General features: G+C 37.7%; 5 protein-coding genes and 1 long non-coding RNA gene across 7 annotated transcripts; 3 read left to right on the forward strand and 3 right to left on the reverse strand.

The window, feature by feature from the left end:
- Positions 1-16227: 16227 nt before the first annotated feature.
- On the forward strand, positions 16228-17507 carry LOC130720375 (mitochondrial uncoupling protein 5-like). The gene has a single exon (XM_057571008.1). It carries the CDS (start codon positions 16411-16413, stop codon positions 17341-17343), a length of 933 nt encoding a protein of 310 aa, XP_057426991.1. The 5' UTR covers positions 16228-16410; the 3' UTR covers positions 17344-17507.
- A 1110-nt stretch (positions 17508-18617) lies between these two features.
- On the reverse strand, positions 18618-27816 carry LOC130720361 (rho GTPase-activating protein REN1-like). 2 transcript variants are annotated; one of them, XM_057570990.1, is made up of 24 exons: positions 27662-27816; positions 27422-27555; positions 27057-27140; positions 26671-26707; positions 26383-26459; positions 25997-26067; positions 25808-25886; positions 25378-25522; positions 24807-24926; positions 24106-24183; positions 23678-23733; positions 23526-23595; positions 23099-23183; positions 22731-22974; positions 22182-22403; positions 21542-21862; positions 21306-21355; positions 20945-21008; positions 20774-20857; positions 20638-20694; positions 20337-20506; positions 20014-20074; positions 19617-19727; positions 18618-19342 (listed from the first exon to the last, which is right to left on the reverse strand). In XM_057570990.1, exons 2-24 carry the CDS (start codon positions 27446-27448, stop codon positions 18968-18970), a joined length of 2688 nt encoding a protein of 895 aa, XP_057426973.1. In that variant the 5' UTR covers positions 27449-27555; positions 27662-27816; the 3' UTR covers positions 18618-18967. The 2 variants fall into 2 exon arrangements, with proteins under 2 accessions (XP_057426973.1, XP_057426982.1); XM_057570999.1 differs by having other exon boundaries at positions 25429-25522; positions 27662-27794.
- A 1766-nt stretch (positions 27817-29582) lies between these two features.
- On the reverse strand, positions 29583-34290 carry LOC130720382 (glucose-6-phosphate isomerase 1, chloroplastic-like). Its single transcript, XM_057571020.1, has 14 exons — positions 33663-34290; positions 33435-33548; positions 32663-32761; positions 32489-32572; positions 32274-32417; positions 32132-32197; positions 31892-31960; positions 31693-31800; positions 31322-31374; positions 31094-31232; positions 30833-30989; positions 30538-30616; positions 30340-30406; positions 29583-30238 (listed from the first exon to the last, which is right to left on the reverse strand). Exons 1-14 carry the CDS (start codon positions 34167-34169, stop codon positions 30104-30106), a joined length of 1821 nt encoding a protein of 606 aa, XP_057427003.1. The 5' UTR covers positions 34170-34290; the 3' UTR covers positions 29583-30103.
- A 1133-nt stretch (positions 34291-35423) lies between these two features.
- Positions 35424-37944, forward strand: LOC130720410 (uncharacterized). The gene is made up of 3 exons (XR_009013047.1): positions 35424-35734; positions 36523-36558; positions 37452-37944. It is a non-coding gene; the product is annotated as an uncharacterized LOC130720410 (long non-coding RNA).
- Positions 37945-39270: 1326 nt separating this feature from the next.
- LOC130720391 (14-3-3-like protein B) lies at positions 39271-42068 on the forward strand. Its single transcript, XM_057571032.1, has 4 exons — positions 39271-40002; positions 40096-40218; positions 41582-41698; positions 41820-42068. The coding sequence occupies exons 1-4, from the start codon at positions 39499-39501 to the stop codon at positions 41838-41840; spliced, it is 765 nt and encodes a 254-aa protein (XP_057427015.1). The 5' UTR covers positions 39271-39498; the 3' UTR covers positions 41841-42068.
- A 2903-nt stretch (positions 42069-44971) lies between these two features.
- LOC130720401 (protein CutA 1, chloroplastic) lies at positions 44972-47129 on the reverse strand. The gene is made up of 6 exons (XM_057571041.1): positions 46876-47129; positions 46677-46783; positions 46522-46584; positions 45795-45826; positions 45483-45577; positions 44972-45243 (listed from the first exon to the last, which is right to left on the reverse strand). Exons 1-6 carry the CDS (start codon positions 47040-47042, stop codon positions 45162-45164), a joined length of 546 nt encoding a protein of 181 aa, XP_057427024.1. The 5' UTR covers positions 47043-47129; the 3' UTR covers positions 44972-45161.
- Between the last annotated feature and the right edge of the window lie 24443 nt (positions 47130-71572).

Genomic DNA, 71572 nt, shown 5'->3' on the forward strand with positions numbered 1-71572 from the left:
GGTAGAACGCCTATGTCTTAGGTCACGATTTGTGTGTTAAAGTTTTGCTTTATGTGCTTCAAGTATTTGTGATTTGCGTTAGATTTCCGAGGACTAGCATGAGATCGGGAGATAATTGCGGGTCCGGTTCAAGAGAGAAACCACTCACTGAACCAATTGACTTAAGGTGAGAATATCTTAAGTAAGAGCAATAGTGGATTTCCACGTGACAGGTGGGGTTCTGAGTTCTAACAGGAGTTTCCGGGTGAGAACGAAGATTCGCAAGCCTAGGATACATTGTCTTAGGAAAAATTGGTCATTGAGAATGTCTTCGAGAGAGAACTTGAGTTGTAGTGTTCCTTTTGGTTTTCTAGATGGTAAGGGATTACGTCTAGGAATTCCAACTGATAGATTAACCTAGGCTAGGGATAGTTAGGTGGATAACTCTCGGCATCATAAGTGAAATGTACATTTACATAAGTGATTGAGTGGAAACAATTAGAGGATTAGGTGAAAATGCAACTGAATGCGTGTTCTTCTTTGTTACCTCTGTAAACTTTCTTTTACCGCTTTCCTTATATTGAAAACCACAAAAATAAATTCTTCAAATATCTTTTCATCTGCTCGAATCAATATTTAGCTTGTGGAACCGATGTTCACACAATCCCTGAGGATGATAAATCTGTATCTGCTTTACTACGATTGAATCATAAGGGTTTGGTTCCAAAGCAGTACAAACAACGAGGAAAAAACCTTTATCATTGACCCAGATGTTCCGTCGGTTCCTGCTGATGGTGCACCACCTTCGCTGGTTCCTCACAATGATGCTCCACCTTCGCCGGCTCCTACTTCTCCAGCACAGCCGGCCACCCCTCCTGTTGCGACTCAGGCTCCGCCTGCTTCACCGCCTACCACTCCTCCTGCTGTGGCTCAGGTTCCACTTGCTCCTGTTGATGCTCGTCCGCGGACTCGCTCTCAAAATGGTATTTTAAAGCCAAATCCGCGTTATGCCTTGGTTCATGCTCAGCCTACTGGTCTTCTCACTGCTTTGCATGCTGTTACTGAGCCTAAGGGATTCAAATCTGCTATGAAGCATCCTCACTGGATGGCAGCAATGGAGGATGAACTTTCTGCTCTTCATAAGAATTGTACTTGGACTTTGGTTCCTCGTCCTTCCACTACCAATTTTGTTGAAAGTAAATGGGTCTTTCGCACTAAATATCATAGTGACGGCACTGTTGAGCGCTTAAAAGCGCGTTTGGTGGCTCAAGGTTTCACGCAGATTCTAGGGTTTGATTACTCTCTTACTTTCAGTCCTGTTGTCAAAGCTACTACTGTACGTCTTATTTTATCTCTTGCCGTGCTTAATGATTGGCAGCTTCATCAGTTGGATGTCAAAAATTCTTTCCTTCATGGTCATCTCACTAAAACTGTTTATATGGAGCAGCCTCCTGGATTTGTTGATCCTCATTTCCCGACTCATGTGTGTCGGTTGAACAAGGCTCTCTACGGCCTCAAACAGGCGCCTCGTGCTTGGTTTCAGCGCTTGAGCTCTTTTCTTCTGCGTTATGATTTTTCGTGTAGTCGGGCTTATCCATCCTTGTTCTTTTTCTACAAATGACATATTACCCTTTATCTTCTTGTATATGTGGATGACATCATTCTTACTGGTAGTGATCCCTCTCTTTTGACTCAGTTTATTGCTCGTCTTAATGATGAGTTCGCCATTAAATATCTGGGTAAGCTTGGCTACTTCCTTGGTCTTGAGATCACTTATACTGCTGATGGTTTGTTCTTGGGACAGACCAAATATGCCCATGATTTGCTTTCTCGTGCTATGATGCTTGAGGCCAGTCCTGTTTCGACACCCTTGACTGCTGGTTCTCATCTTGTCAGTTCCGGTGAGACTTACTCAGATCCTACGCATTATCGCTCTTTGGTTGGGGTCTTGCAGTACTTGACTATTACTCGCCCTGACTTGTCATATGTTGTTAATACCGTTAGTCAGTTCCTTCAGGCTCCGATTGTGGATCATTTTTAGGCTGTCAAACGCATTCTTCGTTATGTCTGTGGCACGCAACACTTCGGTCTTACGTTTCGTCGTACCTCTTCCCCCACTGTCCTTGGTTATAGTGATGCAGATTGGGCTCGCTGCACGGACACTCACCGCTCTACTTATGGCTACGCTATTTTTCTTGGTGATAATCTCTTGTCTTGGAGTGTCAAGAAACAACCTACTGTTGCTCGCTCTAGTTGTGAATCTGAGTACCGCGCTATGGCTAATACTGCTTCTGAGCTAGTTTGGTTGCTTAATCTTCTTCATGAGCTTCGTGTTCGGTTATCAGTGACTCCTCTTCTTCTTAGTGACAACCAGAGTGCCTTGTTTATGGCTCAAAGTCCCGTTGCTCATAAGCATGCCAAACACATTGACTTGGATTGTCACTTTGTTCGTGAGCTGGTTTCCTCTAGTCGATTAGCTGTTCACCACGTGCCCACTTCTCTCCAGCTTGCTGATATTTTCACTAAGGCGTTGCCTCGTCTGTTGTTTGATGTTTTTAGATCCAAGCTTCGAGTTGGTCTTAATCCAACGCTAAGCTTGAGGGGAGAGGGGGTGTTAGAGATAAATAGGCATAATATCCTACGAGATATTTCTTTATTTATTTATTGACTTATTTTGTAATATGTCTCAGAATATTCTTAGCATATTCTGTACTTTCATTATTATAAATAACATTGTCTACCTCACACACAATTTGTGGTGAGAGTATCCAATCTTATACTGGCCATTAAATTTCATGGGGACAATATACATAGATATAATTATAAGAAAAATACTTAAAGCAGCAAAATAAATATAAATAATATATATATATAGTATTAAAAACATATTTGAGAATAATTAAAATTTTGTGGGCCAATTGCCTCTATAAGCCCTAACATAGTAACGTGGATCCACGCTCGTCATGACTTACTCCATTTTTAGAAATTTATTCAAATACAACACTACTATGGTAATTTTAGAAAATATTACTCCACCAATGCAGGAAAAAGTGTTTTATTTTACACAAAGATTGGTGGACCACTCTACAGTGGCTAACACCTCAAACACCTACTTTTGGTTTGAAACCGCCACAAATTATGTTTTTTTTTTTTCGTTTTTGTGGTCTTAAACTGCCACAAAAGTGGGTGTCCAAACACCTTCCGTGGTTTACGTATCACCACTGTTTATTTTATTAGGATTCAGTTATATGGCGGAGAAGTCTTAGAGTCCAAAAAACATAATTTGTAACACTCTATCCTCTTGCCTAGCAGACAAAAATACCTACTAGTAAGCCAGTTAAGTTATCACATATTACAAATGAGAACTCATTCACAACTCTATTTTCTCTTGAGACCTTGGAATTTGGAACTTCTAACTAAGAAAACTTCAAGAATATCATAATTCACTTTGTTATTTTAGCGTTGATTTATGTACACGTAATAGTGATAGACATTCAACATCTATAATTTATGCAGTTTTTTATAAACTAAGCAATTTATGAGAGCTTTTAAAAGACACACAAATTGCAAGTGTCGAATGTCTAAGTACACAAATCATTTTTTTTTCTGTTGTCTTGTGTGTATATATCTCTCCGTGTCATTGCCTAACGACCAGGAAAGAGAAATAATTGGTCAAGTCATGAACTATTTGTATAATTGTATTGCTAAAAGAAAAAAAAAAAAAATCCATTCAAACCGTTCATTTTCCGCGTATTATTAGAAGGACTCTTTTCATCAGACAGTTGGGTGGATACTCCGCGTAATAAAAATGATAATAACACCTTTGGACTCAGCCAAACCCAATAATTGAATGTTATGACAAATTCATATGAGCCTCAAATCAAATGCCACAACATTATTGCAAAATGCTTCGTCAACATCTGCTTACGAATACATACAACTGTGATATTTGATATAATGTTTATGATTGCAATGCAAATTACTTAGATTCTCTTTAAAAAAATACTTAGATTCTCTTCAGCTTTTCTAAAATTATATTTATATATATTATTTACAAAATAATAATAATATAAAAAAAATGTTTGGGAGATGAGGATTCTTATATCTTCTAAGGTTTGATACATGACAGTGGAATTATGTGTATATATTATCAGCCTTGCAAAAGTATAATACAGTTTGAGAAAAAAATATTGCAATACTAGTAAAAAAAGTATATATACTAGCTTATATTAGGGTGATCTTCTGTGTATATGGGTCTCTACTCATGTATACAACAAATACAAAGGTAAAGATGAGACAATTCTTTCTATCGAAGATCTCTTGTATCTCAAACACTATCCAACATGTTTTGAAGTTTGAAGTGCTAGTAGGAGCCTGGACCGATCTCGCCCCATATTGGACGACGCTACCTCCAACTGAAAGCTTTAATGAATCAAATGGGTCGACTCGCGAAGGCTCATGCTAAAGACCAGCTAGTTGGACTGGCTGCGAATAGAGCCCAATATGCCAAGGACAAAACCCAAATGTAATTGTTCTGTACTAGGATTATCTTAAGCAAGAAAGGTACAAAAAGGAAACCCTAACAGAGCACAATTATAGACATGATGTAATAAAAAGAAAATATTTTCATTAATGATAGTAAAGTTGTCAGATACAAGGTAAAAACCTCCCTTTTATAGAGGGTGTGGTCATCATCTAGATTGTTCCTATATTTGGGCCTTTGCAAACAAGGCCCGAATTCCTATGCAGGTAGGACAAACCCAATAAGAATCTTCTGGCTGGCAGATGAGACCACCAGTAGAATGATGGACCTTCAGACCATACATTGTCGCCTGTGATCTTTGCCAGATTGAAGCGTCGCCCGATTCTGTGAGTGTAATGGGCGGGCATGACATGATAATGTCCCGCCTAGTCCACAAGCCCCCAAGATATGAGGTTCAAGACTCTTGAATCGAAATGTCTTTATCGTGTCTTCCGATGGCTCCAACGCCCATTGTTAGCACCGCCCTTGTAAGAAATTTGGCCGTTCTTCTTCCTCGATGATATTATCGCCATTAAGCATGTACCGCCCCCTTTTGGTGGCGTGAATCATTCTCTCATACTGACGTGTTGTTGTACGCCTGGCGGTCTTCAATTTGATGTCAATCAAACGTTAATCGGATCTTTTCCACTGACACACACATTCCCCCTTTCCGGATTTTGTCATCATTAGCAACGAATGTAATATGTGCGTGCGTGCGTCTCGAGGAGTTGCCTCGTTTGGGGGAGACCTTGGATCGTGGGGTGCCTTTTCACCTTTCAAAAATCTTTTTCAAAATTTTCAAAATTCCCGTCGGTTCGTACTCTTTTCCACTCATTCTCTCTCCTCTTTCCTCAACTATAAAACCTCCCCCTTTTTCTTCTTCACTTTTACTTTCTACAATTTTACTACTCTCACTCTTTTTCTGGAAAAACCATTTTCTCTTGATTTTTGATTCGATCTGCTTGCTCCGGTCGTCATCATTGTGCGGTGTTTCTCTTTAGCCGACGCTCTCCTCACCCAATCTCACGTCCCCTCCTCCGGTGAGTACTTCACATATTTCTCTCTTGTTTTGTTGTTTTCTTTCCATCGTTCTTGAATCTGTTCAACTTCTTTCTCTAAACCCGTTTTACCCTCTCATGAGACTACCCAGTATGTCTTTGAATACTGTTAGCGTGTCTTCGTTAGAACTTTCCTCCCCTTCATCAGGCGGGGAAATTTCTTCACCATCTGTCATCGTAATTCATGATTCGCCCTCGATTCTTGATGTGCCCGACCCCGCCGGCTCTGTTGACTCTATTCTCTCTTCCAATGAAGCTTTATCCTCGCCGGAATGGCGGACAAATGTGCACTTGGTTGTGGATAAGTGTTTGTGGTGTTCTATCTGGGGTAGTATTGAGAGTATTAACTCCCATCGAATATCAGCTCAAGGGTTTACGAAAGTGAATCCCGCCACTTCATGTAATGATGATTTGCATCTAAACGTTCTCCCCTGCGGCGAGGATGATTGTGTCCTTTTACGAAAAGACGCACCAGATGAATCGTCTGACTTTTTTTATGTCTATGGTTATTTTTTTACTGATCTGAACATCAAACTTCCTTTCTCGCCTTTCATATGCCATGTATTGTCTTTTTTGAATGTGGCGCCTTGCCAACTCCAGCCCAATGCCTGGGGCTTTATTCGCTGCTTTGAAATTCTGTGTGATCATTTGAGTTTCACGCCCACTTATCCTTTATTTTTCCTTTTCTATAAGTCGGTTACTACAAAAGCTACTTCCATCAAGTGGGTTCCCCTTCTAGCCCGAAAAAACATGAGCCGGTTCACCGCGCTTAAGAGTCATTATAAAGTCTAGCAGAAAAAATATTTTAAAATAGTTGAGTCGCCAGAAATAAAGAATTTTTTCCGAGATTCCAACAATTGCCCTCTCTTCCCTTTTTACTGGACAAAAAATCCTCGCCGGAAAATTTATGTTTCCTATGACGCTTTGGATGATTCCGAGCGAGGGGCTGCTGATTACCTCCAATCATTGCCGGTATTCTCTGATCATGACTTGATTGAGGCGTCAAAAACTGGCACCTTGAATCAATTTTTTAGTAAGTTGATGATCCTTGTATGTAACTTTGAATTATTATCCATTCGCTATTCTTAACTTGTCTTTTTCTTATGCAGCCACAATGGGTAAAGGTAAGGTTGATGCTAGCCCATTGAAGATGAAAGAGTATCTCGCCCAATTTGCTAAGGCGGCGAAAAAGAGGGCTGCTGAGGCTGAGCAGAAGAAAAGACAAGAGGGTACTTCTGACTCAGGTAATGTCAGAGACACTAAGCGCCAGAAGACTTCGGGCGCCGCTAAAAAAGTTTCCGGTGACAAACCTTTGCAACAGGCGACTCTAAATCAATCCGGCTTGACCTCAAGGGGCAAACCGGCGGAGAAAAAGAAGGTAAATGACCATCTCCCGCCACCCCGTCAGGATCCAAATGCTTTGATTGACCGCCCACGGACGCCATTTGTTCATGCTGGCTCTAGTTCAGCTGTTGGAGGCGAGGCCGTCCCTGCCTTGCTAAGTTTGTCTGATCCTCACTTTGACGGTAACCGGAATTTTGACAACACGCTCCACAAAGACATTGCTGGTCAAGGTCCTCCCAACATTGCCTCTATGACCATCCATCATGCTCTTCTGGCCGCCGGTAATGTGGTGGGAATGGTTCAATATGTGAAGGACATGCATTCAGTTAAGAACCGTCTTGAGAAGAAGGCGGCTGACTGGAAGACTGCGTATGAGCGAGCAAAAGGTGACGCCGAAACTTCCAACAAGCATTTGAAGTCGGCTGAAGAAAAATGTGCTAAGTTAGCTGAGGACTTGGCGACTTCTGACTTGCTCCTGCAGAAGACTAAGTCCTTGAATGACACAATTGATGCCAAGCATACTGCTGTTCAGGCTAAGTGCCAAAAGATGGCGGAAAAGTATGAGCGCCTTCAGGCTTCCATTCTTGGGCGTGCATCCCTTCAATTTTCTCAAGACTTTGTCAAAGCCAAAGAGCAGATCAGTGTTGTTGAACCTAGGTTTGACCTTTCCCGCATTGGTTTTTTGAAGGAGATTAAGGATGGCCAAGTGGTTGGCGATAATGATGTTCATCTTGACCTTCTTCCTCAGTTTAACGCTGAGAGTGAATCTGAGGAAGAGAATGGTGAGAATGGAAATGGCGAGGACAAGAATGGCGATGAAGAAGGAAGAGACCCCAAAGCCACTGCAAACCAAGACCACAACACCAACAATGAAAGCCTGGCCTGATCTATTTTATGTTGTTGTTTATTTTGTTCATGTATTGGGCTTCCACCTCCACCATTTCAATTTTTATCTTGTATTGGGCTTCGCCCACTTTTGTTTGTAATGTATATGGGTCGCGCCCTTTTTATTTCAATGAAGTTCTTTTCCTTCAATTATGTTATTGCTATTATTATTTACTGAGTTTTGGAGGTTTAGGCTTATATTACCTTAGTCAATTTGTCAACGAGACTTGGTTTCTAGTGGCCACTAGAATTGCCAAGGCTTTGTGTACTCAGTGGCGATGCTTTCTTATTCCGAAAGACTTACTCGCGGTAGCTTGTACCTTAAGTTGATTTATTCCGCCCAATATTCAAACACGTATAATCTGATAAAAACTAAAATCTCTTGAAGAGAAAAATTTTCATTGATTTTCAAATACGGGAGCTATCGTCCCTTCATTTACATTTTCCGCCTCATTAAAAACCTTATAAAGGAAAAAAGAGTGCGACTTCTTTAATTTTTTGTTGTTTCTTTTAACTAAAATACTGCTTCAAATGCGAGGCGTTCCACGTTCGTGGAACCCTTTTCCCGTCCAATTGTTCCAACTTATAGGCTCCATTTTCGATGTCTGCAATCACTCTGTAAGGTCCATCCCAATTAGGCGAGAGTTTGTTGTGCTTGTTGGGTAGCGTCCTTTTCCTGAGCACTAAATCTCCCACCTTCATGGTTCTCGGCACCACCTTTGTTGCAAATTTTCGGGCGATCCTTACTTTTCCAGCCTCATTTCTTAAGTGTGCCTCCCTTTGTTCTTCAGGCAGCATGATTAGATTCGCAATCAGATTTTCTCCATTGTCCGTTTCACTGAACCTGGCTACCCGCTAGCTTTGATTCTCGACTTCTACTGGGAGCATAGCATCAGTTCCATAAGTCAGACGGTATGGCGCTTCTCTCGTACTTGTCTGTTCAGTTGTGTTGTACGCCCAAACACGCATGGTAGTTCTTCCGCCCAAAGACCCTTTGCCTCGTCTAACTTCTTCTTCAAACCATTTAAAATTACTTTATTAGCTGATTCCGCTTGCCCATTGGTCTGAGGATGCTCTACTGATGCAAAACGCATTTCGATTCCAAAGTCTGCACAAAACTCTCTTGTCAAATTACTAGTAAATTGAGTCTCGTTGTCCATTACTAGCGCCATCGGAACACCAAACCTGCATATTATCCTTCGCCATAGAAAATTTCTGATTTTGGCGGCGGTTATGGTCGCCAATGCCTCGGCCTCTATCCATTTAGTGAAGTAATCCACCGCCACAACAATGTACTTCATTTGTGCCTTTGCCACTGGAAATGGACCTAGTATGTTCGTCCCCCACATAGCAAAGGGCCATGGTGCCATCATGGTTGTCAAGTGTTCTGGCGGGGCTTTATGCAAATCAGAGAAAACTTGACACTTAACACACTTTTTCACATATTCCAAACAATCTGTCTTTATTGTCGGCCAGTAGAATCCTGCTCTCAGCCCTTTTACCGCTAAAGATCGCCCTCCTATGTGGCTAGAGCATACTCCCTCATGTACTTCCGCCATGATCCCCTGGGCATCCTTAGTGTCCACACATTTGATTAATGGTGACATTATGTCGCGCCTGTACAGTTCATCGCCCACTAATGTGTAAAAACTGGCATCTCTGCGTTTCTCTCTTGTGTTCAAATCGTCCTCTCTTGGGGGGTTTTGAAGAAAATTTTTAATGGGCTCCATCCACGAGGATTGCCCTTTTGTTATAACCTTTACCGCCTTTATCTTTATTTCAACAAGATCAATACTGGGGCGAGGAAGAGTTTCTTGAATGACTGTTTGGTAATTGCTCAATCGTCCCGTGCTAGCTAACTTTGCCAATACACCTGCCCGTTCATTTTGGCTTCTTGGAATGTGTTCTATCCTGACCTTTTCAATCTCCACCATCACCCGGTGTACAATTTCCAAATATTTGGAAAGTTGTGGGTCCTTCACCTGGTACTCTCCTTTCACCTGTTTAACCACCAATTGCGAATCGCCTTTGATGAACAACTTTCGAACCCTCAACTCAACGGTGAGCCTTAAGCCGGCTATCAGTGCTTCATACTCGGCTTGGTTGTTACTTGCATTGAATTCAAATTTCAAAGATTGCTTGATGACCATCTTATCCGGGCTTTCAATCGTTATTCCCGCCCCACTTCCTTTGTCGTTGGAAGAACCATCAACGGACAAGATCCATTCTCCAATCACACCCTCGCCATCGGTAGGCGTCATTTCTGCCACAAAGTCAATCAAACTTTGGATTGTTACAGTTCCTCTTGGCTCGTACCGGATGTCGTATTCAGACAATTCTACTGACCAACTGACTAACCGCCCCGACAGGTCAGGTTTTTGTAGTACTTGTCTCAGTGGAATATCAGTTTTGACCTTCACTTGGAAGCTTTGAAAGTATGGCCAGAGGCATCTTGCCGTCTTCAGAATTACCTAAGCAGCCTTTTCGATTTTTTGGTATCGCAATTCAGCGCCTTGCAAGGTATGGCTGACAAAATAAATGATCTTGTATTTTTTCTCCTCCTCTTGAAGCAATACTGTGCTAACTGCTTTGTCTGTGACCGCCAAGTAAAGGATCAAAGGAATATCCGGTGTAGGCTTGGATAACACAGGTGGCGTGGCCAATAAATTTTTTAACTCGGTAAAAGCTTGTTCGCATGCTTCTGTCCATTGAAAAGTTGAGTTCTTTTTTAAGCATGTGAAGAATGGGGCCGCTCTATCTCCCGCCATTGGTAAAAAAACGAGCTAAGGTCGCCAAACGTCATGTTAATCGTTGCACCTCCTTGATATTGGCTGGACTCTTCATCTCCAGAATCGCCCTACATTTATCTGGTTTCACTTCTATTCCTCTTGATGTTGTCATGAACCATAAAAAGTTTCCCCTTGAATCCCAAAGGAACATTTTTCCGGATTCAACTTCATGTTGTATTTTCTTAATTGAGCGAATGCTTCTTTTAGATCTTCACCATGTTCGCCCGCCCTGGTTGATTTGACAATCATATCATCAACATACACCTCCATGTTCCTTCCCACTTGGTTTGCAAAATTTTTGTCCATCAGGCGCTGATAAGTGGCGCCCGCATTTTTCAAGCCAAAAGGCATGGTTTTGTAGCAGTAGTTAGCCTGGTTGGTCATGAACGCCGTACTTTCCTCATCGGGCGGATGCATCATGATTTGATTATACCCAAAATAGGCGTCCATGAGGCTCAATAGTTCATTTCTGGAAGCCCCGTCCACCAACTTATCAACATTGGGGAGGGGACAAGAATCTTTTGGACACACTTTGTTAAGACTTGTGTAATCCGTACACATTCTCCACTTCCCATTAGCTTTTTTGACCATCACTACATTGGCGAGCCATGTAGGATACTGTACTTCACGAATAAACTAAGCTTTAATTAATTTATCGGTTTCTACTTGCACCGCCTTATCCTTTTCTTCACTCATTCGTCACCTTGTCTGCATGACTGGTTTCGCTCCTGCTCGTATAGCTAACTTGTGAGTGATTATACTAGGATCAATTCCGGGTATATCATTAATCGTCCATGCAAATAGATCCAAGTTATCACCTAGCAAGGCGATCAACCGTTTCTCTTGATCCTTCGACAAGCTACTGCCGATCTTCAATACTTTATCTTTGACTTTTGCGGATTTAGTTTCTTCCAAAGGCTGTGGGCGGAAATCATCAACATCGTCTCTTGGGTCCACAGTAAACCCTTCCTGAGGGAAAATTTCTGTAATTCGATGACTCTCCTTGGCGGCCTTTCTCCCATAGAGAGCCACACTCCTAAGATAGCATTCCCTTGCGGCATTTTGATCCACACGGAAAACTCCAATTTTCCCATTGCACGCCGGATACTTTATGGTCAAGTGGGCGGTTGATATCACAACACATAACTTGTTGAGAGTGTCTCGCCCCAGGAGGGCGTTATAATTTGCACGACATGCTAATACCAAATACTTGACTTGAAAGTTTTTGACAAATTCCCCCTCTCCAAAAGCAGTTGGAATTTCCGCATAGCCTCGCACATTGACACGATCACCGGTGAATCCAACCAGAGTTCCTGAATATGGTTTGAGATATGATTCTTTTAGACCCAGGCGATCGAATGCATCACCATAAATAATGTCAGCCGAGGATCCCTGGTCCAAAAATACTTTCTTTGTTTTGTAATTGTTGACTCTGATTTTTACCACTATCGGATCATTATCATGTGGGATTACATGAGCAAAATCTTGAGGGGAGAATGTGATCGGTGAGTGATTCAACCAACATGCTCCTTCATATGCCTCGTGCACCGCCGCTACATATCTCTTTTTGGCTTTGCTGGAGATCTCGCCGCCACCAAATCCGCCCGCTATATATGAACATTCAGCCACAGGATCGCCTAACTCTTCCACCACTTCCTTGCCTTTTCCTTTGTCACCCTGAGTCGCCTTGGCGGGCTCTTGTGCTAACGCATCCTTGACAAAATTTGCCAAATGTCCTGCCTTAATCAATCGATCGATCTCTTGTCGCAAGGTCCAACAGTTATCAGTGGTGTGTTCTAAAGCTTTGTGAAATTCACACCACCTGTTAGTATCGACATTAGATGGGGGTCGCCTTGGCGGTGGTGGATATTGCACAACATTCGTCTGACCCATAGCCCTCAGTATTGTGCTCAAAGGCGCATTTAGTTTCGTGAGCGGGGCTGCATTTGGTGAGGCAGCTGGCTGGGTCGCCGGAGTTGGGGAGGCTTCTTGGGAATTTCTGTGCCAAGTGTTGCTTTGGAAACCCGGTTTTGAATTCTAATATGGGCCAGGTCTTGGCTGGCGTGGAGTGAATGCTGGCCTTGCGTCTTTTCCCACCTTGGGCTTTTCTGGTGGAACAGTGCCTGGCTGGGCACCTTTTCTCCAATCTTCTATTTCCTTCTTGTCTTGATCATCTTGCTCTATCAAGATAAATTCTTGAACTCTGGATCGTAGGTCCATCATATCACGAGCCGGGCGCCTTGTCAAATCGCGATTTAAAGGTCCTGCATGAAGTCCGTTTTTGAAGGACGCCACACACACATCGGGGCTATCCTCCTCCAGTTGAACAACCATCTTGTTGAATCTCGCCATGTATGTTTTAAGTTTCTCACCCGGTTGTTGATGTATATTGATTAGGTAAAAAATAGTTGATTTTATGGTCTTGTTGGCTGAGAATTGAGTTAAGAATTTAGTAGATAAATCGGTGAAATTGTCAATTGAGAAAGGTGGCTGCTTAATAAACCATTGCATCGCCATGCCCTTAAATGTTGATGGCAACAATCTACATTTCACCGCATTTGTCGCCCCGCCAATGACCATTTTGGTGTTGAAGTACCTCAAATGTTCCATGGGATCAGAGTCTCCCGAATAGGTGTCCAATGTCATTGTTTGCAGATGCTCGGGTATTTCAACCGCAGTGGCGGCGGGCACGAAATTTTGTAATTCAACTACATCCTCAGCATCCAGACGTTGTCCACGCTTGAAATCTCTCATTTGGTTCAAATACTCCACCTGAGCTTGCAAATATTCATTCTGGCGTTGAACATTTTGCAAAGTATCCAGCATATGCTTTAAAGCTACTCGCGTGATAGCTATTATCGCTTCTTGTTCTTTCACAGGGTTGTTGGCCTTTAAGTCATCCAGATTTATGTGTACGGGCGTGACGGTTGGTTTTGTCGCTGGTGACGGTTGTGACGGCGCCACTGAGTGAACACCCTCCGAGGAAGCCTCCTGCTCTGGTTCATAATGTATGACATGGTTATCATCTCGATCGCCGCCGCGTCGGCCGTGACGACCTCCACCTCTACGGCGGAAGTCACGACGACCTACACCACATGAACGAGGCTCCATCAACTGTAACTCTCACCTTCTACGTCACGTGTAGATCTAGGTTAGAGCCACAAACGGCGCCAATGTTCTGTACTAGGATTATCTTAAGCAAGAAAGGTACAAAAAGAAAACCCTAGCAGAGCACAATTATAGACATGATGTAATAAAAAGGAAATATTTTCATTAATGATAGTAAAGTTGTCAGATACAAGGTAAAAACCTCCCTTTTATAGAGAGTGTGGTCATCATCTAGATTGTTCCTATATTTGGGCTTTTGCAAACAAGGCCCAAATCCTTATGCAGATAGGACAAACCCAATAAGAATCTTCTAGCTGGCAGATGGGACCACCGGTAGAATGATGGACCCTCAGACCATCCATTGTCGCCCGTGATCTTTGTCAAATCGAAGCGTCGCCCAATTCTGTGAGTGTAATGGGCGAGCATGACATGATAATGTCCCACCTAGTCCAGTAATGGACATAGGTTTAGAGTTTAACCCCACTATAAACTCTTTATTGAATAGAGCAGGTTTCTCTTTACTCTTGCATTTATTGTGTTAACGACATGATACTCTAAGACATCCCCTAAGACATCAATTCCTAGATCTGAGCGGTTGAGGGCCGTGTAAAAACAAGAGTACAACAATTTTTATTTTTTTAAATTTATTAGAAAATACTAGTTAATGATAATGATTGGGAGATGAGGGTTCTTACTGCAATACTAGTAAATAATAATATAATGACAAAGAGAAGAAATAATTTATGAATACGGTGGAGTAGTATGTGCCAAAAAAAAAATGAATACGGTGGAGTAGTGGACATACACGTTTCCCTCGTTTGGCGACACCGAATTGTTTTTTCCCCCTCCTTAAATTTTTAAGGATAAAGGGCCACACCCGAGAAGCTGGGAAGAATTTTCGATTTATTTATTTATTTATTTATTATAATAGTAAGAGACAGCCTTCAATTTTTGGCGTCTAACGATCAAAGTGAGACACCGAACGAACTGAAGCAGCTACATATAATTCTTAGAGAAAGAGATGTGAAAATATGGCAAATTAATTTACGAAAGTTTTGGATGGTGGTCACAATTTCATCTCTAGCAGGTTCAGTTTCATGCGGGCACTAATATTTTTATGAATATTTGTCTTCTTCTTACTAGGGGATATTCGTTCGCGCCACATTCCTCGTAAAGCTAATGGTCCGACAAATTCCCTTACGTCTCATAGTGCTAACCGTCAGTGTGATTTTACTAGTATTGTCGAGCCCCTAAACATTGTTGTTCTGTTTTTGTCTAGGAATGCTCTAGTTTTGTAGTTTTCGTTTTATTTTCCAACTCACCGAAAGGAAAAAAAGATGAATCTCTTAGAGATGAACGTGTAAAATTTTGGTCATATATGTTAGTTTCTAACTCTCCAAGCATTAGTGAGTATTAACCATAAAGTTGATGTGATCCGTCAAGTGACATTTAGAAACGTCATTAGATGACAATTTATAACACCAAAAATGTTAAATAAACCTATAAACCTAGCCGACATTCAATAGACATTTGCGACGCTTGTAAACGGTTACTAATGCATATATCTATTCAACATACAATCATATTTTTACTATCATCACTCTTTATTAGTCTCATAGGGATATAATGAGGATAGATTGGGGAGGAGAAGAGGGAGGTGGGCGGGAAGGGTGTGAGCAAGGTAGGTGAGGGAGGCGTGTGGGTAAGGTGGGGGATTGAGTGAAGTGCATGTAAGAACCAAATTAATGGGTGGAGATTGGATGCGAGTGATAAATTTTCAAGTAGAATGTCAAGTAGCATGCCCAAATGTTACTTAGTATGATACACCAACTTCACCATTAGTGTTCATTAACCAACATGACTCACATTTCAAACATTCATAGATTTAGATATGAAATTACTCCCTCCGGTCCTATTTATAAGCAACAAAAAAAAAATTCACATAGTTTAAGAAATGTAGTTAAACTAGATAAAATGCATTAAATTTGTCTTAAATTAAAATGAACTTCCAAAATTACCCTTTGTTATTAGTGTTGGAAAGTGGAAAAGAGAGAGAATAATTAATGAGACACATTTTACAAGTTAGAATTAATAAGGGCATCATTGGAAAAAATTAATTAATATAGCTCAAACTTTTATTTGGTTCTTATAAAAAGGACCAAGATTTTTCTTCTCTTTCATGCTTATAAATAGGACAGGAGGGAGTATTTCCTTTTTCTATGGAAAATTCATGAGCGTCTAAAACTTTAAGGACTAATTTACCTATTTACTCGGAAAAAAATAACCGGCACTATTTTTACATTTTCTACCGATCAAATTTCAAAGACTTTAGGGACTAATTGTTTTATTTTTTAAGTTAGTAATTGATTCTTAGAAAATAAAAAATAATCCAAATTAACATGATGAAAATAATAAAAGTATTTTTTTTGAAATGGAAAATAATAAAAGTAGGGTTGGGAATTGGAGTTGAAGTTGTATTTAATAGAAATGGACCCCTTTCACACACCCTTCCTTTGGACTTGGAATACGCCGGCGGCGCGTTTTCTTCTCTTCGTATTTGACTCTTCCCTCTTCACAACACAAACACTATAAAATGCACCACACTCCCATCTTCTTCTTCATCACTCACCAAAATCATTACTTACAACACTTCAACACAAACCACCACCGCAACCGTGTCTCTCTGTAGTTACAGTGATCTTGCTTTTTCAGAGAATAACATATAATGGGTCTCAAGGGATTCTTGGAAGGTGGTGTTGCTTCCATCGTTGCCGGAACCACCACTCACCCACTCGACCTCATCAAGGTTCGCATGCAGCTTCAGGGTGAGAATCTCCCGGCACACAATCTCCGGCCAGCTTTCGCCTTCCACTCACATTCAGCCACCCTTCCTCCTCCTCCTCCGTCAGGACCCATCTCCGTCGGCGTCCGAATCATCAGAACGGAAGGCGCCGCCGCTCTCTTCTCCGGCGTCTCCGCCACCGTGCTCCGGCAGACTCTCTACTCCACCACCCGCATGGGTCTCTACGACGTCCTCAAGCAGAAATGGAGCGACCCGGAGCGCGGCACCATGCCGCTCACAAGCAAGATCACGGCGGGACTTATCGCCGGAGGGATCGGCGCCGCCGTGGGGAACCCCGCGGATGTTGCGATGGTGCGTATGCAGGCTGATGGGAGACTCCCGGCGGCTCAGCGGCGGAATTATAAGGGAGTTTTCGACGCGATCCGGCGGATGGCGGGGGAAGAGGGGATTGGTTCCCTGTGGCGCGGGTCAGGGCTTACGGTGAACCGCGCGATGATCGTGACGGCTTCTCAGCTGGCGTCGTACGACCAGTTCAAGGAGACACTTGTTGGGAAAGGGTGGATGAACGATGGTATTGGGACCCACGTGGCGGCGAGCTTTGCGGCGGGGTTTGTGGCGGCGGTGGCGTCGAACCCGGTGGATGTGATCAAAACTAGGGTTATGAACATGAAGGTGGAGGCTGGGGAGGCCCCACCCTACAATGGGGCATTGGATTGTGCACTCAAGACTGTCAAGGCTGAAGGACCATTGGCACTTTACAAGGGTTTCATCCCTACAATTTCAAGGCAGGGTCCCTTCACTGTTGTTCTGTTTGTCACTCTTGAACAAGTTAGAAAGCTCCTCAAGGAGTTTTAAATTTTGATAATTTGATTAATTACTTCATTCTTATTCAGATGATGATGATACATATTACTAGCTAGTTCTCTTTAGGGATTATTTGTTACTATGTTCCAAGATTTTGATAGTGTTCACAATATTATTACATTGAATTAGTGAATATAGTTTACTATGTTCTCAAATTTTGGAAGATTAGCTTATTCAGATTCATATTTTCATTCACAAAAATCCATCCTTATATTTACTAACAGAGTTAGTATGATTTTACACATAGTCCAATTTATCTTTTATGATTCTCTTCTACTCATAATCATTAAAGAAGAATATGCTTATTAGTAGGGTTTAGTAGGGTTGTTTACGATTGAATTCGGACAAAACAGTCAGTTTTCTCATGTAAAAAACATCAAAACACTAGACCCACCATCGACCAATTAGTGGCTACGGGTTGTTCGAGTTTGTTTCACAAAAAAACAAGATGGCACTGAGGGCTCCGTCTTTGACGGTGTCATAGAATGAGACTCTAATTAGATCGATCTTACTCATCCGAATGAAGGAACTCTTAGACAGAACCCCATTGAACCTCACTGGCCTTCAAGGACTCAACTAGATTAACGATTGAAAAATAGGAGAGAAAAGATTGGAGGGAGGAGGCAAGTCATGCAACAAGGTTAGTCGTGGGGGGTAATGTGAAGTTGTGAACCATTTAGATGGGTGGAAGAGAATTGATAATTTAGAGACAAATCAAATTGGTTTCCTTTACAAAGATCATTAGGGTTGTTCACCAGTCGGTTTCAGCAAAAATAATCAGTTTTGTCGGGTGAAATACTCAAAACACTATACCCTCCATCGACCAATTAGTGGCTGAGGGCTTTTCGGGTTCAGTTTGCACGAGTCTCGGGTTTGTCAGGTGGATCAGTTTTCGGTTTGTAGTATTTTTTGGAGAACCCTAATTATTGTCATGGCATTTCTTTTTCTCTTCGTGTGTTTGCATAGTGCGCGCTAAATTCCATTTACATTGATACCAATGAATATTCATGTATAGTGCATGATATGATACACTGTACCACGATGAGGCCAAATTCACATGAACAATCACAAAAGCTAAGGAAAATTACTTCTGATAATTTTAGATCATCTATAATTTTGGATATCATTTTTTCCCATTGTTATCCAAACATGCACATAGCCTAGGAGTTTCCCTGTTTGTAGAAAGATACCCTTAGATTACTTCAAAAATTGTCAGAACACTGGAACTTGGACCTAGGTTATCTACCAAATAATGCTTTGCCAGCTTATGCTAAACAACTCAAGGTTTGCATTTACAAATATGAAAGTGTAATTGCAAAATCATCATGATGTTCACTGAGCCAGTAAAAATCAGCATGTTAGGCTACAAACAGTTCAGCTTATGTCATGGTGATATGGCTGACCTATGCCTTGCACATCTTGCTTTTTTACATTTGAATACACTCTCTCTCGTGCCAACCTTCAGCTAAGAAGCATTCTTCTCACTGTATTTCACAAACCACTCAAAGCATCTTTGAAGACACAAGCAATGCAGTAAAACAATGACTGATTTGATCACAATAGCCCCCGCAGCATCTGGATTTTGTTGTTGTGTAACAAAAGACTGGCGTTACGATCATCGACCTTTATCCACATTATAAGCCTGATGATGCCCTTCTGACCTTCCTCTTTCCAAGTGCTTCGAATGCTGACTCCATCCCTCTGAGTGGTGGCCTGGCTGAGACTCTGATTTCTTCAATTTGTCTGGATTTTGATGTGATTTGCCTTTACCTGATGATGCTCTATCTGAATCCTGGAGTTGCTGGGAACTTTCTAAGCCTCTACCCTTTTCCGGGAGCGGCACAGCATTGATTTCAGATCCTCCATACCTGTTAGGGGATGGAAGTGTTTGGTGACGCTCAGATCCTTTTCCTTCCTGGCTTCGGCCCACCTTCAAAAAGTTCAGTCTGGATGTCAGTTTTGTCAGTGCAGAAGGAGTGGAATGTGCTCCCTGGTATGAAAGCATTTAAATAAATAAGTCTATCTACTCCACTAGTCCTATCAATTTGCATCATGAAATTATCTCATAAAATGTTTTGATCAACATATTTTTCCTCAGAATTAGTTTTGACACTCAGAAGCAACTCATAGAAGCTTCTCTCGAAATAGATTTTGGATTTAGAATCGATTGGATGGATGAGTGATATTTGATAATAGTTCTAATTACACAGTTTAAAGGTGCTGAATTATATCTAGATTCATAGCCATAAGTTTTTGAAACCTACATCACCCTTTGAACCAGATTTCTTGGAACCAGATGGTGGCTGTTTGTTTGATAAAGGTGTTGACTCAGGCTTTCTCTCAATATCACTTACTGCTCCACCAAGATGAATGTCCTGTAGAGACATTACAAATATCCATGGTTCAAGAAATGATAAATTACAAATCACTATTAACCTTTGGTTTTTAAGCAAGTAAAGCTTGAGAAAACAGTTTGAGGTGTTATAATAGTTGTTTTTAGCAAGGAAGTAAAAAGTGCAGTCATAAATTTGAGAGAAAAAATATTCTACAGAACAAAATGGAACTGTATTTATGGTCTCTCCCTGCAATATTGCTCTCAAAGGTCAACATTGATATGCCTGTGGCAGAGACTAGGGAGACAATCCTTTATCATATTTTTACCTTAGTTATTGACCTGTCCGATTGTGGTGCGGCAGCAACTTCAGTACCTAACTTATATTTCCTGTGAAAAAGATTCCCAGTAAATAAAGTGATATTTAATTAACCATAAGATTGCCACAGAAAAAGAAACAGTCAATTGCAGAACTACTCTGATTCAAATAGAAATAATCACGTGTCAAAAGGACTTGTGCAAATATATGGAAAGAATGATGTGAACAGACAAATTTTCATGAAAGTTGAAACAGTTGGGAGTCTGAGATTGTAAAAATAAGGGAGAGAAGAGAATGCAATAACAAGAACACCGTAACGATTGATAAACATACAATTTTCTTTCCTGATGCGACATTTGTCGTTGTTGATTATAGAAATCTGAAGTAGATCCATAATTCCGGTCAAGTTTTATATTAAGCCGCACCGCAATCTCCTCAACCTTCTGCTCGATGTTGGCAAGATCCAATTCTACCAGAGCTAATTCCTCCAGCTCAGCCTTGTTCTGTATAAGGTTTGGAGATTATGAATTATTTGCATTATCATAACATATCATAAAACACCTGTGATTGAATTTAATTGTACTTCTCATAAATTCAATACTGACATTGGTTAAATCAGAAAGTCAGGTCCTACCTCAAGAGTTGCCCGGAAATTCTTCTCTTTGTGCAACTGTTCCTGTAGTCTAGCCACCTGAAAAGACATTTTGGAAAACAGAATCTTAGTTTATTTATTTTGATAAAGAAGGTAACTGGTGTCATAACGAACATACATCTTGCTCAAGTGCCGAACGACGCTCATGCAAGGATTTCTTTTGATCATCTATATGAGATTGCAGCTTTGCATTTGCCTTAACCTGCAACAGCAAGTAAAACTGGTCACTGACTTAAAGAATTCTAACACAAAAAAACAAGGTTATCCCGAAAGGAAATCAAGAACTTACCTCCTCTGCAATTTCGTTTTGTAGTTCAGCTTTAGAAGCTTCGAGCCTTTCAATTCCATCTCCACTGTTAGAAATATAAGTTAGTCGACAGAGAAACGTGAAGAAACTAATAACAGCCACGCAATGCTCCACATCAAATCACAGCGTCAAATTTAGAACCATTAGGTATGCTCTCTCTGATCCATAGTTAAGTGGATATAAGCTTCCAAAAGTTAAGGATGGTGTCACTCTGAGTGAGAAGGTTTGGACTTCGGATGCAGATGATGGAGGGACAGTGAAACCAAAGGAAGGAACTACAAAATCATAAATAAAGAGATAGACTAAGAGCATTACACACACTTGATAGATTTTAGTTACTTACTCCTCATCAACAGAAAAATCAATGGATTCCATGGAGAGGTTCTTCCTTGCCTGGTCAGAATGCAGAATAAGAGATAAAAACCCGGATTTATTGGTACAAAATCATATTAACTCCAAGGAAAATAAGAAACTAAAAAAATACAATAAATGCAAAAGCTTTGAGAAATTTAGGGTGAATGAAAAACATAACTAGCAAGATAAAAAATGATGTCATTAATTTGGAAAGGATTTACTCACAGCGGTACGCCCCATGATGCGGTGCCGAGTAGTTGGGCCGTTGGATATGGTATTGGATTTTCTGATACATGAAGTAGGGCTAGGAAAATCTGAATTATGCAATGCAGCTTGGTCTGTGGAAAGTTCTCCAACTATATCAGCAGGTTTATTGGAATGATCTGCATAACCAGACTTCTTCGGGCTCGCGAGATTTTCACAGCTTTTGAATTCATCAGGTTGAGTTGGGGAGCCTTCAAGTGACTTAGTTTTTAACTTTGGTTTGGCTTTGTTTTCTTCACTCACACTTGAGGATTTTGAACTTGAACTAGAATGATCATGGTCCTGTCCATTGCAAAAAATATAATTAGTTTCACTCTTCCTCTCTCCTCCCAGTCCCTCACCCCCTAGGTGATAGTAATTGTAGCCACATGTCACAGAATTGAAGATGGGAATTGAATACTGAATGAAAAAAAGTTGGGTGCAAAATTTAAGCCAAAGTAATTGCTTTACCAAGTTCAACCTAAATTTAATGGCTTTTATAATTTGCAAATTTTCCTAATTAAATCTGATTCAGTGAAATGAAATGATCATTTTTTTAATGAAAGACCTATTTATTAGAATTGCTCCAAATTGACATGAAGTAAACAAATCAGGCATGTACCTTTTTATTGGGAGTATTATCAACATCAGATTCTCCAGATCCACTGTAGGATTCGCTAACATGATCATCGTCTGCATCAGACTCCTGTGATGATCCATCGTGTTCATCATCATAATCCTCCTCCTCATCATCATAAGATAAATCATCATCAGTAGCCTCCTCGCTCTCAGACTCACTCTCTTCTTCTGAGTCAGTGTATATATCAGGGGACACAGAGCCTTCCTGCTAGAATACTAACTGCTTAGAAATCTCAGGAGACAATAAAAAATAACAATAACAACCAAAAGCTGAGAACCACCCATTCAAATACTTGCAAAAATATTTAATAAGAAGCTAATCATCCCCGCTATCATGAAAATGAGTTTAACCAATAAAGAAGTAATGTATTCCATGTAATTATTTAGAAAAAAGGAAAAGTTGCACCAGAGGCAAGTATGACTATATGCACTGGAATTAAACATCTATAGCATAAGGATGCTAACAAATGCATGCAAGATGGTTTCATACTTCATGGAAGCCATGCAAAAAGCAATGTCAAGGCATAATTACCCCAAATATGGTGTTATATTCTTCTAATAAAGTTATAACAATTGCTTGAGCATGGTTTGCTGCTGCAGCTGCTTGTAAAAGTTGAATAGAACCATCACCGCCTACATCAAAATCATTTTCGATCTCACACTCTCCAGCTAGAAGGGGGCGAAGAAGTAGAGGTGCCATGCAAGCTGCCACAGCTGAGGAGCTCATTCTATTCACAGTTTTGCGTGAAGCCACGGTTTGCATCATCAAGAGTATTCTGTACAAGAATGGAATCAGTAATTTAGATCACAAAAAACATGATTTAAATAATGGCAGACATAGAAAAATCGAGTTATCCCAAAAGGAAAGAAATAGGAACAAGACAATTATTAATATAATACCTTTGCAATAAGCGGCGATTTGGTTCGGGGAAAGTGTCATTTATTGCTGCGCGCATAGCAGCAACCCTATTACCACGTTCAGTTCCTAATAGTTGTGCCAATTTTGAAAAGTGAGGGAGAATTGAACTTCAAGAAAGATCTATATAGATTTAAATTTTGGAAACAGACGCAATCTTAAGAACCAAAATATCCCATCATCCCTTCTATAGTTCTATTGTAGCCCCCCAAGTGACAATCAATATGGCAAGAATCAATGCGAGACCAAAAGAATTTTTGATACAATGTCATTAATTCTAAACTTCACTGGAAAACTTTCTCATTTGACACCAATCATGCAAAATCAATTATAGATACAAGACATAAATACTGGATGGCCTGAATAACTATAAAATTATATATAGAAATGAATAATTAAAATGACACTTACGGCAAGCTTCTAACAGTGCCTTACAACAAGATGCAGGTACTGGAGATGATGGCAATTCCCGAATTACATGCTGCAAATTTGTAGAAATACAAATTTATAAAAATTTATGGCCTACACAAACGAATTAGCACTTCTGTTCGTCATGAAGATACCTTAACACAATCCCCAATGACATGTGCATCCTCATCTGGTGAAAAATCAATTTTTCCTGCAACCATATGGCATATCCAAGAATGTAAAACTTGCTGAGTAATTTGGACCAAATAAAAGAAGAGGAAAAAAAGTGCCTTCAATTGGAAAACTACAAAACTTCAAATGCCTTGAAAAGATTTAAGGGAATTCCATTTAATCCAGATAACAATATGTTAATTAACTTATTTTATAAGGAATTCTCTTTGATAAACAACACTGCATATGCTTCTCACATATTTGCATGGAAAAAGCTGAAATATTGTGTTCATGGCTAGACATGTGAGAACTATACAACGTAATCAAAATAAGTAAAAGCAAGCTAGAAAGTTAAGGATGTGTCCATACTGCAACATACAATTCAAAGATTAGAAAGAACAAAAGCAAAAACCTTGTTCATATTCCCGAACTCGACGTTCAACGTCATCAACATCAGCTGCTTGTCGTAAGATCCCTTCTACACTGGCTCCTGTTTTATAATTTATATTAGATTAGATTCCTAATTTCATATGAAACGCATTAACAGTTTAGCAACATCAGAAGGGTCACTCAGACTCAGTATTGTTTCAGACAAAATAATATATTCGGCGTGTGCTTCCTCTGACCTCCCCCTTCCAACCAAAACAAGAAATGAAATCTGAATGCAAGAAAGCCAGGTGGATAATTTGAATTTTTTTATTCATAAGGCCTTAAACTTTGTTCCCTAATTTTTATTGATGAGGTTACTCTTTGAACTTTTCATTATCAATAAGAAAAACCAATGCATTAAATAAGCCAGACGAGTGGTGAAACATTTATACAACTGAGCTCCTGGCATAAATGCCTCAAATTCATTCAGCATGCATTTATAAAATTCTCTGATGCATGAGAAAAACCACTTGAATAGAAGAGTGTAGACTACCCAATTTAGACATGCACAAAAAGGAAACCACATTTACTATTTATATAGGGAGTGTATCAAGTGAGATCATAAAGGTAGAAGCTAATCATGACCATCTGGGTAAGATTAAACGATCATGGTTAACTCTCTCATGCTCTCATTTGACATGCTCCCAACATATGTACATAGATATACATCCATGTATAACTCACCATGCTCTTCGATGAATTTCAGGGCTTTTTCCAAAAATGATGGGGTTCCATCAACATCCTCCAAAGCAAGTAAAATTGGCCGGCCAATGACAGTAGATTTAGGCGGGTCTCTATCCTTCACTATAAAAAAAGAGCAGAAAAATTATATCAAGGAAAGAAAAAAGCTAGACTTTTACAGCATTAAGAACAAGCATCATCACATAAAATTCACTACTAAGGTACTCTGGCAAATTTAAACTCTGAATCAAAAGAAAAAATAAAAAACAGGTTCAAGGGGTAGTATATTGTAGAAACAACACAATTGTACTGAAGAGACAATCTATTAGGTGCTGCAAATTCAAAACATGAACACTTCCAATTGCCATTATACTACAAATGGATATGTAATGTGCGTGTCATAAATCAAATCAGAAAAGATAGTTGTTTGAACAAATCTTTACACAGTGACAATTAAGTTGTTTCATGAAGCACTGTATACAGTTCATGAACAACATTCATAGTGTATGCACAATTAGGTGTGAATTGTGAGGTCAACTGACAGAGATAGAGCACAATTATAACAAGAGCATACACTGGTCCAAAGAAATATCAATTGAATCATTCTGATCGTTCCTGAGGATACCATTTTGCTCCATCACATTGGCAACACTAGGTGATTGTGCCAAAGCCTTTTCAAGTGCGGTCTTCCACTCATACAAATCCTCCGTGGTTTCAGCCTACAGCATCATCAAATGAATTGATATGTTAGCTACAGATGAAAAGTTTCATATTCTGTACTGTGTATCTATTTTTATCATTTTATGTGTTCAACCAATGAGCATATACATCACACAGATGAAGAATAATAAAATCATTGAAAATAAGAAAAGAAGTTAAAGCAACCATGATCAGAGCCATGTATAAAGAAATTGTTTGGAAATACAATTGAGCAAATAAAAATTTAAACATGTTCTTAAAAAAAAAGACATTTCCTGAAGGAGAATTTCTATAAGACTAAGCACCTTAAGTGTGAAAGCTCGTCCATCATGACCATCAGGAAATTGAACAGTCAAGAGTTTCTTGTCTGGTTTGACAATGACACTGTAAATTTAACAAGATAAAGAAGTTCAAAACTTCACAAGACTTCTATCTTTGACATTATGAGGATGAAAAACATGATAATTGTGTGTAGTTGTAGAAAACAAGCCAACCTGCCTGAATTGTTGAGGTCTATGCCACCAAGGGTCAAATTCACTTCATTTCCCTTCTGAGGGACTGCATTCTGAAAAGCATAAAACAAAATGATAAAGAAGTATGATAATAAGATTGCGCAATAGAAGAACCAGTTAGACACATCATAGTTATCAGTTTTGTGTGTGTGTGTGGATTCTTAAGTGTTGAATAGGTTCCTTTTATCTGGCATTGCTTGCCTAAAGCCATTATGATTAGTTACGAATAGGATGTACTACATTAATTAAGCAGTTCCATTTTTTGGCGGGTGGGGGTGTCAAAAGCTCAGGTTAAACTCTAACAGAATACAGGGAAATACAGTTGAACTAAATGTCAACAAACAAGATGCTGGAACAAAATTACTTACTGGATCACTTCTGAAGAACACAAGTGAAGTTTGTGTTAAAATAAACCATCTTTTCTTCCAGGATGTCCATCCAATTCCTACACATCAAGAAACACATGCTATGCAATCATAATAATGACTTAACAAACTCTTAGGACATTCTACCAGAGTAGAAATCTAGCTTCGCATTTGAGTGTTACATTCTACAAAGATCAGACACTAGATCTTCACTCACTCATTGCATAATAAATTGCATAAATTTCATAGTTCCTTTGAAGAAAATGTATTGACCAGTGTAGTAAAACACACCTTTGGAAGATATGAAAAGGGGCCCACTCTTGAAAATCTGCAAGATATGAAATCACAAGAATTCAAAGAGAGGAACCAGAGGAGCATGGAAACTGCTTACACTTCAAGTTAGCTAAATTTAATAGTGAAGAAAAATAAGTTCCAATTCGCAAGCCTTTCATCATCTGAGTAAGCTCAATTATTATATCCTTAAATTGTGATCAAAGTAAAATCTTGAAAATGATTGCCAAAATTTAAAATGTAAGGTCATGCAGAAATCCATCATGGGAAAATTTTGAACATCATCATTAACATAATGTCACAGCCATGGTATCGTTAAGGCTTCAAAAAATCGCGCCGATCCAAATTCACACAAAAATCCAATGTTTGCAAAGGACAACAATTACCGCATTGCCGCTAATAACATGAGAATGGTCTTTTGGCCCCGACTGGGGATTAGGAGGAAGAGAAGCACCACCATTATTATTTCCCTATAAAACAGACACAAAACCAGAATGAATTTTCCACCCTCATTAATTAACACAAACAACAACACCTATGTATTGAGAATGAGAGGCACCATAAGGCACATAATCTCGATAATCCTGATAATCCTGATCATCCCCATTCTTTTATGAACTCAAAACTCACAAACCAAAACATGCATGCCATTGTCATACAATTATATACTATTGCAGCAATGAAACAAGTCAAGGTGCATTAAAAAATGAAAGGAAACAAATTTATAAAAAAGAGATTTTGAATATTTGACCTGAGACAAATCTGTGTTATTGGTCATATCTGTGATCTCAGAAAATCACAGAAGAATGAATGTCTTGAATGATTAGCCAGAAGCAGAAGAAGAAGTCAAGTCAGAAGATTGATTCAATTGACAAAATCCAAACCCTGAAAGGCAATGCAATCAGAAGATCATGACCAAAATCAGAAAATGAGTTATTGATTTCAACTTTTTCTTTTTGACCAATTTGATTGCTAATCTGCAACAACATACCATGCTAAGCACAGAAAATCAATGAGGGAGGAGGGAAAAAAGAGAGTGGAAAAAGGAGAGTGTTGTTTGGGAATTGAGATTGGTGTTTGTGATTGTGAGATTGATTGACTGTTTCTCTCTCTTCTTGAAATGGAATGGAATGTGAGGAATGTTTGGGTGGTCAAGCTGCAAAGCCAAATGAGGAGGAACGGGTCTGCAGTTGTACACGTCAAAACCTTAAAAAACGAGGGAAAATGAAACTACATGGATCCAAATCGAAACAACAAGGGTGTTCATGTCATTACCATGTGTTTTTTTCCTTAAAAAAGCCTTATTACAAGGAAAGTGGTCTATAATCATGTGTAGTAGACCTATGTACTAGGAAGAAAAAACAAAAGATAAAAAATGAGTAAAGTAATAAATATAATATTATAATGTGATGATTAAAAGAAATATAGCCAAATAAATGTGATGTCTGAAAAAGTATATTTTTGCAAGAAACTTTTACACAGTCATATCATCCAATTAAAATTTATCAAACTTTTATGTTATAATTAAATTTAAATTTTAAAATAATGGGTGTGATTTTTATTTTATTTCTTAGATTAGTTTTTGTTGTTGACTTGTTGTTACATTTGGACTTTCAAAATGCATAAGTTGCCGTTTGTAAACCATTGAACTAATATTTGTTCAGTAATATTCACATGAATCTAGAGTAACTTTCTGGGAATTTATAAAAAAGGGTATGTGGTTATAATAATTAATTAATAAGTCAATAATATACCAAAAAATTTAATAAGTCAATGAATTGCATTTCATAATTTTATAATTTTTGCAAATATGTGCATGTTTTAATATAATTTTATTACAACTTATATATTTGAGATTTCCTTACTTTATTCTTCAAAGTACTTTTCACTACAAAAGAAAAGTAGTAACTAAAATATATAATTTTTAACATTTAAAAATAACGGGTGTGATTTTCATCTTATTTCTTAGATTAGTTTTTTTTTATTGTTGTTACATTTGCACTTTTAAAACACATTGTCACTTGTAAACCATTTAATTTAAAGAGCCCAAGATCCTTGTAGTCTTCATTTACTTTCCCGAAGCAACAAAAAAAGAGAGCCCAAGAGGTCCTTTATGCAAGTCCCCTAATCGCTTATTTGGATACATTTGTTTATTTCACACGTAAACGAATTGACACGCCTAATGGGACTTTTTAAGATTAGTGTTAAGTCTTTTGATAAATTGAGTTTACACTTTAATAGCTAAGTGAAATAGAACAAGAACTTCTTTAAGTTCGGGAAATTAAGACAAATTTGAGTACATTGATGAACACCCTCAAAGGGTGATTTGACCTACTTCGACACAATTATCTTCCGGAAGTGTAGACGTGGTAATAGTTGGAACTCTCCCACAACTCATGTCTCCTGGAGTTAGCCAAATCGTGAGCACTATACCCATGAATGTGGAAGTTAGTTCGAGCAAGAGGTTCGAAACATTAGGAATGCCTGATATATACTCCTTGAGAAGTGCCACCAATGTTTAATTTGAATCCTGTGTATTCAATTATCCCAAGCTTGGGGATACCTCAAGCAATCTTTTCAAATCCAACAATGGCCACAACTGCCATAGCAGCTCGGGCAAGTTCCATGGAACTTAGGGAGTGTTATTTGTTAACCATGGTCAAACTCCATAGTATGATGAGTTCAACTATATCTCTATGGCACGGACCTTCGAATGTAATCTCGAACACTATTTTCCACTATTTGAGACCATATATAGATGAGAGTAATCATGAAATGGTCTTATATGCTTTACTCATCAAATAGGTTTTACACAAGTGTTTGAAGATGAACTAATTCGAAATTTCGAATTGCTGTAAATGGTTTAAATTATTCAATTTAATAGAAACTCATAAACTAACCATTAAGAGATATGACACAATTGGCTGAGAATTTTCGATCGATAGAACATCTTAAGAATTAGACCTTTTAGAAATAGCCTCAAAAAGAAAAACTAGCCTTTGTTGGCTATCATGAGTCTATATTGGAGTACCTCAGTGATGATGAGGACGATAATAATGGGGTAAATGATGTGGCATGAGCCTTATTGTATGTATGAGGCCTTTAATGTAAGAAATCAAGTTTTTGCTTGCGTGCATGCCTTGTCTCTTTTTGCATAATTGATCCTCATTCTCCCTCTTCATTTCTTCTTTGTTCTGTCTTTATTTAACCAAATGTAGCACCAGAAGGTTACATGATATTTTAACCAAATGTAGTTTCCAATTCCAAAACTCAACACCTTGATGAATTATCAGAACTAAATTCTCCACTTTCATCGATGATGGAGATTCAACATGGAACCGAATTATTGCAGGCTCTGCTTTATTCTTTTATTATGATCCACATATTCAAACACAACTGCAACACTATCAAACATGGATTCCATTAGTCTAACTCAAGCATACGACTCATCAACATTACACTCCCCGATATAAACCTTGATGCTCCGCGGTGAACCGCAGCTGCCTTCGGCAATAAGTGCTCTGTCATTTGCAGCCATGTGAGCAATAATTTTGTAAATCATTTCAATCTGCATATGAAGTGAAGAATGTTATAAAACCACTGATAATTCTTAATAAACTAGTTAGCAAACATAATTGAGAAAGTCATAGAGAGGGCTTAGATGTGTACATCTTGTGGAGCATGGCAACGCTCAGCTACTTCTTCAAGTGTCAATGGCTCGACAGGCTCTTTGCAGCTGCAAGAAAACAAAAACAGATGAAAAATATTTCGTGATAGACCTAACTGCAAACTCATCATAATGGGGGGAAGGGATAACAAATGCACTGAAAACAAAAAATACTCCTTCGAACAGAGTACACATCATACCTTGCCTCATTTAGCACTGCCAATACTCGTTTCTGAAGTGCTAGTACTTCACCTGCTGCCTTTTTACCAGCTTCCACACCTAAGTTATGATCATAATTCAGAAGCAGTTAAATTACAATGAATAAATCAACAGAGTACAAGTTGCATATCTACTTCAGTATTCTTGACTCAAAATTCCAAAACAATATAGATGATTGAGCCCAGTACAAGACAGGGTAAAATTTCTAAAAACAAGTGCCAACACAATTCTTTATCAGAAAAAAATCTACAACAGGCACACAGAGATCTATTTTACCAGGTTGATGGTAAGCATTTATGTTGACAAGGGAGGCATATATTCCCACAGCTCGTTCATAGAGTGCGATTAGAGCACCGACTGATCTTGGTGTCACTTCTTGAACTGAGACTGTGATAGACTCTCGGTTATTAGAATACAGAGCTGACCTTGTTCCCTGCAGAAATTCCAACTTTCGCTCTTAGCAAAAAGAATAACTAAGAACCATAAGTCTTAACACCAAGTTTGGCAATGTGCTTGATTAGTACGAGTATATCTAACCTGTAGCATACCAAACAAGTAGTCACCACATGTGACACCTGGTTCAAGTTCCCAATCATGACCAAGGGGTCTATCGCGTAGCACCTCAATGAATGTTACAAAGAAATTGTGCACACCTTCCCTCAATTGTTGAATATAGCTGAAGGGGAGCAGGAGAAGTTTAGTATACATTAATCAAATCAATAAACTGTATATCTAACCAACATTAAAACAAGTATGAAGACTCACGCATGCTGATCCGTGCTTCCTTTATTTCCGTAGACACTGATTCCTTGATTAACCTGGGAAATCCAGAAGTCAGATTCCGATGAATCATTCATTTATGCTGGATTGAAACATTTAAGACTAAACATGGGTAGCAAATATTATATAACATGTATCAAGAAAGATCCACCACCCTAGGAAAACTAGGATCCCTTATCAACATTGTCCAATCAAATTCATGATTTGTCAGATGGGATACAAGTGAGATCCAAATGAAAATGTGACAATGTGTGCACAGTACCAAAACAGAAACCATCAATCAGAAATTCACCCAGAGATGCAGGACAAAGTACGAAAACTTGCTTAGATTTATGGCACATAAGAATGAGACATACCCGATTACCGTCCAAGTCAAATTCCTTTCCTAGAGACTCCATTACCAGCTGCTGCAAGTATCTACTAAATAGTAATAGACTGTCCTTGTACGGAAGAATAACCATATCCTACAGAATAAAGAGGAAAAGCAAACAATGAGGAATGGTGAAATCAAGCAGAAGAGGGAAACTAATCATTACAAAGTTATATAATTCTCACCTTTGATCCTACACCGTCTGTAGCCCAATACCAACATAAAGCCAGCAGCGCTGCAGGATTATTCCTTAACTGCACAAAATTATATTAAGATTGGCGAAAAAAGCAAGGTTACAAGACATTGCTTATATCAACTCTATTTTGGCATAACTCTTGCAGAAAATCTTCATCTACACGGGCACAAGTCTGAAAGTATTATTTAGATTCTAAAAAGAATAGGATGATTTAGAAACTGATGCATACCGTTGTACTTCTATTCGCCTCATCCATCAATGATGCACCAGCAAGCATTTCTCTAATGTCAATGCCCTAAATCAAAAAGTATTATAAGTGAACACAGACCACTTGAGGATATACACTTCGAATCTAACTTTAAGCCACTCACCTGAAGTGCTGCTGGAAGAAGGCCAACCGTAGACATCTCTGATGTTCTGCCTCCCACCCAATCAAACATAGGAAATCTAGCTAACCAGCCCTCGATTCTGGCAGTGTTATCCAACAAAGAATTTTCTTGGGTTATAGCAACACCCTGAATTATGGCATGTATTAGCAAATAATAAATTTCCAGAAACTGACACTGACAGCAGATGTGATTTTAACCTGTTTCGGAAAATCCAAGCCTGCTTCACGAAAGGCCTTCTGTACTTCTAATAAACCATTTCTAGTCTCGGGTGTACCTCCGCTCTGAAGATAATTGACATTTACACGTCACGAAAAAAAAACTTGTATGCACTAATAACTCTCATAAAAAATATATATAATCTGCATGCAGACCTTTGAAATCACTATCACAAGTGTTGTCGCGAGCTCAGGGCCAAGTTGTGCAATCTGATGATCAATTCCAGCAGGATCTGTGTTGTCAATAAATCTTATCTGTCAAAAGACCAAAACCATCCAAAAGAAGTTCATGTCCATACTTAATAACACTGGCTGCTATATAATTTTGCAAATAACTAAACTTTGAGGGCAAATTCGCATAAAATTAACTCCTTAGAGTATGTTAGTTTTCAGTTAAAATTCTATTTTTTTGCCTTGAAAAGCCAAACATACTATTGAATGTGCTAAATGTGAAAAGGGTTGCCCCTTCAATTTCAGTTCAACTTAACCTAACTGAAAAACAAACACTCACTTAGTCCTAACTTAGAGCGAGTTTATATCTCAACAAAAAGGAAGAGGAAACATTAAAGTGATCTTAATTTGTACTCCCTGAGCATCAATAAACTTGAGAGTAATTTTAACTATGTTGAGAACCAAATATTGATCTCAATTGAAAAGTTTCTAGTTTCTACACATCAGAAATTAATCCAAACAGGGTCTTGTTCTTAGTGCATATTTGATTTAGCGTTAGAGCCAAGACAAACGTGATTTCACGCATCTCAAGGCACCAACAGAGAAGCCATAATTTATCACGTTGAGTTTAACATGAATTTGAGAAACAAAACTTTGACATGTTTGCTTAAATATGGATCCACGTTAAGTTCAACGGAAATTCAAACACACACTTACTATTCAGCAGGAGCAGTAAACATGAGAGGAAAGTGAATACCTTGAGTGGAGGATTATCAGGAGCCAATGCCTCTGCCACAAACTGTGGTCCAAGAGCTGAACCTCCAATTCCCACAGACAATATTTGAGTAAAGCGACCCTTCGGAGACTTAATCTGTCAAACTCAAAGTACATTGTCACACACAAAAATACAAAAACAACAAAAATCACAAGTCCATACCACAAGAAGACAAACCAGAAGAAGAAGAAGAAGAAGAATTGAACTGACCTTACCACTGACAACATCATCAGCAAAGTTACAAACAGCATCAAGAGTGCTCTCAATCTGCGTCTTAAGAAACTCATTCGGAGCTCGCTTGGAATCCCTCAACCAATAATGCCCCACCATGCGACCCTCATCAGGATTAGCAATCGCACCGTTCTCCAGCTCCTCCATCGCCCGGAACGCCGCCTCAAACCGGGGCTCCATCTCCGCCACAAACTCATCACTAAACCCGACCCGACTCACGTCGAGGTAAAGCCCCAGCTCCCTGTGCTGGTACATCCACTCCACATACCTCCGCCACAGCGCGCGTGGGTCTTTCTCCAAAGCCACTATCTCCCCCTTCTCAGCATCGGAAACCTCCCGAGCCACGGCGTAGGTCCGAATCGTCCGATCAGCGCAACGAGCAGGGAAGGACACGTGGACTCTGCGGAGTGGGTTGGTCAACGCTTGAGTTTGGGTTTGGAATTTGAGCGTTGGGGAAGATGAGAGAGCACCTGAGATTGATGCCATGTGTTTCGAGAGAAGAAAGGAAGAAGAAGCGCGGTGAGGTTGAGTTGAATGTGAAGAAATGGAGGTTGGTGGTGAAGACAGTGTTGGAGGGAATTTTTTTTTTTTTTTGTGTCTTTAGTGGTTTTGACCAGAATCACTTTCTGGTTGGAGGAATCGAAAATAAAATAACTGAATCTGTCGCTTTCTGGGCCCAACCGTTTGTCCGTGAACCAAACTGTTCCATTCCACCGACCACCGATGGAACCTATGTACACTCTGTTAATTTAATCATCATGTTTAATTTAGTGATAAATGATTAAGATGCTTATGTTTCTGTTTTGTTTGTTTGTTTGCCATAGCGATAATTATGTTTTGCGGACTTCCTTACTAGACATGTTTCTTCTTACTCGTTTCTGTTTGTGTGGAAGAGGTTTCACACGAGATTAATTCTCTTAAGTTTTGTTTGGATTGGGGAAGGGAGTAGAGATAGTGGTTTTCATTGTTTTGTTCAAACTGTGATGAAAGTCAATGATAAGTAATTGTCCAGATTCTATCATGCTCCATTGTTTTCCTTCCGATTTGTTTCCCCTCCCGAATTGGGTGGAAAGGAATGAGAAAACAAAAACTAATCATGTAATTAAACTTTGAAAATACTATTTCACCCTAGTAACTTCGATTGACTCCATGTTGTGACTCTAATCTTCTCCCTTCACGTTGAAAAGAAAGAGGTTATTCATATGTAGTTGTTGGATTTAATCTATTTTTCATGATTGACAATTTTGGAATTGCTTCTATATTGGGGCCGATTATGTAAGACCCAAAATTTTAGAATTAAATAAATAAATAATTTCCAGCTCACGCATAGGACTCTGTGTAAGCGTGAGAGGAACTTGACTTTCGTTTAATGTTTGGATTAGTATTATAAAGAAGAAAACGTTAGTAAACGACTAATTTACACTTAAGGACACGATGGAAACTAATTCCAAAAATCTTCAGAGAAGTGTTAGAACTTCTCTTAATCCTTCCATGTTAAGCGTTTCAATACGAAACCCTGGAATGTACGAACGTCCGATTCTAATTCTCGGAAGTTTGCCGAAACTAGATCACTGATAATTCAAGAAACCTAAAATCAACGGACGATGAAGACTTTTTCTATTCGGAGCTTCAAATAAAGATTTCATCCGCGAGTGCCCACTCTAATCGACGTTCCAAATCTTTCTTCAGAAGGAAGTTTCTGCATTCGAGGTCAAAATCATAAAGTGCATTTTAAGCCGGTAAACATTAAAAAAACAAGCCTCGAAAACCAAAAATCATACTGATATTTCTTTGAAGAATTAGAAGATTCAGCGGGAAGAATATCGTGTCTAAAATACGTTGGAATCAGTAGAAAAAATCGGAATCGCGAAATAATCATTTTCTCACTTTTTTAATTTCCTATATATACTTTGAAAAATGAAAAACAAAAAAACAAAAAAATATCACAACACACACACAGCCGAGGATTCAAGGGGAGGAGGAGGAGAAAAGTGATTTTGCAAATTCTTGACCGATCGTCGTTCTGTTCGTTGCTACGCGTAGGCCTCGAGGTACTGATGCTTTTTCTTACCTCTGATCGTAAATTCTGTCGTTTTTCTCTATGTTTTTCTGTGCTCAAAGTTTTGAGCTTTTTGTAAAACTGTCCAAATAACTTGATTTTAGTGTCTAAACTTATTCCCTACGGGGCCCTGAGCATGTTTAGCGGATTACATTTTGCCGAATCTCGTCGAATCGCCGCAGAACTTCAATTCTGCTCAAAAACCCATTTTTATGCTGAGGTTCCGCTTTTTGAATCAAAAACTCTCGTTTGAGTTTAGCGTCAGTAGGATTAGTTGTTATAAATGTCGTTAGGATCACGCTCATCCAATTTGTTTTTCGAAATTCTGATTTTGAGTTTCCGAGCTAAAAATATTGACCAAAATACCCCTGCGACAGTTTTCAACCCGATAATTTTTCTGAGAGTTTCCCTGGCCTAGATATCGCCTAAGAATACCTAGGAATTTATTTAGATCGAAGAAAAAGTTCGAAAACCCTATTTTCCATAGTGGCCGAAACCTATTTGCTTGGGTACCGTGTCCAAAAATAATTTTTGGGTCTCTATAACCTGAGCCGTTGCGTAGCTCTTTCAATTGTCAAAATTTTGGCGCTGGTTTCGTGTCATTCCGAGTTCTGTAGCTCGAGTTATGCTCGTTTTAGAGAACGAAGTCTCCGTTGTCAATTTGTGCCTAAATAGAAACTTTGAAGCTTTAGAGGCTTTCTTTACGATTTCGATTAGTATTAGTAGATCGTGTTGCTCCTAGTGAAGCTTGTGTTGATGATTGTGTTTTCTTTGTTCTAGGTTCGAAATTTCCATGCCCAACTTCTACTCACGAAGGTAAGGGTAACTCGGTTTTAGAGCGTCTTTGAGTCTTGCATGCTTTTATCGCACTGCCTGTGTTTGAGATGAAGATGTTTATATTGATTGGCAGATGATTATGATTATTATGCTGAATTTGGAAAATGTTTTCTGAAGGCTTCGGCCGAGTGAACTTATTGAGACGTGTGTCTCCGTTTTCTGAGAGGCTTCGGCCGTTTACTGGTTTCTGTCATTGAACTGAGTTGGTATGCATTGAATTGATTTATGTTCGTTGAGGTTATGAATAACATGTGGTTACCTTGATTTGATTGTTGGATTTGAGACTGTTGTTCGAGTGATTACTGAGGTTGAGGATTGTTGTGGACTAACTCGACATTTAAGGCTTGAACTTGAAGTGGCAGTGTGGTGGTGATTGTCCCGTCTTTTAAGGCGTTATAAAGTGGCGGTGTGGTGGTGATTGTCCCACGTGATCGTCCCATCTTTCGAGATGTCCTAAAGTGGCAGTGTGGTGGTGATTGTCCCACGTGATTGTCCCGTCCGTAGTGGCGTTAAGTGGCGGTGTGGTGGTGATTGTCCCACGTGATCGTCCCGTCTTGAGAGACGTTGCTGATCGATCCTTTTTTTGTAGCAGCATATAGTTGCATTATAGGTAACTAACACCTGACCCTATGTTGTTGGATTTTAGTTATTGGTTTATCGATATCTGATTTGATGTTACATTGTTGAGGTTATTATTATCTGAGTTAATCTATGTTAAGATGTTGGTATATGAGTTGAGTTATGTTGCTAGGTTGTTTACCATGCTAGGTAATTAAATTTGGATAACATGATTTTCTCTTTTATACATGGTAATTGCATGGAGTTAACCCTTTCTGTTTGCTATTTGTTATTTGGGCGCTTAACGCTATTAGGCGGTGGAGAGCCTTCCGCTGAAGCTTAGCTGTTCGAGTTGGAGACCATGACCGTGGGCGGTCGAATAAAGGTGGATGAAGCAGTTGCTTCTCCCTTTTTGGAGGACTATGTCTGAGTTTCTTTTCCTTCTGAAAACTCTGTTGTTTAAACCTTATATTCGCCACTTGTCTAAGTGAGCGTACTTATTTTGGAAACTTGCTTATGATGATGTAAGACACTATTATTATATGTCGGGAACGGGTTGTTTAATTAAGACTAAGTTATGTATTAAACTGTGTTTAGTTGTTTTGAAAAGGAAAAAAAAATTATCGTGTTTTCTTAGGATTACGAAGTAGTCCTTAGACTTTGTTAGGTTACTAATGTGACTCCTCAGTTGAGAAACTGGGGCGTTACAGATTAGGTGTATATGAATAACTATTGATAGCATGTTGTTTTCATAGAATTGAGATTGTTGGACTTGTGTTGGTCATGTGTGCTGAGGCCGAGCATTATTCAGATGATAATATCTATTGTTGGAGTGTCTCTGCAGGTTCCTCTTCATCTGTGTCAACATCTCATTCCTGTGTCGGAAGATCTACAAGACCAAACATTATTCAGATGATAATACCCATTGTTGGAGTGCATTTGCAGGTTCCTCTTCATCTGTGCCAACATCTCACTCCTATGCAGGAAGATCTATAAAACCGTGCAGGACCATAAAAAATCAAGAGCATCTAATAACACAAATTTCAGACGAACACTTCTTATTCCTTTATTTCCATTCAATGCATTACAATTCACGACTCTAATTTAATGCCCGAAAAATTAATGTTAACTCCTACTTTGAAATAAAAAGTAAATAAAACTCTCTCGGAAAAAAAACTTTCAATTTAGGAAGAATTTATAATCACTAATTCATCAAGCAACTAAAAAACATGATTAAGTGAATTAAAAGTTTCCATGAATCAAGCCTTGGTTGAATAGAGAAGACTTTGAGAAAAGCTTCATGAAATTTGCAAAGTGATTAAACAACTTAATTAAGTGTTTATGATCATAAGCATTTATTACATAAGCGCTTATTGATAAGATGATTTTAGAAGTTTATTAAGATATGCTAGTAATATGTTATGAATAAGTACAAACTCTTATTCATAAATTATTTTGAACGACTTATAAAAATAAGCTTAAAACAACTTACTCATTTAAGTTTATCTTATAGCATATGTAAACATTTGAAAGAACTTATTTAAACAACTTATGGCCCAGTTTGGAAGAGCTTATTTGAGCTTATCTGACAGCATAAGCTCTTATGCCAGTGTTTGGGAGGGCTTATGCAAATAGCTTATGACTTGTCATAAGCTATTTTCAGCTTATTTTCATAAGCTACTCAGGATAGCTTATGAAAAACAGCTTATGCTTATATACAACTTATTTTTAATTTATTTTAATAAATTTGCAAAAATAGCTTATAAATAAGCACTTATGTCATAAGCACTTATGATCATAAGTGCTTAATTAAGCTGTTTTTCCAAACGGGGCCTATATCTATAAGCTTTTTGAGTTTACTTTTGTTGATTGTTTATGTTAGTTTAAAAAAAAATCATCAATGAACCAAATTGAAAACATGTTATGCAATAAATGCTTGTTGTAACAATGAACCAAATTGCCTTACCAAAATGATTTAGATTTTAGAACATAGCGTTTCATGAGGCCCAAAATAAAATGGCCAAGCTTTGAGGGCCAAGTCCAAAATTGAAACTTGACCCAAATTTGACCTAAAGGAAGCAACATGACCCAAATGGAGCACAAAAGGTCAAAAGACTCTGGTCATGTCATGAGGATGATGATGATAATGGGTGGGTAATGGATGGGCAAGACAGCTCAATCCTACACTGCAACACATCATCATCATCATATATTTATTAATATTCATTCATCATACATCATTCATTCATTGAATTCATATATATCATCAGTTTCGGTGTTCACAGTTCACACACATTCACTCACACTGTAAACAACAACAACAACAACAATCACAATCTCAAATCACACAAACAAAAAACAATGGCTGTTGCTGGTGGGGTCCCGGAAAACCTAAGCAGGGAACAGTATGTCTACCTCGCCAAGCTAGCGGAGCAGGCGGAGCGCTACGAGGAGATGGTGGAGTTCATGCAGAAGCTCGTGGTAGGGTCCACACCCGCGGCGGAGCTCAGCGTGGAGGAGCGCAACCTCCTCTCCGTCGCCTACAAGAACGTCATCGGCTCCCTCCGTGCGGCGTGGCGGATCGTCTCGTCGATTGAGCAGAAGGAGGAGAGTCGGAAGAACGACGACCATGTGGTTCTTGTGAAGGATTACAGATCCAAGGTGGAGGTTGAGCTTTCCAACATCTGTGCTAGCATCCTCAACCTTTTGGATTCCAATCTCATCCCTTCTGCTTCTTCCAGTGAATCCAAAGTTTTCTATTACAAGATGAAAGGGGATTATCATAGGTACTTGGCTGAGTTTAGGGTTGGTGATCAGAGAAAAGCTTCTGCTGAAGATACTATGTTGTCTTACAAGGCTGCACAGGTTTGATTTTTTTTTTTTTTTTGATTTGTGTTTCATGTTTCTGTTTTGATGATTGATTTTTTTGTTTTTTTTTTTGTTTTGGGGTTTTTGTAGGACATTGCTGCTACTGATCTTCCACCTACTCATCCTATAAGATTGGGTTTGGCACTCAATTTCTCTGTGTTCTACTATGAAATTCTCAACCAGTCTGACAAAGCATGTGCCATGGCTAAACAGGTCAGGGTTTAATTTGATTTGTGTTCTTTCTTTTGTGTTGTGTGTGTGTGTGTGTTGCTTTGTTCATGATCAGTTTAGTCCATCTGGGTATATTTGTTTTGGATTAACCTGCCACTGTTTATGTTCTATGAATTGAGTCATGAATGCTGTATTTGATTACTTGATTTTCTGATTTATGAAATCACACCTTCTTGCTTCCTCATGATCAGTTGGGGCTTACTAGTATTTGATGGGAGTAGAATTTGACATTTTGACTAATAATTGTTCTGTTTGACTTGGGTATGTGTCTGTGTGTATCTTATGAGAAGATGGGTGAAAAGGGGATTTTTTTGTGAATTTCTCTTGTTTGGCTTGCGGTAGCAATCTGTTTTATCTAAATTTGGTGAAGTTGTTGAGGATTTACATTTACACATGTGTTATTCTATGCTGACTGCATACTAGGAAAGGGTTGGTCACAATCACATAGATCATAGTTCTTTCCTATATGTGAACATCATAGTTGAGCTGGATGAATAATGAATTGCATATCAGTTTAACTGCCACCTTTGGCTGCTTGTAGTTTTCACGGGTGAGGGTGAAGTTATTGTTGGGGAACTTTCAGTTTCTACTAAAACTTTGTGTGTTTTGGTGAGAGTTCTCTGACACTGAATGTATCTATTCTGGTATTGAGTTTTGCTCATGGAGGTAGATAAGATTTTGACTTGAATTGACTAAAAGAGAAAAGTGGAAATTACATGAAGAAGCAAGTTAACAGAATTACTATCACTTTCATTAATAATTTTTTTAATCAACTGCGATGATTTTATAGTTACCTTATTTCTAACTCTGGTTAGCAAACTGCAAATTTTCTTGTTAGATTGCAACTATTTGTCTTGTTCTCCAAAAAAAATATGAAGAGGATGTTTTGATGATTTTTTTATTATTCACCTCAACAAATTTATTGTTCTTTTTTATAATTGTAAACTGTTAATTGGTTGTACCAAACTGGAAGTGTTGTTAACTTAAACCTAATTCGATTTTCTTCCCCCAAAGAAAAGGTACACTTCAATTGGTCCATTAGCAATCCATGCTTATCCATATTGACACACATGGTTCCCTGTTTTTCAAGTATTCCATTTCACTTTCTGTTTTATGCTTAGCTTCTAGTGTATGTCTGTTCTGAGTGCTACAGCTGGAACACAGCCTTATTGATTCTAAAATCTATTAATAACATGTTTGGATCAGTTTCTCTTTAATCAAAATCAATTCTATCATTCAGAAGCTACTCACATAAACTCCTCCCCATAATTGATTTTGGCTTTAGAATCAATTGTGAAGAGATTCTCAAACATCCACTGAACCATATTGATTTCATTTTTGAAAGGCATTTGAGGAAGCAATTGCTGAGCTGGACACCTTGGGAGAAGAATCCTACAAAGACAGCACCCTCATCATGCAGCTTTTAAGAGACAACCTGACCCTTTGGACTTCTGATGTCCAGGTAAATGTCACTGTCTAACTTGAAGCATTTTGATGAATCACTCTTCCTAATGTTGCAATGAATTAAAATCTGAGAATGATGTTCTAATATTTACTTAACCTATATATTTGGCTTCCTGCAGGACCAGCTAGATGAGCCCTGATATCCCTTATAAGTTGATGTGTGGTATTCTTCCTCTGAAGGAGGTGGGCTTTGAATGTCATTTCTTTTGTGCTGATTAAGAATCACCCTAGTTTATAAATGATTGGCAATTTGTGATATAATGTTAATGAGCAGAAAGACTAGACTCTTTTTTATGTGTCATATGATTTGGAAAGGATACTTTATAATCCAGTTAATTATATATGGTTTAATTTTCCTTTACCTACAATTTTTTTGCAACGATATTATTTATAGCATGTTTGGATCAGCTTCTCATTTGTCATAATCAATCATGAAACACAAAGATTACATCAAAGATCAAGGCTCATACTTGAAGTTGATATGATAGAAATATATTACTATAGTTGGAGAAATGTTACTTCCATTTCCACAATCACACTACACAGGGTTATAAGTGGCCTGCATTGTTTACACTTTGAGTGCAAGTGGGTCCTGTTTGAAATTTTTGGTCAGCCGCCATTGAAGCATGTGGTCCTCCCCTGGGAGCTGGTTGTAGCAGAGCATTATTCTTGTGGAAGTAACATTTTTCATGATAACTATGATGGCGAATATATCATGCTGACATGGACATCGTATGCTATTATTTTCGAAAGATTCCTAGGAAGTACGCTTGATGATCTGGAGTGTTTATCTAAACCACTTGAAGCAATGTTCAACGTTTTCTCTACCAATAGTTTCTCCCCCCTGCTAAATGAAAAAAAGGTTGAACGGTCTATATTGGTGTTGATTATTATAATTACACAAGTTAACAAAACAGGTTCCCTTCCCTCCTTGTGCGGGAGCTTCTTTTTTGTCAAAAGGAGTTGAGAGCAAAGTCCTCGTTGCCCATACATTGATTGGAATAGCAAAAGCTTGCACATACAAAGACATAAAGATAACAGAAAAGTTCAAACAACTAAAACAATATGAACAACCAGTGTATGATCCATTTTTTTCTTGTTGCTCAATGTTTTTTTACGTCTTGTTGGCTTTACATTGTAACTTTGCCTCTGGCCAGAAGAAAGAGCGGCTTTGCAGCAACATACCAGAGACAAACTGAGAATGATAGACACAGTTTTCCCATGGAAAGAACGGGAAAAGTGGTGGAACAAGAAGGATGAAAATGATAAAACAAAAGTGAAAGGCTGAAAGAAGGGCTGGCCGAAAAAAGAGAAGGAAACTAAAGGTGAAAAATCCTACAATGAGAGAGAGAGAGAGAGAGGGAGAGTCGGAAACCCCATGAAGGAAAGGGAACCTCCACAGGGGAGGAGCTCTTTTGATTTCGCTCTTACTTATTAGAGCATCTACATCCATCATACTCACTAAAATATCTACACTTCATTTTTTACAATTCCTCATAATGTTACATCATCTACACCACTTTACAAACTTTTTACTCCAATCCAACAACTCATAAAAGTTTCTATAATGGATCTCACTATCAACATCACATTTGTATATTTTATTATTTATCTTCATTTTAATTAATTATATTTGCAACCTAAATTTTAAATAATAAAAAATGAAATAATTGTATTAATTGTAAGTGTTATACAAGCTCACTTTTCAAGTCCAGTGTAGAGTATATATTCCCACATACTCATATTTGACATGTTGGAATTGAATATGTACTCCAATGGTAATGGTAATAGATACTCATATGAGTATGTATTTAACATTAGATACTACCATTGGAGATGTTTTTAAGGCACTAGCATTGGGAAAGAATAAGGTTAATTAATGTGCATTTCCATGTACTATCTAGGGATGTATATAATTAGGTTAGAGGCCAACTTACACTTGTGTATAGGGATGTCAATGGGTAAGCGTGTGCATGGATAGTATATACCCACCACCCGCTTCACATGTAAAAATTTATACTCATACCCGCTCCACACCCACATGGATATCCATTAATTGAGTTTTAACCGAATTTTAAAATATCTGTGGATATCCATGAGTACCCGACAACCATGAACATAAATAGATTCACATATATTTGTTCAAAATAAAATTATATTAAAAATAAAATTTAAGAATGGACTTTACCGTCAATCAATGTGTAAAAGAAAATAATTTTCTACCATTTTTTGGGTCTAAGAGCTTCTTTTTACTAATACTTATTTTCAATCAATGAGTATAAGTTTACTTGAAGGAAGACTATAACTCAAACACAAATTCATTAGATATTAGACTTAATATACATTTATGTATTATATAAAAGATATTTTAGTGTTTTATATATCAGGTGGGTATCTATGGGTATGGATACATCAATATCCGTACCTGCCCCATTAATAAATAGATAGTGGAAATATCCATTAAATAAATCCGTGGATACCCGTTGGTATGGGTAATTTTATCTATAGTGGTTTTTTATCCGCGTGTATCCACAGGTGTGGGTAATTTTGAGATCCTTACTTGTTTATTACACTATCACCATCCAATAACTATTTGTCGAACAATTGGGCCTTGAAATTAACCGTTTGATTGAAAGTCATTATCCAATATAGATTATAATCTGTAAAATTTTACTTCAATCCAAAATCTTATCTTACAGCTTTTTGGGATGTGCTGTTACCTCTTTTATATACAAGCTTCCTTCGACCAAAAAAAAAAGGTATGTCATCAAGATACATTAAGACAATTGACCAAAAAAAAAAGATACATTAAGACTAACCTCATGTAGCCCACTAATATATGAAAATCTGAACTATTCGATTATAAACTTGGTCTTATAAATTTTACAAAATCTAACAAATAATCAAGGTGATGATTGACATAAAACATATTTTATCTAACGGTGTAAGACTACTAATGTAATACACCGATGTAAGTTGCTCTCTTCCCTTATATTCATGTTTCTGAAACAACACTTTTTAATTAAGTCCAAACTGTTATTGAAATACCGATAGAATTATTAACTGTAGTTTGGATCCAAGATTAACAAAATTTGAATCCAAATAAAAATCGCCACTATATAAATGGTGGCCATGTGCAGTATGTACCACTATATTTAGCTTCTTTCAAAGCAAAACTACCTTAAATATGAAATGCACCTGAAGTTTCAGTTTGTTTAAGGGGGGGGGGGGGGAGGTGACAGAGTAACAGGAAAGTGGGTGCAAATGTTAATACAGGAAAGACATAAATCATCTAAAAGAAGGTCTGCACATAAGATCTTAGTGAAGAATACAAGAATGACCCACATCCTCTACATTGTAATATTCAGATCTCCTTACCTAGTTACACATGACATGCCAGCTTTATTGAACAGAGATACAAGATCTCTTGAGCCCATACCCTCTAACTATAAACTTGATAGTCACTCCCTTGTGCTCTCCTTTATCCATTCTAAATATTTAAGATTGCCGCCAGTGATGGGTAAGGAGATTACCTCTGGCACACTGAAAAAAAGACAAAAGAAAAAAGTCAGAAGCATGTAAATGCATTACTATTCTCCATAATTCCACCTCAGTTTATCTCAACATGGATCTAATGCCAAAGTTCTTCAGTCTTGGCAGATATGGTTCAAGTGTTCCTTTCTTAAAGCTGTCTTTTAGGATCAAATAACAAATGCAACTAGAACTTTTCATTTTATCACAAATCAAGTTCAATATTGCCAGATATTTAAAAGAATCCTTACTCGTACTCATGGTTTGCTTTGACATGCTCTGTCAATGGTTCCAGAAGGGATTGCCTAGTCTTGATTATCAGAAGTTCCTCAGAATCAGTTTGGATCTGTCAATTTGCAACAGAAAGCTAGCAAAATCAAGTTACAAACAATACTTTGCAGTAAATTTTCTTAAACAATTCCAAAAGAACCTTAATGCACACTAGAAAATTGTAACTTCTGAACTTTAGGATGACAACATTTTAAAACAAAATATTTTATTCCAATTAGTAATTTCATATCCTAATAGTTATCATTGTCAACAGATAATATTTTAGATCATACCTCTCCCTGCCACTGATATACTGATTCAATACCTGCACAAGACATAATACACATTGCTTTTAAAAGTCAGACATGCAAACAATACAATCAACTTGGTTACAACACAAATCAACTCGAGCATATCAACAATCAAATCCAATCCTTTCTTCCCTACCAGAACAATCACAAAGATGCTTGACATGATTACATTTGCATATGTCAAACAATTATACAACTCAAACTGAAGATAGATGTCAAGTCGTGAACTCATTCAAGTGTCAAATTCCTGCACGCAGCTAACGCCATGATAAAGGATGGAAAAAGTAACTCTGACCATGCCTCAGGGTAAATCTATTTATAGGTTACGATTTAGCAATTGCATAGATTGGTCAATATTAGTGTTTGAAGTGAATTAGATGCAAGCTAAGTAACCCTTAATATGAAGTGAGTCTTTTCACCAAAAGTTTTAATCCACAATGGAAGTTCACACCTTAATGCGCATTGTCTTTGCTTACTAATCTAATATATAAGCATATCTTTAGTTCATCCGCCTGGTGTTAGATCATGGGGAACTAGGTAACAGCAAAAATTTAAGTAAAATTAAGTCATATGGTAGGAATTCAGCAGTATCATATTTGTGCCTCATCACTGAACAAGGACATACATAGATTTCATTCAATAATCAATTTATGGAAGCTCCTCACAAATTCCACTGAAACATTAGCAATCTGGAGTAGAAAATTGTTACCCGGTACTCTGTTTACACAAGCTGCAAGCTTCTCCTTGACAATGCTTTCAGCTAACTTCTTCCCTGCAGAACAAATCAACACACAAACATCAAAACAAAGACACAAAATTTACAACAAATAAACAAAGAACATGAAGCATTGCTCCTCGTGCAACCTGCTTCCTTGTTGGGAACAGTGACATAGACAACGATGCTTGGGACAGTGGTGTTGTTGGTGTTCCCTTCCATTCTAATACTGTAACTTCTCTTTGCCAAACTAGATCTGAAACAGAGGAAATTGAACAAAATGAAAAGAGAGATCAAGAGAATCGAAAACCAGAGAGAATCGAAAACCGTAAGAGCGATGAAACGCACCCCGTTTTGAGAGCAGAGGAATACAAGGGCCTGTAGAAATTGGAGAGCCCTAGAGTGAGCATGCAAAACGCGCCGACAAGGGGTAAACGACGCCGTATCACAGAGGAGGAGACGGCGGAGGATGGAGGAGCAGTGGAGAAGAGTGTGGAAGTGGTGGAAGAAGCCATTTTTGGTAGAGGAGGAGATTGTTATAAGCTGCTTCGCATGTCCATCAAGCTTCCTTCTGCTCCCTTCCTTGATGCCCTCAACTAGTAATCTTTTGCTTTGCCCTTGATTGTCACACGTGTCTTTATAGATGTTTACTGTTTTTTTTTTTGTTAATAAGACAGTCCTCCTTCGGAAGAAATCCTGTTCGAGCCGGGAATATTTATATTATGGTAGGGTTAACTCTCCCAGTGGCCAGTGAGAGTTCTTTTTATCCACAAGACTCAAACTCGAAACCTTACTTAAATAAAACCAAACCATGTAATACTTGAATTAACCACCCGTTGGTACAAATGTTTATTGTTGTTCTTATAAAGAAATAGGTAAGAAATTGATTTGAATAAAACACCTCAATCAAACAAAGAAAAAAAAGAAAGCACCTCCACATGGTCATAAGAGAAGGCAAACATAAAATAACTAGGAAGCCAAACATCTCAAAGCTGGAAAAAATCAGAAGAAAATCACATTGTAAAATAGGTATGTAGTGTAGAGAAAAATTGAATATAGGTTATCCTCAAAATAAAGCGATGAAGGAATGATAAACGCTAATTATCCAATTGGTTGAAGACATGTACAACCCCTCCTTCCAACCAAAAAAAAAAAGACATGTACAAGATCCTTAAACTTTTTAACAAATTGGATAAATTGTTTACATCAATTTCATCACTTTAGTTTGAGGATAACTAATATTTAATTTTTTCTTTCTCTCATACTTCCTTCTACAATTTTGTTCACTTCTGATTTATCCCCTATGCGATAATTAATGTTTCCTAATTTTCTATAGTTTGTCTTCTTTGTGTCCATGAGAAGTGCTTTGTTCTTTTTCGTCTTGATCAAAGTAATTTATTCAAATCAATGTCCAGGCCTTTCTTTATTGTGATTGTGAGTGTCCTTGCCGGATGGAAAAACAACAGGAAATTCTTCCATACTCAATTGTGTGTATTCTGCAAGTATGGTGTGCCTAGTGTACAACATGGTATAAAATGCCCAAATGTTAGGAGGAAGGTAAAATAGGAGATGTTGAATATGATGACAAAGGCTGTGTGTACATTACAATATGGTCCCAACATTGACCAAAGCATTTTTTTTATAGGCAAATGTTAGTGTACCATGTTTTGACCAAAGCATATGAGGAGGGTAAACAACGAAAACAAAATGCAAATGAATTAGCTTAATTTACAGGAAAACCTAGTTCTAAAAAGGTTTTGTAGAGTATAAACCATTTTATTCAATAAGCATATTCATATGGCAGGGTCAGGGGCAGAGAAAAGGGTGAAGAGGATTTCATCAGAATGATAGAGAGAAGGGGAAGCAACAACAGCTTTCATGAATTGAATTAACTGCTTTGTGTATTGGGGGGAAGATTTGGAGTGAGTTATTGAATAAATTTGCCCTTGATTGGATTGTTGAACTTTGCATTTGCTTTACTTGTATATACAGTACATTGCTCAACAAATTACAAGAAGCAAACAGTACTATAGCAGAATTAGCATGTAATCTACATCAAATGTATTGCACCACACAAACATTAGAGTAAGGAAATATTGTTATTTTTATGGTGCAAGCGGTTACCTCTTCTTCTCCTTGCACTTCTTCTCCTTTGTATGCTTGCTTGATGAGTCTTCTTCTCCGGGCATAAGAAACCACACTCACAAGTGAATAATATAGCTTCTGACCACCCTCTTTTTCCTCTTTCTCTGGCGTAAAATTTCTTCCAACCTTTCCTCGAGCATGCAGTCTGCTAGGATCAGTTTTCGGACTTTCAACTTTGATTTGATGATCATACTATTCAAGGGATCAATTTCCAAGGCAACGTGGTGAACATCATTAGGGAAGTGGTCTGAAAAAAAATTACTAGCTTATAATTAAGGACAGAGGTAGAGGTAGTATATAGGAACGGAGGCAGTATCAATAATAGGAACATCATAAAAAATATTTATTTTGTTTTTAAAATATCCTATAGTTGATATTAGGAAATTAGAACGATATAATCAGTGTTATCATACTCGGACCGGTGATCGACTCGGTCGAGGTACTGGGTCAATGAGTCAATGGTTCAACCACTGGGTCACTGGTTCGATTGCTTGACTCGGTTTATGTTAAAAAATTATAAATTTATAGTATAAACTAACATTCTATATATATTAATAACAACAAAATATGTAGGATGTTATTATATATTACAAATATAATTGTATAGTATTTGATACATTAGATATGTAATTGATAGTTTCAAAAAAATACCAAATTATTTTTTACGGTATATACATAAGTAATCTATAAAAAAACAGGTGTGATATAACTTTATAAACTAAATTAATTAGGTTGCTTCAAAAATCACATCTTCAGCTTACGGCCCACCGCAGTAGTCCATTACCTGGCTATTAGGAAGAAATAACAGATGTGGGCCTCCATTTGATATATAAGTATATAACACTCAGACACTCAGTTAAAACCCTAATTTTGTAGCAACTAGAGTAAGTATTGTGCAGCCGCATGGAGAGGGAGGGTTAAGATTTCTTGGTTCTGAGTTTACTTTCCAAGGTGATACAGAGAGAGCTACTTCAATGTTTAGAGTCACCTCATCACTCTCCATCTGATCCGCTTTTTGTTTTCTTCCCTTTTTTCTATTTCATTTGAAGCCATCAACCAGTATTTCCCTTTCTCATCAAGAATGGACGAATTCAATAATAGAAAGAGTGGGGCTGAGAGGAAAGCCATAAGGAGAGTGACAGCAAAAGAAAACTTAGATCATTTCTCAACTCAACACTAAAACCAGTGTGCTAGCCTCCAGAAAGAACCCAGTTTTCTTCTTCCTCCAAAATAGTTTTTACGTTTAAAAAAAAACTGAGTTTGCCGGTCGAACCGAGAGGCCGAGTTACCGAGTTTTTGACTAAACCGGCCGAGTCGCAACGGTTCGTACCGAGTCAGTTACATGACCGATCGGATGTCTGGCTCGGACCGGTCAAGGGTCCGGTTCACGGTCTGAACGGTCGAACTGGCTGGTCCGAGCCGAGTTTTATAACCCTCGATATAATAATGATGATACAATCGAAAATAGAGGAAATAAATACATATAAGAGTCTATTTTCATTGAAATAGACTTAAGTGTAATATATATTTACTAGAATATAATATAAAGCCATCAATTTGACCATTACCCAACAACTTAAGATTTTTGGTTAATTGATTTTTAATATGATATTAGATCACATGTAAGATGTGATAACTCTCATCACAAATTGTGTGAGGTAGGCAATGTATTATTTATAGGTAAAATTAATACAATGCAAAACAGGAAAATATCCTACTAAATAATAACGTTATTTGACATGGTATCAGAGCCTCCATGACTTAGCAGTCTAGTGTTCGATCCTTACTCATCTCACTTTCTAATTAAAAAGTGGAATATAAGCACATTGTAGGCAGACATGTGCATTTATCCACACTTCAAGCCCAAAGGACTCTTGCGTGAGGGAGTGTGTTAGAATTTAATATAAAATTATTTATTTGCCCCTTACCCAACAATTTAAGCTTTTGAGTTAATTGATTATTTGACAATATTATCTCACAAGAGATGAGAGGTAGGTCTTACAATAAGAGGGGGAAATTTAATTTAAGCTTCTCCCAAGGAAGGGTTGTGCAGATTTTAAATTAAGAGGGGAGAAGAGTGTAATTTAAGCATCTCTTGAAGGACGGGGGAGTAATTTACTCATGAAATTAAGATATAGAAAAAAATAGAGTAAGACAAAACTAAGTGTTCATACTCATCTAAAGAAATGGCTATAATGATAAAAAAAAATTGAAATTTGTTGTGAATAAAGCGTAAGCAAGTAAGAGAGAAAGGAGAAAAGAACAATGAGAGATAGATAAATAGTCTGACGGGGATGCTCTGCTAGGTGCAGACTCCCTTGTATTTATAATATTAGGTTTGGAGTGTTGAACAAGTATACATGTGGGTCTGGCTCATGAACTCTTAACTCTGATGGACATCCAAATATTCATAACACTCCCCCTTGGATGACCATCCCTTAAGAATGTGTCTCGTTAAAACCTTACTTGGAAAAACCCAGTGAGATAAAAACCCAGTGAATGAAAAATAGTACATCATTCTATAGTTCGTCTTTGTACATTGTCTCATTAAGAACCTTTAAGGATTTTGATATTTTCAACTCATAGTTTATCGTTACATCAATTAGATGTAAATAAAGTCCTTCAAGACTTTCAAATTAATAAGGAATATGTGTACATGACAGTTGTGTCACAAGATGAGTATTGCATCTCATAATTTCCTTTAACTCATATCCATCGCATGGAAAAACTCAATAGGTTTGACATCTTTACATGTCTGGATTACTACCGATCCAAGCAATATATAGCAAAAATGTTTATATATGATTTTTATATTTGTATACTTTGAGACCAATTTAGGGGGTAGATAAGGGGAGCAGAAAGTATTAGATCATGCGCCAATGTGAGACTTTAACCCACACTTCAATTCTCAATATTCTCCCCCTAAGTGTGAGTCACAATCATATTATTATGCTCCCCCTCAACGGAAGCTATCAAAAATTGCAGTGTAATTCATTTCATTACTGTGTCAATAGGACACGTCGCCTGACCACAACCTTGTGTAAGGAAAAATTTCGATATAAAGAGTCGTTACAATGGTGACACTAACCATTGACTCTAATACCATTTCTAGGATTGCAATCGCATCTGGGGTTGTTTCTTGCAAAAATATAAGATTATTGATCTATGGATCTGTTCAAGAGTGTCAATGATCCATTTTAAAATATTGCTTTGAAGTTTCATAGGCTTCTTCTAGAGAGCCACCACAAAAAAAGTTTCATTTCATGAAACAATCTCATATGTGTCGTTCGATGTCCTTCAGGGATAATTTAACCACGCGTTAATAAAAAATTATTTGGCTAAAGGATCACAACTTTTGTCTTGTTTGTTGAAATATTCGCTTCAGGGAATATCTCAATCATTCACTAATATGGCTACTTCAGTAGCTTGCATGATAGACATATCACTTGAAAGATCAACTTAATCATGAATAATGGTAATGATATAGTTCTTCAGGAACTATAAGGGCCAGTTTGGTATGATGTATAATATAAGGCCTGATAGTATAAGGCCTGATTGTATTAGGCCTGATAAAATTTTAATACTATACAGCGTTTGGTCATACACTGTATAATTTGGTGGCAACACTTGTAATGTGGTAGTGGTGGTATTGAAAGTTCATGATGGTGGCAGTGGTGGTGGATGGTGGTGGCGGCGGTAGTGGCAGTGATGGCGGTGGTGGATGGTGGCGGTGGTTGTAGAGGGTGGGGGCGGCGACAGTGGTGGTATGAAGGTATCAACGATGGTGGCAGTGGTGGAGCATGGTAGTGGCAGCGACGACAGTGGTGGTGGTGGCGGCAATGGTGGTGGTAGTGGTGGCAGTAGTGGGGGCGGTGATGGTGGAGGGTGGTGGTAGTGGCGATAGTGATGACTATAGCGTGGTGGTGGCGGCGGTAGTCGTGGAGGCGGTGGTGGTGGAGGCTGGTTGTGGTGGCGGCGACGGTGATGGTGGATGCGGTGGTGGTGGTGGTGGAGGGTGGTTGTGGTGGTGGTGCCGACAACAATGGTGGCGGTAGTGACGATGGTGGTGGTGGTAGTGGTGGCGGCGGCGACGGTGGTGGTGGTGGTGGTGGTGCCGACGACGGTGGTGGCAGTAATGATGGTGGTGGTGGTGGTGGTAGTGGTGACGGCGACGGTGGCGGAGGGTGGTTGTGGTGGTAGTGGTGGCGGCGACGGTGGTGGTGGAGGGTGGTTGTGGTCGCATCAACAGTGGTGGTGGTAGTGTCGGCGATGGTGGTGGCGGCAGTGACGGTGGTGGTGGTGGTAGTGGTCGAGGCGGCGGTGGTGGAGGTGGTTGTGGTGGCGGTTGATTAAATATATTGAAGTAGTTTATACATTGAAATCTTATCATGCCTTATCCATCGTCTATAGAGTGGATTAAATAATCCATCATTTTGATGTATAAGAGGAGATTGATGTATAAGCTTATACAATACAATGTGAACACCAAACAATAGATAAGCTCATAATGTATTGTATTAGCTTATACAATCATGCTTAATACGGTGTACCAAACGAGCCCTAATATTGTAAATATTTATAGAAGAATATAGCGTAAAATTTCTTTTTTCGAGTTGTTATACAAACTCTATTTAACGATCTATATTTATATATTTTAAAGTGATCATGGTGATATTATTTGATAACAACTAAATTAAATTAACAAATTCTAAATATAGTGAAGATAATTGTTGCTAACAACTAATTAATAAAGATTCATGACTTAAGCCACATAAGCAACAATACATGTTAAATAATTGAAAAAAAAATCCAATACAAACCTGGTATTGAAAAAACATCGTAACCGTAATTTTTTTTAAATGAATTTAAATATTTTCCATAACGATACATTGATCTATTTAACTTTTTTTTTAAAAATTGATTTATTTAGAGATATGATACAAATTAAGTTAATCAATAATAAGATAGAGTTATCAATTCAAGGAAAAAATAACATGATCTCATAAAATGATTTATGTAACAAATCATATAAAGGTAGTCAATTCAATAAAGAGATCAATTTAATAATATAGTATATTTTATGAATTTTTTCTTGATTTCTTTCTGTTATGATATATCTCATGACCTTTCTTTATCTCTTCCCCTTCTGGAAGAGAGATTCTAGAATATTTCATTCGCATCAAGTAAGGAATGAAGAATGATCAAGTCAACTAAATCATATGTAAAAAGATAATAGAGTAATTTCTCTCAAACGTATCCAATAAATCTATTGAATATTTTTGTATTCATGCTATGATACTTCTGGACTCATAGCTCAAAGAGAATATATCTCAATACGATTCTTATAGACTCGTATCATATGAATCTTCATGATTCATATTTTAAAAATTCTAATACGGTACTTCTGAACTCGTAGGTCATGAATCTTCATAATCCGTATTGTAAAAATAAAAATCAACTACGGTACTTCCAGACTCGTAGGTCATGAAACTTCAGAATTCATTCAAAATAATTCTATTACAGTGCTTCTGGACTGTTAGGCTATTAATCTTCATGATTCATTCAAAATAATTCAATTACAGTGGTTCTGGACTGTAAGTCTCTATGAATCTTCAAGATTCATATTTATTACTATGGTACTTCTGGACTCATAGATAAATGGTTCGAATAAGAAGGAGAAAGAAGAAGAAAAAATTATATAAAACTATAACCTTTCATGTAGATCTAATACTTACTCACTTGATGGGTATTGACAATTTCTTGAGATGAGAACTATCAAGGTTGATATACTTACATACCTTTCATGTAGATCTGATACTTACTCACTTGATGGATATTGACAGTTTCTTGAGATGAGAACTATCCAGGTTGCTATTCTTACATGCCTGAAAGAAAAATGAAATAACTTAGAAATTCTGAAGAGAACTATCGTGTTGATAACGTGCTGCGAATAAAGCGTAAGCAAGTAAGAGAGAAAGGAGAAAAGAGCAATGAGAGATAGAGAAATAGTCTGATGAGGATGCTCTGCTAGGTGCAGACTCCCTTGTATTTATAATATTAGGTTTGGAGTGTTGAACAAGTATACATGTGGGCTTGGTCCATAGACTCTTAACTCTTATGGGCATCCAAATATTCATAACAAAATTAAGGATTTATATTATTTATAAAAGGACCCTCATGAAATGGAAGAACTAAAAATGAGCGAAAGTGAAGATAACAACAACAAAACAAAACTAATAAATGAGATGTTCAAAGGATAACCCCAAAAAGAAGTCCAAGCATATGGTGGAGGATGGAAGGTGCAAAGAGGATGGAGTAGGTCATTGGCGGTTGCGAGAATGGTGAAGTGAGAAGTGAAGGAAGTAGCCCATGTGAATGAAAAAATGAGTGTTTATATCGGGTTTTGTTTAACCTAAATTAACCCAAATGGGCCAAATTATGGGCCCAACATAAGCACACACTTTTTTTTTCTTGAAAAATGATCAAACTAACTTACTTTGGAAAAAAAAACCGTAAAAGACACCAAGTTCACATATTTTTTATTTCTGATTTTTTAGTTTTTTTATCTTTTTTTTTTGGCACAGTGCATGAAAGAAAAGAAAAAACTAAGGCCTCACGGAGGCGACACCCATGGCATCCGCCACCAAAAGCAAACTCATCTCATGAGGAGGGTGATCAATAGTCACCAAATCATGGCTGTAATGCGCACCAAACTTCGCCAGAAAATCTGCACACGCATTCCCTTCTCTAAGAGTATGATAAAGCTCTGCACTCCAATCACGACCCAATAAATCCTTTATATCCCACACAAGGGATGCATAGACATGCGTAGAACAAGGAATTGAGTGCACAAGGTTAATAGCATCCAGGGAATCAGATTGACACTCCACCCTTCGAGCCCCACGCTCCCAGGCCAAACGCAAACCATGATACACAGCAAGGAGCTCTAGGTGCAAGATGTTAGTATCCTCCAAGAAACCATAGAAACCACCATTCCATTGACCAAAGGTGTTGCGGAAGCAACCCCCAAATCCACCACGCCTAGGATTCTCCCTTACACTCCCATCAACATTAATGACAAAGTTGTCTGCATGTCGAGGAAGCCACCGGACAAGCCTAGGAGGCGCTTGAGACCCGCTGGGCACACTACCATAGCAGCGCCCCAAATCTGTACTCATGGCAGCAATAGTCGTTGCTAGGCCGTGGAGCTGTGGCTGCGATTCTCCAAGAAAAAAGCGTTCCGAGCTCGCCAAATCCACCAAACAGTGCTAATCTCCATCGGCTTGGACTCAATTAGAAGTGCCCGCAGCCAAGCATGATGATCCTGATGCTGAAACAGGGCACCAGCAGTGTCAAACCCCATGCGACTCCATATGCTTCTCGCCAAGGTGCAGTCCCGCAAGCAGTGGAGAACAGACTCATCTGCACCATGACAGTAAGCGCAAGCAGCAGACGTAGCCATCCCTCTCTTAAACCGGCATTCATTTGTTGGACGTGCATTCTGGATAGCTAACCAAAAGAGCATGACACACTTCAAAGGAGCCTTCAACTTCCAAATAAATCCAACCGCAATTATTAGAGGAACTTGCAGTAGGAGCACTCAAAGTTAACCTCTGATTAACAATCCACGCATAGCCTATCGCCACCGAAAACGTCCCCGTTACATGACTTGTCCAATGCACCCCATCACAAACATGGCTATTTAACCTTACTGGAAAATTAGTAACAGCAGTGACTAAATTCGCCGGTAAAGAAGTCCAAAGTCTGTCCAAACGCCAGCGCTCGCCATCCCATACGTCCATGATGCGAAGCTCTGTATCATAGTAATTCACAAAATCCACCAAGGTACACAAAGGTTGGGAGGTAGACCAAGAAGTATTCCAGAAAGAAGACATCTCATCCCCGATTTTAAACTCAAAACCAGGTCTGAGAACATTGCAAGCTTTCTGAAACGCACGCCACACCGGAGAACCCTTTTTCTCCGCCGCTTGAAGAAAGGAGACCTCAGGAAAATAATTATGCTTAAGAAGATGCACCCAAGGCTTGTCTGTTTCAGAAATAATTTCCCACACATGCTTCCCCAACATAGCCACATTATGATCCCTTGCTTTCCTCAAACCAAGACCTCCTTCCCGCTTTGGAAGAGCCACTCGATCCCAACCAACCAAGTGCAACCCTTTCCCATCCCTGTTCTTTCAGATGAATTTTTTTGTAACAGAATCCAGTTTATCACACACGCCCTGAGGAATCTAGACCTGACTCATGCAGTAGGATGGCATAGCAGAAAGAACTGATTGAGCCAAAGTGAGGCGACCTGGCAACCTGCTCTATTTAAAAGCTTATACTTCCAATCCGACAAGCGAGAGTTAATACGATCAAAGAGAAAATTAAAATCATGCTTAGTCACTCTTTTCTGGAAGATAGGAAAGCCAAGGTACTTGCCAATATCTGAAGTGAACTGAAACCCCATAATGTCAGATATCCTCCCCTTTCTCAAATTGCTAATTCCCTTATAGGCTAAAATCTTTGACTTAGCTTCATTCACTTTCAAGCCAGACGCTCCACAGAATTTATCCAAGAGCTCCTTTAGAACTCTCACTTGATTATCATTATCTTTTATAAAGAGAAGAACATCATCAGCAAAGAAAAGATGAGACAAGCCAGGACCATTACGCACAGTACAAATAGGATCCCGTCTCCCATCAATGACAGCTGAAGATATAGCAGAACTAAATCTCTCCATGCAAAGAACAAACAGATAAGGTGTAAGGCCCTAAATTCCTTTTGTATTGTTTTGAGAAAATTGAATAAAAATGAGGTTTTTGTCCAAGTTTGAAAATTGACAGATTATAGCTGTCAACTTGTGTGAATTTTTAGAGGGTCTTAAAGATCTCATTTGGGAAAACTTCCTTCATGAGAGTTGTAGCCCTTTAAGTTTAGAAAATTAACGAAGTGGAATCAGGTCATTCCGACCTCTGTAGCCCGAGATATTCGAATTTTACCGAGCAAGGTTCTGGCTGTAAAGCGCCAGCGAATTAATTGATGTGTTTTTTTTTTATTTCCGAATTTGGTTGGGTTTTTAATTAAAAAGAGTTGGGTTTTAATTGGGTTCAGACCTGGTTAGGGTTTTTAATTAGTGGGTCAAAGGATTATGTGATTTGGGCTTAGAAGACGAAAATAAAACCCTAGCCCACATGTTGGATTGCATGGGGATATAGTCAAGGGGGGGAAAACCCTTATTTCCTTCACAATCAGAAAATAGAGTTGCACCACAGAACTTTCACGTGAAAAACAAAGAGAGAACAGAAGAGAGAACTCGAGAGAGAAGAGCAAGGGAGACGCCGCCGCCTTGCCCTAGCCGCCACCACCGCCAGTCGCCGGGAACGCCGCGCGCGCGAGGGAGAGAGCGACGAGAGAGAGAGGGACCGCGCGAGGAAGAGGAAAGAAAGGGGGACTTGGACAGCAGCCTTGAACTCTTCTTCAACACCCAATTTCTTATTTTCTTCACACCAAATCAAGGTAAGGGCTGGTCCTAGGATTGGGTAGGTTGTTAGGGAATTGTTGCCATGATTTGTTGTGAAAAGTTTTGTGGTTGGAGGGTTTTGCATGAGGGTTTGATTATGGGATAGCTTGCTGGATTTTGCCATGAGATACCATGTGTTATTGTTCCACTATTTGCTATTCTTGCCTTAGACCTTGATGCTTTGTGAAGATCCCATGCAATACTTGCTAAGTTTGGCATGAAATTTATTTGTCCAACGTGATGATTGAGATGTTTTAGGTTCTGAAATCTTTTCTTAGGGTGATTCCACATGAATATATGACGTTTTGTTGCTGGAAAATGGCTTTGAAACTTTGCACTTGCATCTTCAAAATTTTAATTTAGGGCAGAAGTGACCCTTCCAGTTTTCTGTACTGGACAGCGGACTTCATGACCCGATATCACCTATTTCTGGTCTTCAGATGAACACGTGGTAAACTAGGAAGTTATAGATCTTCGAATTAGCTTTCTAGGCGTATAAAGAACAAAATTTTGGGTTTAGTAATGAGGTCTGGAGATCGGTTTTAGTGACTGATACACCTGCTGTTTTCCCTGTACCGGACAGCGAGCTTCATAGCCTAATATCACCAAGTTCTGGGTTTCAAAAGAAAACGTGTTAAACTAGAAAGTGGTAGATTTTTGAAATAGCTTTCCAGGCATGTATAGTATGTCATATTCGGTTGAGAATTGAGTTCGGGAGATCGTTTTTAGTGATCACTGTTCCTGCTGTTTTTTTTAGAAAATGAATATGACACTTGCTTTCAGAAAACTTGAATCTACTGGTTTTTGGGTTGGATGTTTTTCTGAATTTGGAATATCTAATTTACTTGTATGGTATTGATGTATTTTGTTACTGGCTGGATTATTCTGTAAAAAGGGTCGCTCATCTAGCTGTAATTCCTTATGTGTCTGTGATCGCTTTATTTTTATATTTATGCGATGAATGTGGTTGTATAAAGAGAAAAATAAGAGTCTAGGTTTGAGATTAGAGCCAAGAAAACCAAGTAAATGAGACTTGTTGTGATGTAACTCGCTTGCAAGTGAACTTAATTAATGGAACATAGGTCGGTGTAGACTATGGTCCATGAGAACGATGGGCTTGCACGCGAGGGAGAATTTTGTGGATCATTGCGGCTCCACGTATTTTGGTCGACTGCGGTCACCGTGAGACATTTGTGGATCATTGCGGCTCCACGTGATTTGGTTGACTGCGGTCACCATGAGATTTTGTGAAGTATTGCAGCTTCACGTGATTTGTACATCTGCGGATGTATGTGATTGGCCAAGGAAGGTTTGGTGGGTTGTGTGAAGTGAGATTTCGTTAGTAACTGACTAACTGACTTTATTCCCATAAAAGACATATAACGTACTTATATTGTGTACTGTCGATTTTGTTATTATCATTTCTGTTGGACCTGACCCTGTTATTTTTTTTATGTGTTTATTTGGGGGTGGGTAGATGGTGCTGACGAAGACATCGACGCCGACCCATTCTTGGGAGCTGACACTCCGGGACGAGGACAAGGACGAGGCTTGGGTGACCGACGTGCCAATACCGGAGGACGACTACACTTCAGAGGAAGAGGCTAAGGAATAGGGTTTGGGTTGAGAGTCTTTTGTTTTCTGTTGGGGTTGAGAGTTTCCGAAGTTGTGGTATCGAACAATTTTATTGCTTAAATTCGAATGAACAAGTTTTGATGTAATCTTTATTTTCATTCAGGCCTTTGATTCGTACTCTTTACAGTTGGTTATTTAAAAAGTTTTACGATGTTGGTTACTTCCGCGTGTTTTTGGAAAGGTTAAGTTTCAAGAGTTTTCGTAAAATGAAAGGTTTGTCATTAATTGAAGATTAATAATTGAATCGATGAAAATTCTTTGTGAAAATGGCTAAGTTGGTTACTGTGTGACACCCGAGAAATCGGGGCGTTAAATAAGGAGAGAGGGGGTCACCTTGCCTCAACCCTCGTTTAGCAGAGAAAGGTTGTACTCTCTCCCCATTCCACATGATGGAAAGCTGAGAGGCAGTCACGCAAAACATAATCAGACGGACACAAGCAGGGGGAAACCCAAAAGCCATTAAGGTCTCCTTCAAGAAACCCCAATCAACCATATCATAGGCTTTCTCAAGATCTAGTTTAAAGACTAAATTACCACCTTCTCTCTTGGCTCTTTGTTGATGGTACACAATCTCCTGCAAAGCTATTGCATTGTCACTAGTGCTTCTCCCTGGAATAAAACTGCTCTGCATTGGGCTAATGATATCATTCAGCAAAGGCATGATCCTGTTTACCAAGATTTTAGTAATCAGTTTGTAAATTACATTATACAAACTGATAGGCCTAAAATCCTTATAAGTCATAGGGCAATCTACCTTCGGGATCAGAACAATAAGGGTCTCACACAGTGCTGGATCAAATTGTTGAGTCTCAAAAGCTGTTTTAATGCAATCAAATACCTTATCGCCCACCACATCCCAATAAGTTTTGAAGAAGTAAGCATGAAAACCGTCCGGCCCTGGAGCTTTGAGTGAACCCATATGTTGAAGGGCTATAAGTACCTCCTCTTTCGTGACCTCTCTCACAAGATCAGAAATGAAGTAGTCAGAGATGGTATAACTAATTGACTTTTTAAATGAAATAAAAATTCAAATTAAGAGAAAATAAAAATAAGTCGGATAACACCCACCGGGCCCTGGACGTTGGAACACCTCAACAAGTCCCTCATCCACGCCACTGCCTCCGATTAGAGTTTACACACAAATATAATATCTAAAAGTTCTCCAAATTCGAAGAAACCGATAAGGCTAAGAAGACATATTTATAACACAACTAACTTTAAGTGGAGTCAATATCTTCACCATGGAGTGAAAATTATCTAGAGTTAGAACATTAATTGGACCATTTGAAGTTCCAAAGGCTCGAATTCAATATAGTTGAAATGAAGTTTATTAAACAAATGATTCAAAGAGACAACCCCAAGTCGTTGTGTTACGAGATGCAAGAAGAAATTGTTACTCCACTGTGAGTAAGGGAGGTATGCACATTGTGAGATCCATTAATTCTTGAGTTAGGAGTATTTTGAATATGCTTGTTAAATATACTGTTTTATTCACATAAACCTGGTTTTCGAGTAAAATCATTTGAATTTCATTTTGTTCTCTTATTTTACTCTTGAGATCATATTATTCTGTAGATAAAATATCTATCATGAAATATTCAACATTTTCTTTTTACAAGTTCCTTTTTAACACTTGACCAATTTGAGACCATATGGGCGTAGCTTTGGCATTTACACTATGTTGTATATTAGATAGACCATACTTGGCTTACAATTACAACACCAGTTCTCTGGTTGACTCACCTACTCCAAATATTGCCATTACAGTAGAAAACAATCAAGTTAAGGTGATGCGATTGATTATGGACTAAAAGGATAAAAAAAAAGACAAATACCCAATAAATAATGTGGAATGATGGACCCCATGAACGTATGACCTTGTTATATTTACTATTGTTTCTACACAATGCAAGGAGAATCACAATAATAATAATAATAATAATAATAAGGAAATACACTAAGACATTGATTTGAATAAAACACCTTAATTAAGACCAAAAAGAAGAAAGTACCACCCGAAGGTCAAAAGAGAAGTCAAACAAATATAACTAGACCCTAAAGCCGGATATATCAAAAGTAAATCAAACTAGAATGATGAAGAATGCAAGAATAAAATGATTGAATATGGATTTTCCACAAACTTAAGAGATATATGAATGGCATAAACCATTCCCCAAATCCTCTTCAACATGTCCTTGTGGTACATTCGGTAATTAGCTTATACATGACGTCGTAGCGCAGAGGAGGAGACGAAGGATAAAGGAGTAGCGGAGAAAAGTGTGGAAGCAGTAGAAGAAGCCATTTTGGTAGAGGAGAAGATTGTTGTAAACTGCTTCGCATCTCCATCAAGCTTCCTTCTGCTCCCTTCCTTGATGCCCTCAACTAATGATCTTTTGCTTTGCTCTTGATTGTGACGTGTGTCTGTATAGATGCATACCGTTGTTCTTATAGAGAAATAGGTCACAAAATTGATTTGAATAAAACACCTCAATCAAAACAAAGAAGAAAAAACACTGATGTGCAAAGTTTACAGAGCAGAGGATAATTGTATACAATCATGCTCCAAAATTGATACAAGAAGCATATATATGCCATCGTGTTGAATAAGTAGCTAGGCTAGTCGTAATTTTTTCACTGCTTTCAAACACTATAAAAAAGGTGAAATCACACAGTTAAAAAAAGGGGAGGAAGAGAAGGACGGGTGGAAAACAGAGTGCAAACATATTGGATTGATGATCACATCTTTTGATCATTAATCCCCAGTACCAGTAGTGTAAGCAGACACTTGGAGAAGGATAACTCAGAACACAAAAAAGGAGGCACGTGCTAAGGAAAAAGAGGAGAAGGAAAAGAGAATTAGCTTTATTCAAGTAAACTTGTTCTACCATTTTAATTCTTGCTTGGCTAAATGAATATAATATGCTTACTTTCATATATATTATAATGATGATATATGATGTTAAGTTTGCTACAACATGACACACTTGAACAGAAATGTTTCTATGAATCAAAAATAAATTTATTTAATAGTTCAGTGCAATGAACCAGAGAAGTCATATGGAAAAATCTCGTCCTTTCATCCCTGTGGTTCCTACTTCTGTTTGTCTCATCATTGGAGCATGATTATCACTTTCAACCGCTCATCTCTTCATCACTTAATCCCCACAAATGGGAAACAACTTATGCGTATTCTTTTTTTCTAATTGTTTTATTTGCTTGAGCCTTTACGCATGTGCTTCTCTCTCATTGTTTATATTTGCCTATACTTGGATTGTATTTTCTTCTCTTTTATTTTCAATTTGCTAGAATTATTGCAAGATTGTCAATATGTAAGTTGCATAGGAAAATTTGGTGAGTGAAATTTCATTCCTCACTGCGTAGATATTTTTTGTCTATTTACCTATTGTTGTAAAATTATTTTAATATATATTTTTTTCACATTATTTTATTAAATATATAAGTGTTAAATATTTTGGATATTGAGTATAAATATTTTTCTACATCAAGTAATGCTTTAATAGGTTAGTCCTTTAGAGTTTGTAAAAAAATTAAACCCTCGCTTTCTCTTAATTATTTTATTAAAGATATAAGTGTTAAATATTTTGGATATTAAATTTAAATATTTTTCTACATCAAGCAATGTTTTTTCTTTTTTTGAAAGTGAAAAATATTATTGATAACAAAGAACCATGAGAACAACCCTCTCATGAAATGGGTTGAAAAAGGTCAGGCCAATGTATTAAGCAATGCTTTAATAGGTTAGTCTTTTAGAGTTTATAAAAAAAAATAAACCCTCACCTTTTAATAACAATTTTGGTCCCTTCGGGGACATATGAAAAAATAACAATTTTGAATTTAATGTTTAGGTTTACATTCGTTATTATATATACTACGCATTAGGATGTCTGTTATGAAATGCTTATAACACTTCAATATTTTTAAAAAAAATTATCGTTATCATCATATGCCAACTAATGACGATGAATTAATATATTTATAAAAATTTACTATTAATATTATATACAAATTATCTCCACAAATTACAAATTATACCTTAGTTGGATTAATATTTAATAGAATGCAATAAAAAATATAACACTTTATTATCACAGATTCACAGTTCAATATGAAAATTTATAATTTAGATACATCTCCAAGTTCAAACGAAATCATAAGACTAAGAAAGCATATTTATTACTCACATCTAACCTCAAGAGTCAAGTGGAGTCAATAATTTCACATGGACTAGCTAGAAACGACCTAGAGTTAGAATATTTACTGCATCATATGTGATTTCAAAAGTTGAGTGAGATTCTTAATTTTTTAAATTAGGTATTAGAAAGACAACCACAACTTATATAGTGTTAATGTATGAAAAATGTTGTGTCCACCACTCTTTTCCACCTCCACCTTAAAGGAGTGAGAAAAGTAGAAAAATCAGTGATATGATATGTGATGTGACAAGTAATGCTGAAAGAGATAAAAAGAAAAAAGTGTGGAAATGAGATGGGAGAAAAAGTGGAGTGTGAATGAATCATTACTCGTTAATATATGCAAGAAGTTGGTACTCGACTATGAGTAAGGGAGGTAAGCACACCGTAACTGGTTCTAAACACCAATTTTTGTCCAATTTATTATTATTATTATTATTATTATTATTATTATTAGTATTCATAAAAATAGATGAAAACAAGAAAAAAAAAAGAAACTTGGTTGAAAGTTGACGAGTTTCATTGATTTCTGCCCAAAATCTTTTGATCCCCATTAATTGACTGGTTGTTGTAACACTTCTTGCTCATGACTGAAGCCCAACATATAGACAAAACAAAAAATGAGGAGAGGAGGATGGTCACCATGTGACCAGAAGAGAAGCAAAGAAGAAATAAACAACAAAAAAATAGTAGAAGAAAGTCACTCACGTGACCAAAAGGAAAGGAAAGAAAATAAAAGGTCAAAAAAAGAGGAAAAATGAATTACTGGTAGTGGCGATGGTGAAGTCAGGAGATGGGGAGGTGATGTGCAAAGTTTACAGAGCAGAGGATAATGTTTGCAAACAATCATGCTCCAAAACTCGTACAGAAGCATATGCCATCATCATGAATGTTAGGCAAGTTGTAAATTGTTCACTGCTTTCAAACACTATAAAAAGGGTGAAATCACACATTTAAAAAGGGGAGGATGAGAAAGAATGGTAAAAAAAATAAAGTGCAAACATCTTGGATTGATGATCACATCTTTTGATCATTGATCCCTAGTACCAGTAGTACAAGCAGACACTTAGAGAATGAAACCTCAGAGCACACACAAAGAAGGATGCACGTACAAAGGTAAAAGAGGAGAAGGAAAAAAGAATTAGTTGAATCTAAGTAAACATGTTCTTCTTTTTGAATTCTTGCTTGGCTAAATGAATATGATATTCTTGCTTTCATACTGATGGTAATGATGATATATGATGTTAAGTTTGCTTTAACATGACACACTTGAACTGAAATGTTTCTATGAATCAATTTTTACTATTCAGTAGTTCAATGCAATGAACAAGAGAAATCATATTGGGAAAGCTCCTCCTTTCATGATTGTGGTACCTACTTCTGTTTGTCTCTTTCTCAATGCTTTGGTGAGTTTTCCTCACCATGACTAGTAACATAAAAATTAAAAATCACCATTAGAAGAGACACAAAATATAGTATAGTCCAGAACTAATAACAATAAGGATAACAAGAGTTTTGAGAAGGGATACAGATAAAAGGGTTTACATGATTAACATCTAATACAAGGACTCAAGCTCTTGGCCCTTTGATATTTTTCCCTTTTTTCAAAATTCTGGTTCTCCTCATTGTTATTAATTCTGGACTCTACTATACTTTGTGTCTCCATTTGTGGTGATTTTTAATTTTTATGTTACAGGAACACAAGGAGGAAAACTCATCGAAGAGTTGAGAGAGAGACAGACAGAAGTAGGAACTGTAGGGATGAAAGGAAGAGATTTTTCAATATGACTTCTCTTGTTCTTTGCACTGAACTGTTACATAAATTTAGTTTTGATTAATAGATACATTCTCGTTCAAGTGTGTCATGTTGAAGGAAACTTAGCATCATGTATCATCATTACAATTTGTATGAAAGCAAGTATGTTATATTCATTTAGCCAAGTAAGAAGTAAACAGGAAGAACATGTTTACTTGGACGAATCTAATTCTCTTTTCCTTCTCCTATTTTTCCTTAGTATGTGTCTCCTTTATTGTGAATGTTCTGAGTTCTCCTTCGCTAAGTGTTTGCTTGCACTACTGCTACTTGAGATTAATGATCAAAAGATGGGATCATCAGTCCAAGATGTTTGCACTTTGTTTTTTACCACTCCTTCTCTTCCTTCCCTTTTAAAATGTGTGATTTCACTTTTTTTTATAGTGTTTGAAAGCAGTAAATAGTTTACAACTAGTCTAACAACTTACTTATGATGACATATGCTTCCTATATCAGTTTTGGAGCATGATTTTCTACAAATATTAGCATATGCTCAGTAAACTTTGCACATCACTAGACTTCACCACCGCCACACTAGTGGTTTTCCTTTCCTCTTTTTTGACATTTTATTTCATTTCCTTTCCTCCTGGTCACGTGAGTGACTTTCTTTTTCTCCTTTATTGTTGTTTATTTCTTTTTTGGTTCTCTTCCGGTCACATGGTGACCATCCTTCTCTCCACATTTTTTGTTTTGTTTAGTTGATGGGCATGAGCCATGAGCAAGGAGTGTTGCAACAATAATCAATTGATGGTGATCAAAAGATTTCGTTCAGCAATTAATAAAACTCATCAACTTTCAACCAAGTTTCATTTTTTGTTGGTATCTTCTTTTTTATGAATAATAATAATAATAATAATAAATGGGACAAAATTGATGTTGACAACCACCTCACAGTGTGAGTACCTCCCTTACTCATAGTGGAGAAACAACTTCTTCTTGCATCTATTAACACTATAAGTTATGGTTTTCTTTCTAAACCACTTGTTTCTAATACCTAATTTCAAAAATTAAGAATCTCACTCAACCTTTGAAATCGCATATGGTGTAGTGAATGTTCTAACTCTAGATCGTTTCTAGTCCATGGTGAAATTATTGACTCCACTTGAGGTTAGATGTGAGTAATAAATATGCTTTCTTAGTCTTATGAATTTATTCGAACTTGGAGATGTATCTAAATTATATTTTCATATGTGAACTATGATGATAAAGTTTTATATTTTTTCATTGCATTCTATTAATCTAATTGAGGTATACTTTGTAATTTGTGGAGATACTTTACTTTGTATATAATATTAATAGGAAATTTTTATAATTATATTAATTCATCATCATTAGTTGGCATATGATGATAAATATAATTTTTTTTTTAAATATCAAAAAGTGTTGTAAGCATTTCATTATAAACATGCATCCCAGTGCATATTATAGTGCGTATTATCTATTGATAATGAATGTATACTTAAACATTAAATTAAAAATTGTTATTAAAAGGAAAGGGTTTGTTTTTTTATAAACTCTAAAGAAATAACCTATTAAAGCATTACTCGATATAGAAAAATATTTAAACTAAATATCCAAAATATTTAACACTTATATCTTTAACAAATTAATTAAGAGAATTGTTGAGGATAAAAGAAAACATTTTAATTAAAATTAAGGAATATGTGAAGGAAAAAAAGAAATATATTAAAAAAAATTACAACACTAGGCAAATAGAAAAAAAAATCTACACAGTAAGGAATGAAATTTCACTCACCCATATTTTTCGATGCAACTTACATATAGACAATCCTGCACTAATGCCAGCAAATTGAAAATAAAATAGAAGAAAAATACAAACCAAACATAGGCATATATAAACAATGAGATAGAAGCACATGAGATGGAGATATATTATGTAAAAGCTCAAGCCAATAAAAAAATAGAGAAAAATAAACATACGCATAAGTTGTTGCCCATTTGTGGGGATTTAGTGATGAAGAGATGAGCGATTGAAAATGGTAATGATGCTCCAATGATGGTGAATAAAGGCTTTCACAAGGGTTGCTCTCAGGTGGCTGGTGGTGAGGGAGAAGGTTGGTCATGGTGGATCGAAAAAGAATGGTGATGAGTTGATGAGAACTATTAGTGAAGAAACTACTTGGTCCTAATGATTCAGAAAAAGATCAATCCCCCTAGAATGAGGGTCTTGTTCTTGGCTTTATGGCTTGAGGAAGAAGGTAAAGTAAGGTGGAGGAGTGTTGGTGGGTTGATGGAGATAAAAATATGGGAAAAGGTGATCAGGCTATATGGTGGAGGAATTGAGGCACAAAGAGGATGGAGTAGGTCTTTGGTGGCCGCCAGGATGGTGAGATGAGAAAGTGAAGAAAGCTCTCCCTGGTGAATGAGAAAATGAATATTTATAAAGAGTTTGATTCAACCCTAAATTCAACCTAATGGGCCAAATTAGGGGCCCAATGTTAGCACACAATTTTTTTAAATGGATCAAAATAATTTACTTGAAAAAAAACCATAAAGGAAAATCAATTCACATTATTTTACAATTTAAATTTATTATTTATTATTATTGTTATCTTATCTAATTAATTAGTTTTGTTTTATGAATTTAAAATTAAGTGTAAAATAAAAATGAGTCAGATAAAGCTTACTGGGCCTCGGACATTGACACAATTTATCAATAAGTCTCTCATCTGAGAACTGCCTCTGATGAACGTGGCACCTAGGCCAAGTCATAGAACTTATTACCTTTAACACACCATAAGGGAAGAAGCGTTATTTCATACCTTAGGATTTCTCTTAGTATGAAGGTCATCCAGCAAGAAGCAAATGCACGCTCAGAACTTGCCATAGGAAATTCATGACGGCAAGCCCTTGAACCGCTAGAGGGCAGCAAGTCCTTGAGGACAACTGTTCACCTTTTTCAACGTCTTAGATCCTTCGCCTCCTCACTCCTATTAGAATCTCAAGTTGGACTCAAGAAGACTAAAATTACTTTAGGTCGGCTATCCACACTTCCATTCCCTCAAGTCTCACTTGATCGGCACGAGAGAGGTGAGAAACCTTTGCATCAGCTTCCGCTTCAATATTAGCCACCTCGAATAGCGCAACCGCGAGTATTTCTTCCCTCACACCTTCAACCTCAGTATAACGTTGTTGTTGAAGCTCTTTGAGTCGAGCCTCAAGCTCATATATCCTTGCAAGCTTTGATTCATGTATCCTCTTGTGTTTAGCAGCTTTGGACTGCCTGTGCTTCTCCAAGAGTGTCTTATCATCAGCCAGTTTTTGGCAGAGAGCGCTCACAACATATGTCTTCCATTTCAAATTATTAACACAGTTCTATGCCACCTCATCAAGTATTCGCCAAAGTGTATATCACTCTAGCCTTGTTCCTTGCAGATTTTTTCGCATGCTAGCCTTAGCCACCTAAGTGTTGAATTGTTTGCCCATAAAATCACCATCCTAGTTGGAATATATGATTTTCTTAAGGGCTCCTTCCACGGGGATGCATTCCCTTCTCATTTATATACACAATTGATGCCATACATTCTTTTCGAACTCAACACAATAACAATTTTTCATACTAAATAACATCCCTATTTAAAGAAATAACTTTTTTGTAAATTTGAATTAGATTGACAATCAATTGCATTGCATCCACATTTTCTATATAGCTTTGAGTTTTCCATACCTTTTGCATTTTCATTGATTATGGATCTTATTTTTGTCATGATCAATAAGCTAGCAGCGTAACATTAAAGTTTGTTTATGATTAGTGTATATTAGTTGTGCACTTGCGGCCAACTACAATCATTAAATACACATCCTAAACTCAATTCAATCTTACAATTAGATGCACTGCAACACTTGCATCATCAAGCCCAGCCATAGATCATAAATGGAGAATATATCTATTTGTCACTTTTTATTTGTCTTAATTTGTGGTCCTCATGGTCGTTGAGGCCAACAGTTAACTAATAATGCATGCTTGGAGATATATATTGTTGTGTGTGTGGGCAGTTAGGGATTATGCATGAAGCCAAATACTTCACAACTTGGCACAAAAAAAATACTAGTAATTAGACACTAGCTAGTGAGATTTAAGGTGGCGGCTAAAGAATAATGAAGATGGTGAAGGATAAAGTCTATCACGTTCATCCAATGTGAAAACTCTTTCATATCATCTAAATTCTGAATTCTGATATATATATATATATATGTGCAAATAAATATGTGTGATAAAGAGAACTAAAATTAATCTAGCAGGACAAGAAAACTCTTTTGTCGTTGCTGTCTCTAGTTGGGTTTTGGTCGGACTTTTAGGGGTGCTTTGCGGTTGTTTTTTTCTTTTCTTCTTCTGTCGGCCTCTTGATTTGGCCATGGGTGTTCTTGGTTTTGTCGTGGTTCTATTTTGGGTTGGTTTGTGTGAGCGTTTGGGGCTTAATCCCTCTTTTGCGGTGTTTATTCTTGTGTTGTATTCTCTATGCTTGAGAGTCTCAAGCTTTCTTTTATATTTATGTATATTATTGATCTTTCTAAAAAAAGGTAGAGAAAAAAAAATGACTTGTTGATACTAATTCCCCTTCACCTAATGGAAAAAGATAAAATGGGAAGTGAGAGATGTGATTCATGATATGATAGGAAAATAAGAGAGATATGTGAAAAAAGCAAGTGAAAATGAAATTGAAAAAAAAAACTGTAGTGTGAACATATTATTGTTCAAGAGAAATCAACAAAATAAAACGATTGACACCAGAGAGGATTCTAGAGACTAGTAAAATAACTGTAAAAAATAACTAAAAGGGAGCCCATAAAATAACAAAAATTTGCATCCATATGGGCTTTTTGATAACTCTCATGGCTGTTTTTGTGTCATTACGCTTTTGACCCGTGATTCTTTGTATAAATGGGAGAGACCATTTTCTTCTGGTCGAGCCAAATGATCATAAGCCCAATATCGCCCTGACTGGCCTAGAGGACTCACAACTGAGTGAATGTTGTGTTGTCCAGCCAGGACGATCAAAGCAAGATTTATCTCATCCATATAGTCAATCGAACAAAACAAAGTCGATACAACCAATGACACAAAGGCCGCCCAAACGTAGTCATTGACTCTGAATCCATTCTCAATAACTTCATTAAAGTTGAGTACTTCAACTATACTCCATGTTAGACTCAATATATAAATTAATACATGCAACTTTAATATATTCACTTTAACTTTCTCGTCCATCTCATTTTCACTCATTTTTTCTTTTAATATCTTTCTTCTTTTCCTATCACACCATCCATTATATCTCTTATTTCTTTTTCTTATATTCTTATCTCTCTTATTTGTGAAGCATTCTGAATACCCTCTCCAACACCTTTCTCTGTAGCCACTATCTTGCAAGATCTAAGCCATTAATTTTTAAATTTAATGGCTAAGAAGAGATAATTACTTAACTGGTTCATTATTTAATTTTAATTTACACTAGTAATTGTTGTTGAAGAGGTAGGAGAAATTGGAGTTGATCCAAACTCATGGAGCGAAAAAAACATTTTTCTAAATACATGTTTGATCATTGAAATACAAAGCATTATAATTTTACTCATTATGTTCAACTTGAACTTCGAGTTTTCTCTCACTCTCTGCTCTTAAACTAATTTGAGCGTTAGAGTGACTTATGTAAGTACCTCCCCGCCATGTATAATGAGCTCAACAAATGACAGATTCAGAAA

Source organism: Lotus japonicus, chromosome 1 (assembly GCF_012489685.1).
Source record: "Lotus japonicus ecotype B-129 chromosome 1, LjGifu_v1.2".
In the NCBI taxonomy this organism is placed as follows: Eukaryota; Viridiplantae; Streptophyta; class Magnoliopsida; order Fabales; family Fabaceae; genus Lotus; species Lotus japonicus.

Bases quoted from the DNA above. Each gene is read 5' to 3' on its own strand.
- LOC130720361 (XM_057570990.1), bottom strand. From the start codon at position 27,448: ATGACCAATAACACAGATTTGTCTCAG. The intron at 26,708-27,056 runs GTAATTGTTGTC...CATATCTTGCAG, and splicing joins ATGTTATTAGCGGCAATGCG to ATTTTCAAGAGTGGGCCCCT. The intron at 19,728-20,013 runs GTAAAAATATGA...ATGTCTCTACAG, and splicing joins CGGACAGGTCAATAACTAAG to GACATTCATCTTGGTGGAGC.
- LOC130720382 (XM_057571020.1), bottom strand. From the start codon at position 34,169: ATGGCATCAATCTCAGGTGCTCTCTCATCTTCCCCAACGCTCAAATTC. The intron at 31,233-31,321 runs GTGAGTCTTCAT...GCTCCCCTTCAG, and splicing joins GGAAGCACGGATCAGCATGC to CTATATTCAACAATTGAGGG. The intron at 30,407-30,537 runs GTATGATGTGTA...GTTTTCTTGCAG, and splicing joins GCAGTGCTAAATGAGGCAAG to CTGCAAAGAGCCTGTCGAGC.
- LOC130720401 (XM_057571041.1), bottom strand. From the start codon at position 47,042: ATGGCTTCTTCCACCACTTCCACACTCTTCTCCACTGCTCCTCCATCC. The intron at 46,784-46,875 runs GTGCGTTTCATC...CCTCTGTTTCAG, and splicing joins TCCTCTGCTCTCAAAACGGG to ATCTAGTTTGGCAAAGAGAA. The intron at 45,578-45,794 runs GTATGATCTAAA...GCAAATTGACAG, and splicing joins TATATCAGTGGCAGGGAGAG to ATCCAAACTGATTCTGAGGA.
- LOC130720391 (XM_057571032.1), top strand. From the start codon at position 39,499: ATGGCTGTTGCTGGTGGGGTCCCGGAAAACCTAAGCAGGGAACAGTAT. The intron at 40,003-40,095 runs GTTTGATTTTTT...GGGTTTTTGTAG, and splicing joins TGTCTTACAAGGCTGCACAG to GACATTGCTGCTACTGATCT. The intron at 40,219-41,581 runs GTCAGGGTTTAA...CATTTTTGAAAG, and splicing joins CATGTGCCATGGCTAAACAG to GCATTTGAGGAAGCAATTGC.
- LOC130720375 (XM_057571008.1), top strand. From the start codon at position 16,411: ATGGGTCTCAAGGGATTCTTGGAAGGTGGTGTTGCTTCCATCGTTGCC.